At 38.2% G+C, this 72,089-nt stretch overlaps 1 protein-coding gene across 1 annotated transcript; it reads left to right on the top strand.

Annotated features, from left to right (window-relative positions):
• The first annotated feature begins 39,487 nt into the window (after window positions 1-39,487).
• N4BP1 (NEDD4 binding protein 1) lies at window positions 39,488-55,187 on the top strand. Its single transcript, XM_041400528.1, has 7 exons — window positions 39,488-39,894; window positions 42,456-44,215; window positions 48,543-48,673; window positions 49,061-49,157; window positions 50,415-50,522; window positions 52,546-52,653; window positions 54,759-55,187. Exons 1-7 carry the CDS (start codon window positions 39,652-39,654, stop codon window positions 55,072-55,074), a joined length of 2,763 nt encoding a protein of 920 aa, XP_041256462.1. The 5' UTR covers window positions 39,488-39,651; the 3' UTR covers window positions 55,075-55,187.
• Window positions 55,188-72,089: the final 16,902 nt, after the last annotated feature.

The raw sequence follows: 72,089 nt of genomic DNA, 5'->3' as shown, positions 1-72,089 counted from the left end.
AAATGATTTGTTATTAATAAGAGTTGCAAACAAGAACTGCTCAAAAATAGGTACAAACAAATTTTAACAAAGCCATGCCTTCTCACATGTCGAAATTGTCACTATCTATAAGAGCCCTTCAGAACTTCATGGTCATCACTTACATTTGGTCTTTTCCACTCCTTTAAATGCTACCATACATATGACAGTGATGGCAAACTTACTATTCAATTACACATTATTAGGCAAATATTTTTACATCATAAAATTTTAGGATGTATTTGCTCTTTTTTCAGAATTCTAAGATGTTCTAAATATTCTGCAACTCTATACTCTTTAAGTTTGACCAATATAAACAACGGCGTGTAATGCAGTGGTTTAAGCTTTTTAATTCTGTGTACTAGGCCAATATGTGCTTTCAAAAATTCCTAGAGAATTTTTGAAAATATATAAGGAATTTAGGAGCTATAGTGTATAAAAAACTAGCATAATATCATGTTACCTTGCTGCTGCAGGTTTTCTTCTGAAAGTTACCTTAAAAAACAGTAATTATACTTTTAGTTATCCTTTTCTCATGTGCCTAGTATATGTTACATACCACAAAGAAAATTCTTTTTTGAGACCTGCGAGATGGAAGGACAATGAATCAGTATGAAAAGTATAGATCTCCTTAAAAAGCTACTTAGGAATGATGCCACAATTCTATCTTTCATCTGCTTTATTAATTACTATTCCATTTTCTTTTTTGTTTGTTCATTCTTAGCTTTACTGTGGAAAGTGGGAATCTAAGCCAGTTGCATTGAAACCACCAGAGAAAGCTGTCAGTGATTTAGTGGGCACAAGACTATGTTCTAAAGCTGGTGGAGGCAGAAAAAAATACTGCAGGAAACCTGGCAGAACTCAGATGTACTAAAAACTTAATCTAGAATGCTGATGATATGGATTCCATTGCTGCCTTCTGTCCTTCCCAACAACAATTTTACACCTTTTATAATTGTGTATGGCCTTTCAAATATGGTGCAACACACAAGAAAATTGTCTCACAAATATTCAGGACTTCTTAGCAACTCTTTTTGTCATGTCCAGGCAACAAACAAAATTGATTTCCTGGAAGTAGTGATCAATTTAGACATTAAGTACTTCTAGACTGCTTCTTTTCCTAAGAAAAATCTCACTTTTCACCAAAGAAGAACATGTGGTATGCTTAAGAAAAATATTGTCTTTCTAGCAGAAATTGAAAACAGCCAATAATCATTTTAAAAATTTAACCCCAGGCTTGAGCTAAAACCTTCTGTAAGCTGTTTATCTAGATCAATTCTTAGAAATACATGTTCTCTAGATTAAAAATTATCAATGTTCATTTGATTTACATGATTAATTTCTGCAGAATAGTGATATTTCTGAGAATAAAGGCCAAAAAAATAAAGTAATATAATTAAAATATCACTGTTATGAAGCTGGAATCTATACAAACATATTTACCAATATTTATAACTCTAATATATTTACTATTGTAATAATTTCCCAAGTTGCCACCAGTCATTACAGAATCAAGCAGAATTTCCCTGCGTTAAACTTTGAAGGTGACAAGAGAAGCAGAACATGAATGGAGCACAACTTCCCCTTTGGCCACAATGTCAGAGAAGATCTCATTTGAGACTCAAGATATATGGACTTACAAAATGACTATAGAGTTAAAAAATATAAAACCATGAAGATGTGACTAGTTTTTTTTTTCTCTTTCAGAGTGTAAACCTTTCTTGGAAAGTGAAATCAAGGAACAGACTCCACATGGAATACATCACGGTGAGCAAGCCATGCATGATTCTGTTGAAAAGAATGGCAATAAAAATAACTTTTGCATATGGATTCCTTAATCTTTCGGTCCATAAAGGTTTCCTTCTTGTGGGAGCTGGGACCTGGTCAAGAACACATTTGTGTGTCTGTCCACCACAGAGTTTTGCTACTCCAGACATTGCTATTTCTAGTCAACCATAAAAAATAGCGACTTAATGTATTATTTTATGGAAAACAATGTACCCTGATGCAATGCACCACATAACTGGATGAGAAGCCATTCATAAGATAATAAGAAGTTATGCACAAGTGTGTCAGATCAATAAGCAATAATGACTGAGGCAGAAAGCATTTGTGTTGAGATTAATGGCCAGTTACAGAAGTGTCCTAGTGCTACATCCAGACCCGTTAAATCCACCATGTCACTAGCAATTAACCAAGTGACCTGTGGTTTAGTCATTATTACAAATATATGTTTGCTTTAGAAGAGACTATCATTAGGATTTTAGCTTGGCTTCCATTCTTATTCTTGCAAAGTGTGCCTTCATGCAGCACTAAACCAACATGTTCTAATTTATATCCAATTATTCTCTTATCAAGATACTCAAATAACAGAAATGGAGAATAACTCTTTAGAAAGCAATTTTTATGATTGAGTGCCAGCCAAATCCAATTTTGACATTTTTAAGTGAATTTAGTGCCAAGCCTAAATTTATGGAACTATTTGATTAAGTCCTCCATTTATTCTATGGATAGATACAGTACTAATAAAAAATTGTAAGCTCTCCATAAATTTTTCTTCTTTGATTTTACATCAGAACAACCTCCAGATCTTTTATTTCCCACCGCAAATCCTAGGAAAATCTAAAATGGCATTGACTTCCTTTTCAAGTGTACACACAGCCTAAGATAGCAACTTTTCTCATTTCTTAGTTTGTGCACATTGGAATTAGGACAAACTGGGATAAAGAGTGAAGAACTATATGAATGGAAGCAAACGGGTTTTTTTTCTATCACATGTGCCACATGTCCTTTTACTCTCCTATAAGAACCTCTGGAATATCTTTATTTTAGGTGGAGGGTACAACAAATGAAGATCCTATTTCATTTTACAGACAACACTCCTTCACTTCCCTTGTGGATCCTTTAATTAATATTAAAACTAAAAACTAATTAAAGAATTTTTTAGTACTGAGTAATTTACATACTGATAATCCAGTACTCACCTCCTCTTAGGTTGTAATATCCAAGTGAAAGGATTATGAGGCTCCACTGACTTTCTTCCAACTACATATTTATTTTTTTAAAAAAGTTTAATTACCTATTCATTCAGAAAGCATTACAGATATGTATCAAAATAGAAGGTAAAATTTTGAGCTGGTTACTGTGGTCATTCGCTTTAAAATTTTCTATTGACTGTCCATAAGAATGTGACACAATATTCAACCCTCCTAGTCATTACACAAGTAGAATCTCACAGAGAGCAGGACTGGATTTAAATAGGGATGAAGAGGCATGTCCTCTGATTACTCAATAAGTAATCCTCAAAATTAACAGAAGAGGTAACATTGCACTTAGCTTTGTTATGAGCCTATTGATGGACTTCACAGAGATCACTACGCAGGAATGAAATGGAAATAACACAACTTTTAAACCATATCTGAACCAGAGCACAAGGTCTGAGTGCTGTCCAGTACACTGCTGGCCTTGCTTCTGACAGCACCAGCAGATCATTGCGAAAACTAAAATTTCTCTATAATAATTAGAATCAGCTGTGTATTGGCAAGTTGAAAATATCCTCAGGCATGCATGAATTTCTATAAGCTTAAATTAGTCAGTCAACAAATACACAGTGCATGTGTAAACAAGACACTTAAAGGAAAGTATCACTCTAGTAGTATGATCACTATAAGAGCCACAATACTAAAAATTATGTAGCAATGCTTTGCATATTTTAAAGCTGTAGTGCCCTGTGGCAAAATAATTCCGGTTTTTAAAAGAGAAATGTATTAAAATTGATACACTCCCCTTGAAACAATTAATCTTCTCAAGCATTAATTAAAGCCTACTGTCATTCACTTTTTCTTAAACTAGATTTATAACATTGACCAACTGCTCAAAGTCTAAACAACATTGTCATTGCAGGTATGCTGTGAAGTTATAAAATCTTTACCCCATTGGTGTATTCCCTTTTTTCTGCTAATGTAGACACTAATGAAGGAAAAGAAGGAAGAATTACAATATAGCCAAAAAAGAGAATGAGTCCATTCAAATGGCTTTTTTTTTTCACTTTTTAGTGCACTCATTAGACTTAGGATGCATGGTCAGACTAGCGATACCAGCAAACCTTTTTTAATTGCACATTCTATTTGCCCCTGTTCCACGCGTTCAACCTGCAGAGAAGAAAGACATTTAAAGATTACCAAGGCAAGTTTGTAATGAAGCGGATGCCTCTTTGTCTGTCCTTGTGCCAACAGCAGCAGAAGGGATACTAATTAGAGGGTGAATTATTAGCTTCCCATGGTGCACTGCAGGGGCATTAAAAATGAGTGTAGTTTGTTGCTTTCCTTTTAGATGGTTAGTACTGGTTTAATATATTCGTGTTTCTAGGTGAGCAGCAGGGGACAGTTTTTATTATTATAATTGTTGCATAATTATTGGCCTAGGGTTGCCCATTGTTAAATAAAAATGCTGAGATACTAATGTTTTATTGAACAGTACAAGTAGATAAAATTGTAATATATTTTCCTGAACAATATAAGCTTGTTATCTGGCAGCTTGGTGACAACTCTAAGTTGTCTTGTGGACAAAACTCTGATTTTTTGTAGAGACTAAGTATAAAATGGGATTATCTAAAACTTGAAATACATTCAACTTTAAAAAAGAATTTTTATTTTCATTTATTCAAGAGGACCCAAGTTTCCATAACATAATCTCACCAGATTTTACCCGATGAGGATTCTGACCTCAGAATTAAAACCTGCAGCTCTTCTGTCTCTGCAATTACAAATACACAAATATATTCTGTTTTGTGCCCATAGTTTGTTTTTGTGATAATCCAAAACTGATTTCCAATGTAAGAAATTAAATACCAAAATAACTAGTGGGAAAAAAAAAATAAAATTAAGAAACATTCAGTATTAACCCAAATAAGAAAATTATAATATTTTCCTTGGTCTACCTTAGCAGAAGAGCTGTCTGAATTTGTACAAAACGTTTTCATACTTTATCTCAATTTCCTGTTGTGGCTCCTGCATGTCAGTAGGTAACAGGCTGTTTTGATGTCCCATGGTTTATCCAGGTGGAGCTCTATCTGCCAAGCCACCTGCTCTGCATCAAAACAGCCTTGAGAGAAGAATTCCAAATGCAAAGGATCAGCTCCTGTCACTTGTGTCCATGTCACATTTACACAGACTTCTCTCTGAATGGTGCAAATTCTAAGTGTACGTCTCCAAACAGTTATCCTAAAGAAACAAACACTGCTTTAACCTCATCTGCTTTTTTCTACAGAGGAGGAGCAAAAGGATGTAGAAGAAAGGGAATTATTTGTAATACTTTTGAAAAGGGAATAATTTTCATTAAATTTTGCCAAAATCCACTTTAAATGTTGCTTGGCATTGCACAGAAGTGATAAATTACCAGCAAAAATTGTTCTTATGATTTTTTTAATGGCAGAACCTCTTCATTTTTCTTACTTTCAGGAAAGTGAAACAACTAAGAAATAGATAAAACTGAACATTAATTAGAGGACAGGAACTAATTAGCTGTCTTAAGTCTTTCAATGGTCTTCCAGTGCTTTTCTTTATTTTTGAGCCTTTTAAACTGAAAGATCTGGAGACACCATTCTGTTGCCTTAGAAGCCATTCTTCCTCTTGATAGCTTCAGTTTCCTAAGTTGCATCCCTGAAACCCTCAATTCTACCAGCTTAGATGAGATGCTGTGATTATAAAGAACATTTTGGAAAAAAGCAAATGCTTTAAACTGCTGTTTTTCTCTCTCTAAATAATGGATAAACCTAAATCATGACTAAATAAAGAATCTAAAATTCTTTAAGAGAAGTACTTGTAGCTCCTCTGGTATATCCAAACACACAATAGGTTTCAGGGAAGAAATACTTAAGTATTGTTATATAATGAAAGGAAAGAGGATTACACTGTCCATCCACAGCTGGTGGAATACTGCACACAATAGCCACCTTCCCCTACTCAAGTTGTCAGTATCCTTATTTAACTTGTTCCACCTTGACCTAGAAAATATATCAGTCATTTGCTATTTCTGTAATGAAATGCTGATCTATGCAAGCCTGTGCTGGCAGCACTATCCAGCACTTTCCTGCAAGGTTCTGCTGGCTGCCAATCTCCGGAAACCCCTCGGTGGTGTCGAACAATAAGGGATCGCTGACCTTTCCTTCCTCTCCAATGAAAGAACTATTTAAAAGCCAAGGCCACTGTAGAGATAACACAGGTAAGGAACTGATGGCAGGTGCCGTCAGTGGAGTCTTATGCTGTTGTGATTAAAGTTTGATTTCTGCAATATTTATATTGCCCAAGCATCTCAAAGCAAAGACAAAAGAAATGGATGTGCGGGTTTATAAACTTCACTACAACAAAACCCTGGTATTTCTATCTAGTCTAGCTTTGCATTTTTGATGTGGAAACTTTCCTATCAGAAAATCTCATCATTTCTCACAAAAACCTTGGTGCAACTTATTGTTTCTGCCTTTTTATAATTTAAAAATATTTTCCAGAAAGTGCCAGAGGAAAATTTATACAGTTTATTTCATTTTAGGAATTCACCTTATTCAGTATTCCTATTTTAAAAATTATTTAATATTTTCTTCCTACTTGTACTAATGTCTTTTTTTTTCTGGCTTCAAATTTATTTTTGTCTTCTTTTTCTGGTGTCAATGACCCCATGAAAGAACCTAAAAATCCTTAGTGATTATGTTTATATAGATCTGTGAAACTTTCCCTATACAAAACAAACAAAAATAAATCCCTTGGCTTAACTCCATAAATTCAAGTATCAGAGCATTAAAACTGACTGATCACTTACAAGAATGTGCTAATCTCAGCCACCCCTTCAGAGTCCATTCCAATAAATAGATTTTCACCACAAGCCTAAACTGAGTTAGATACACTTCTGAACAGCATTTTTTTTTTTCATTTCAAGGTTTAGAAGTGAAAAAAAAAACATTAAGGCATTACGAGCATTTTCTGTTCAGAAACTGATTACACAAGAGCTAGACTCTGAGTGGGATTGTATAGGTGCACAAAGAGACAAAGGAAGGGAGCAAGCACCTCTGGAAAGGACTTGGTATCTTTGCTCAAACAGGCAACACTCACATTCCTCCTGCAAGAGAGGCCCAGTGAGGAGTCCTTGCTGGCCAGGCAGACACTTCCTAGAAAGAGGGATTTGATGGGAAGCAGTTGAGGATTTTACAACCCCAGTTCCAAACCCAAAGAAGACGCTAAAACAATCTGGGACTCTTCATCCCAACTTGTGGCAAAGGTCAGTCTGGCCTGTTCACCCATTTAAATTGTTTATTCAGCCACATAAGAGAGCTTCAACACTATTCACAATGTGTAACACACATTTAAGAGGCATTTAGAGGTTTTAATCAACGGCTTCAGAGAGGCACACAACTGCTGTTGGCTTTGGCTCTGAACTAGGTGACAAACCTGAGGGGCTTTACCCTGTTTCCGTCTCTGTTACTTACAAATCCAGCCTGAAGATGCCAGAACTGTCTCATAGTCACAAAGATTCCACTGAGGACATGAACCAACCTGCCCACATGGATATTAAGTATGAGCAATTTCAGTGAAACAGAGTGAAAATTTTAATTTCTTTTTGCTTTTTTCTGTTAAAATTAATCAAGAGTGTGTTGAGAGGCAATACAATGTTTGTCCAGAATGACTGCAGTGAGCCTCCCAATTGAAATGCTTTTATTCCCTGGAACCAACAAACATTCCACTTAATAGTAAATCAAGAAGCAGCAGAAAGAGCAACGCCAATCTCTTGCATTGATATAGTTGCTAAGTATTTAACATAGGATGTTTTTTGTAAGCATTGTAACAGCTGTGTTTGTGATCATGAATCCTATGGAAAGAGAGACCAATCTTTGTTTCAGCAACAGCAGATAGGATTGAGCAGCACCTTAAAGGTCTCATTGTGTAAGCCTCACTGGATCTGCTTTCATCATATTATTTAAAAGAGAAGGCATTGCCCAAAGCAAGGGTAATCAAGACCTAAAGAGTGACTGCTTAAGCAGAATGACAGATGAATACAGTCACTGTAAAAAAAGAGAACACAGCACTAAGGAAAAATAACTTAAAATAGGAAAGCAGAGAAAACACATTCAAATGCTTTCTTTTCACAATTCTATGATTACTAGAGAGAATTTTTGGCTAAATATGAGTGTCCATCAACCTGAAAGTTTGAGATGGTGAAAGGAGAATCAAAATTTAGTAGTATCACGAGAATAGATTTCATTCCGTGAGCTGGACTGGTCCTGTTTTCAGCCTCTTTACAAAAAGGGAAATATATCGTATGATTAAATACACACCATGGTGGGTAAATATTTTGAACCTCTTTCCTCAACATGCATAAGGTGAAAATTTTTCCAAGAAAAATATAGGAACTACATAATGATATATATGTGCTTTAAGTGATAGAAACAATTTATTTTTTTTTTTAAGTGGAATGTAAGATAGGTTGGGACAACTTCCAAGGAGATAAATAGAATTACCATAATGTAAAAGGTGGAAGTTTTGCACCTGGGGAAGGGGGCAAACAGGGGGAGTGGGTGATAGAGAGAGAAATGAAGGGGATGAAGGAAGAGGAGAGGGAGAGGGAGAGGGACTATACAGAAATTAATACCATACAGAAATTAATGCATTTAGTACAAACCATGTGTCACTGGTATGACCACAGTACCAAACTCTACCATGTGAATTTTAAATAAACATCATGGTAAGTGCCAAATCTGCCCAGGCGGAGTGGGTGATAGAGAGAGAAATGAAGGGGATGAAGGAAGAGGAGAGGGAGAGGGAGAGGGACTATACAGAAATTAATACCATACAGAAATTAATACATTTAGTACAAACCATGTGTCTCTGGTATGACCCCAGTACCAAACTCTACCATGTGAAGTTTAAACATCATATTAATGGTGCCAAATCTGCCTATGACAATGCAAAGAACATAGTGATAAATCACCACAGACAAAACTGTAGTAATAGACATTATGATAGATTTTAAAGGATGAAAAAAAATACACCCCTCCAAAATAAATAATGCAGCAAGTAGTTTGTTGGGTTTTTTTAATTTTCCTCATAATTACACCCCTCCAAAATAAATAATGCAGCAAGTAGTTTGTTGGTTTTTTTTTAATTTTCCTCGTAACTTAACACTTATTGAAGCCTCTAAAACAGTGAATAAAAACATTCTGCAATGCTTTTATTCAGCCACCTGCCCCCATTTTCATAAAGAATAGTTCATGTCAGCCCACAACCCTGTCATTTCATAATGACACAGAACATGGCTGTGGGCCTTGTTGTCATTTACAGGAGCTCATGTTGCTGCAGGAGTATCGAGGGTTTGGAAAGTGCACGAGGACTAACCCTGACAGTGCTCATGGAAGCTCTGTTAGTGTCTCACACAAGTCTTGGAACTGAACAATCTCTGGATGCTCCATATACCTGAATGAGAGCAATGGCATGAGCTGGTTACATCATATGTGGTAGAATACAGGGAATATAAAGTCAGCCTAAGGCCCTCAGCATGGGAACAACTAAAAAAGCGTGGGAACAGAACCTCTGCAGTTCTGCAGCACTTCACTGGCTACTCTGGTCTATCCAGAATGAAAGCTAATCATGTTAATCATGACTGTAAGTCCCATTAGACTGCCAGAACTGTAAAAAGGGTATTATTATAATTAACAGAGATTTTTAAAGATAATTTTTGTACTAGATGAGAAAAAAAAAATGGTTATTGCAACACTACACATTCATCTAGCTGAATACTGTAACATGTCAAAAAAGGTGGCAAAAGGTAAATCTCTCTTACAGTCAGAACAAATTAATTTACTGCCAGTGATATAAATATTTGATTATTGATTTGGGTTTTGGCAAACAAAGAAGACAAAAATTTACTTAGGGAAAATACCAGGCTCAACTTCTTTAGCTCACTCCAGACCCCTCTCCTGCCTGCCTTGTTATCTCTGCAGGGTACACTCAGACCCTTCAGGGGGGCAATGAGTGGTCAGGCACTCAAGGTCAGTGTACAGAGCTTTCTCTTTGCTGTTCTGTGCTCCTCACTCATTTCCTATGCTCCACAGGGTGCAGTTCCTCTCAGTGATGAACCTGCTCTGGTCTGGGCTTATCCACAGCCCAGAGCCTCTTTGGGGCCATACCCGCTCCAGCATGGGCTCACCCAGGAGCCACAGTCCCTTTGGGTGTGCATGCCCTGCCATCGAGCAACTGCTCCTCTATCTCATTGTTTGTTCCCCCGGTCCCTCTTCCCTCCGTTCTTCTGTCCTATCTTAAATATAATTTCACAGTGTGTCACAAACTCCTCCAAAGGGCTTGGCTTTGGCAACTGCTGTGTCTATTGCAAGGTGTGGCACTGGGCAGCCCCTGAACTCCTCCCACAGAGGCCACCTCTGCAGCCACCTCTGCCGCCAGAAGCTTGTCCTTTACACCCAATACACAAGTTAGTAATTATTGGCCTGCTGCTGACCTGTAAAACCTAGAGAAAATAGGGACTTATCAGGAGCTTTGCTCTTAAGAGAGAGAGAGAACACGATTGAAAATTCAAATTAGTCGAGAATGCAAATTTAAAAAAAGGAAAAAACTTGAGGGTCTTTTTCACTAATATCCAATCCAGGTGGATTTTTTTTCTGAAAGGTAGTCCTAAGGTTAATTCCACTAGTATAAAAAGACTAACACTACCTCATTCACAGTCTGCCTTTTGTTCTTTCCTATTTATTAAATCAATGCAGACATAATTCCATTTAAAGATGATGTTTAATGTATTTAATGATGTCAAAGAGGGTTCCATTCAAAACTCTTTTAATAAAAATGGACTTCTAAAAATCATTTGGGGTGTTTAGGAGGCTGCTGGCCTTCTTCCTTTTCTATTTTTCTTTACAACTCATGGATCACTAATGATGGCATTTTCACCAAGCAGCCACAACATGCTAAATTACTCTATATCCTTTTGGCAATTTAACAATGAGCATTAACTATTACACTTTAAAACCAAACAATATCATTGATATAAAACTAGGAGTTTTTTAAAGGAACATAATTAGAAGAAGAGCAAAGAATATTTAGTGCTGAATTTTTTAATGAAATAGATGTATAATTAAACATGTAAATTGACAGATGAAGAAGACAAAAAGACATACAATTTAGTAAAATATAAAATGCAAACTGTTCATTCCTATTTATCAGTACAACAGGGAAATGTCAAGGAGTTTTAATGCTTAATGAGCCCATCAAGCTTAGAATGCACCAATTGTACCATTTTAGCTAATTGGCTACAACATTTTTGTCTCCTCCTCTTCTTTGCCTTCAACACAGCAATACAAAAACTCTGAACATCTTTCCTGGACTAAATTACACCTTTTACAGTGCATGGGGTACTTTGTGGCTGATTTTTGATGAAGGCAGTTCAGACAAGATTTCAGGAAGGATTTTTTTGTTTTGACATGGCTGACATTTGTTTTGATAGATTACATAGTCAATACGAATAATGGTGGAACAATAATCAGTTCAGCTTCACTGGGATGTTGCTTCACCTTTTGTACAATCTCACATTAAACATAAAAGTTTTCTTAAGCTATCCATATCAGACATACAATATTGATATCAGATTTATAGTAGAGAAAAATAAATCCCTACCATTATATCACCCAGTATTCTTAGAGATCTGGTGATCTGATAATTCCAAGATAATCTGTTGGGTATTTTAAACCAGTTTTCTAACCAAAAGTTACCTGGCTTTTAAAAAAAATTAAATTATACCCTTTTGAACTCCACAGTCCTTGTAGAAACCATGCACTGCATTCTCTCTTTGCAGAATCCAGTGAGAAGCTCTTTTTGGTTCCATCAGTTTCCTTTGAATTATCTTCCTGCCAATAGAGGTGGCAATGCTGAAGAATATCCATTCAAGGAATATTTCATCTCCTTGCTCCAAATAATGCTGCCCCTTTAAATCCCAGTAATTATGTTTTATTGGTATAAGACCTCAAAGATCAAAAATATACCAATAAAAAAAAATCCATGCTGAGTGATTGATACATATTACAATTGTTAAGAGGCAGCTGACACCAGCTGGCTTCATGCTTCATCCAACTTGCCCATTAAACCTGCCCTGGTTCTCTGAATGAGTTCATATGGCCGGGTCTCTGGCAAAACCTTGGAATGCTGACAAGCCACACCATCATAACTATTCAACACAGTGTGCACAATTGTATCAGCAAGCAGACAAAAGATTGCTATTATCATTGAACAACTAAAAGGTACAGAGCTTTACTCAAATGCTATATAGCAATAGTGTCTTTCAGATCATCCCGATTGGGAAATATTGATCCTTTCATCTCAGCAGCTGCTAAGCTTTACTAGGTTGCAGATGACAAGTGCTTAAAAAAATAAAGTAGAATTTGGAGAGAAAAAGTGGCAGCAGGGAAACGAAACACAAATATGTGCAGTTGATTAAGCAGCTGGAACTACCAGGTTTGTGTCATGTATGGATTCTCACAATTTTTTTATTTATTTGATTGATGTCAATTGTGTTTCATGTCAACTTAAGCCACAATGATATTTTACAGCCATGTTTGTGAGAGCTGAACTAAATGAGAACAATTGGATCAGAAGTCCCTCAGTCACATTTCTTTGATTTAGTGAAGCAGGAGCCCATCGTTATTGTGCTGTTGCTAAAACCATCAGTAATTAAAGCTGAGTGCTTAAATCTTTGAAGTTCATCAAACAACATGTCCAACATGCTTGTTTATTGCTAGAGATGTGCTAAACCTTTAAGTCAACTAACCAAGCAAAAGCAGCCCTCTGAAGAATTGAAGAACCACAAGAAATATTTGTCAGAAAAATGCCCATTTTCTTGAAAATATTATTCAGCAAATAGCTCTGAAGTTGATTGAGAAATGCAGAAACAATATGGTTTCTGATGATGCTTCTCATGCTAATTTTTCAGGAAAACAGAAAAGTATTACATTCAGAAAGTAACATCAATTAAAAGAACAATGAGGTTCTGATTAGGAAAAACAAACAAACAATAATAGTATACTTGTTGGGTCATTCCCATTCAGCAACGCTTTAGAGGAATTTATTTAAGAATTTACTTAAAATAATGCATGGGCTCAAATGATTCAATCAACAAGAATTCAAAATATTGCTTTCAAAATACAGTGCAGTACATTTCAAACTTTGACTTTAATAGCTTCTTTAACAAACAGAGATGAGCTGTGGCATTTTTCTATTGATAGTTCTAATTACCTTGTTTTACTTTAGAAAGCCATAGAATGACAGAATTGTTAAGGCTAGAAAAGATCTCTGAGATCAGGGCCAACCAAAGGTTGGTCTGTTGCTCTTCTTTTCAAACTGTTTAAAAATAGATTGATTGCTTGAGTTCTCTGCCTGAACCAATCTGCAGCACCTATCTTCTTTTTAACATGGACTTGAGTTATAAAAATTTCACCTATGTTTCAAAAATATGCTACTTTTAAAGGACTCTAACTCACCTGTACTTGTCACTATAAGGGACTTTCTAATTTAATATTTTGCATATGTAAATTAGGTAATTTATTTAAATAACCTGCAGTTACACACAGGTGAAAAAATATCTTTTGTAAGACAAGAAAATCCATGTTTGCAGAAAGAAATAAACCTAGGAACTCACACTAAACTTGTCCTATGGAGAAGTTCCTATTAAAAATTCACTTCCAAGAAGACTAAATTTCAAATTTAATTTTTTTCCTTACTCCAACAACAATAGCTTGTAAAATAAAACTTAGAGCTTGTGAAAAAAACAAGGTTTGGCTTTTTCCCCTTTCCTGTGCTACAATGAACCATGAGTTCACTGTATTTTGGTCAGCATTAGTGGTTTTCAAAGGGCACGAGCAGTGAACTGCTCTGTCCTGCTGGAAGAGCCATTGCCATGCTCAGAGCTCCCTCGGTGGGCATGTTCCCATGAGCCAGGGAGTGAGGTCTGCTCTAGGGACAGCTGAGATCACACCCACAAGGGTATGAACAGCAACTACCTCCACTTCTCAAAAACATCTAGAGCCAGGTAAAACTCAGAATCTTGTTTTCTTACTAAATTTTAGCTTTTGACATTTTCCTTGCCTTCTTTTTTTGCTTCTTGTCACAGTACAGTTTTAAAGGGTCAGTTTCACAATTTTTTTTTATCTCTGTAAAGTACCTTTTTTGTAATAAATGTCACCAATATAATAGCTGAATAATAAGTAATATAAATGTTTTATTTTCATGTGTTTACAAGTGTTAAAATTATTTCACTTATTTTATTTTTAATCAGCTACTATATTGTCTTGTTACAATGTAGCACCAAGGACATATATTAGCTGTTATAAATCACACATGAAATTAGGAAAGTATAAAGCAGGAAAAATAAAATATTAACAAAAAATATATTTCTTAAAATAAATATTACATTTTCTCAAATTAGTTTTTCTAGCTACTCTCTGTACTAGCAAAGTTCACCATGCAGTAAAATTATTTTGTCAAACTCAGGGGCAGCTGTGCTGGAAGAAAAATGCTATTTAAATAAAGTCACTGCTTAACATATTTAATTGGATTAACATGAAGTCAACTGTCCTAAATAGCTGAGATATAATTAACTATGTAACAGCTTCAAACAATAAAAAACAACCTTTAGTGACCACATTTGTTAGCCACTGCTTTTTCACCACACTCAGTTAGTAAAAAAGACAATTTAATACAAACTGGTATGCGCAAGAGTTTAGAAAAGGGAGCCAGATAATGAGAATTGTAGCTAAGATTAAGTAATTCATATGAAGAAACAAAAAAGAGTGCTCTTTTTACCAGCAGCAGATACTTCCTCTAAGTAACAGACTGGAATTTTAATTTTCAGGGCACCGCACAGACCTTGCAGTACAAGGACTCTCCAACAGAGTATCCTAATCTGTTAGAAGGGGTTTTTCTATTAATTTGTATTTATCCTGATGGCCAAAAGCTTTCTCAGTATAAATGACCCCCACCATGTTCATTCTGAGATCCACCAAGGTCAGTTCTGTAATGGGAAGCATCTTTCTTAGTACAAACTGAAAGTATTCAAGGTGTCTCTATAACTTTCAAGGTAGTTCTGATGCTAATTCCTATCCTGTTCTCTTTACACAATGAATATGTATTTCTACAGCTACTCGTTGTCAGACTTCTGTAAAACAACAAAAGGCAGAATTTAACCACCTGTCAGAGACTTAATCCCTAAGATTCACAAATATTTTTGGGGATAAGCATGTAAGAGGGAACTGAAAGCTGATCTCCCTCAAGCATTCAGCAGTCAGATCTGCAGGGCTCACTGTTGGTTCTGAAGAATATTTGGACACCATGGTGAATATGCTGTAACTTTCAGGTATTTTTAAGGAGAGAAACAAGTGATCCAGGCACCAATTTACATGATGTGGATGCAAATTTTGTGCCTTGTTTTCCGTTACAAAAAAAAAAGGTGACTTAGATCACTGTGAACTTAGCAAGGATGTGATGAGGTGGGGTGCTGCGCTGCTGCTGCCTTGCACTGGCGTGGAAATCCACAAGGATCTAAGAGGAAAGACTGAAGCAGTAGCCACTGAAGCCAGTAAACCCTGTCTTGAGCTTCCTACTGCCCTGGGCTCTGGCACAGGCTTAGGGGTGTCTGTCTATCCCGGACTCTGCTCTGCAGTGGTTCTCTCTACAGAGACGCTTAATGTGCCTGCATTTCTCCTCTCTGTCTGTAAAACTGTGATGCAGCAAAAACTCATACTCATATGATGGGGATGAATGTTGGCTCAGTAGATAAATAAGAATGTAGGTAGCCCAGGATGTACAAAAATCAGTTGTCATGCTAACACAATATAGCAACCATGAGGCCTTTTGGTTGTGTATTACAGTAAAAAAAAAAAAAAAAAAAAAAAAATTGGAAAAAAATTTTTAAAAGAAAGATGGAACTTAGTGTGAGATATTTAGAAGTCTTGTAGAAACTGGATGGGGAATGGGGAATTCCATTACAGGCTTAATCCAATCAAGTAATGATAAGCCATGACTCACTGAACTGCTGTGGAATACCCTGGGCTCATACTGTTACGACTGTTATCAGTTCTTTTTAACATTTAGGCTTAATATTTACAATTCAGGTTCCCAAATAAGAGAGAAGTCATATCATATCTATGTTTAAGGATATATAGTACGTGATAATGCCATTAATCATCTTTTAAAAGGTACCAATCACTTTAACTAGTTATAGAGAAATTACTTCAAATTAGTTTAAAAACTTTTTTTGTGTGTTTAAAACAAAAATTCATTAGTTGCAGCAGTTAGCAAAACATACCACTAACATACCAGTCTGGTTGTTTTATCATACTAATGCCTTATCTGCTGTGTCACATATATTTAATACCCCAGGGAAAATGTTGCATATTATCAAATATTCTGATTTATCTGGTAAAAAGGAGAGAAAGGGATTGGAGAAAGAGGCTTAGCATGACCAAGAACCACTTGCAGTTCCCAGTCAATGTCAGGCTTTATTGTTATATCTACCCAGTTGCTTGACCAGTTGCTTTCAGCCACAAGAACTTCTCATTCTCACAGGCAGCATCCCAGCCTTGCTGAGCAGCAAGAGCAGCAAGTTTTCTGCCAGACATGGTGGGCACATCCCATCAGAGGATGGGCTATGGAACCTGCACTTTTGCATGAGGCAAACATTTCTGGCTCCTGTTCTGGTGGCATTCCTCATTTAACCTGGTTGCAGACACACACCTGGATCCCCTACGACCACCTGGGTGTACTTGGGCCCTGGTTCCAAACTCAAATCTACAGAATTGCTCCCACTGGTGCTGGCAGACTTCAGTTTAGTCCTTTGCTAAGCATTTATAGGAGGTATCCCCATCCCTCACTCGGGTTACAAACAAATCACATCTTGTTCTAAAGCCAGATAGTGCTGTGCAATGCACAAATAAGATATAGGCTGAATACTTAATATTTTGAGCCAACCATAGGGAACAATAATCCTGTTCATGCTTCTCAGGTATTTTACCAGCTATGCTGATATAGCACTACTAAAATTCAGGAACATAAAAATCCTAATGCAACCACTAAAATTTTGGCAACATATTTTTAATTTAGATAGCTACTTTGAATGCAAAAGTATCTTACTTAAATCTATTCTAGCAAATAGAGTTACAAACCTGAAACGCAGACATAATTATCAGCAAATCACCAGCTAATGATTTGAGTACCTTTATTTACTTCATCAAAATACCTGACGTGTGCTTGACTGTCTTTAATTGTGGGTTTTTCCTCTCTTTTTACAAGGATTTACAATAAAAACCTGGTATCAGTTATGTAATAATAAGGTGTCACAGCTTATGTGACACTTATCAGACAGTTCAGTAAGAAATCTGCCATAATGCAGAAGCCTGAATGCTGACCTGTTCTTTTCCACTCTTAACCACGGCATATAATTTTACTGACAATACAAGAATCCTTCATGCTGTAGAAGTCAGAACTGTGTATGCACCATCCTTTCCTCAGAAGAGATATAAATCTAAGTCCTGGGCTTGGGCAGTTCCACTGAACTCATCCTAAACTTTGAATATATCTGCATATAACACATAAATACTAAATTTCTTAATTACTCTCACAAAGATGCTACATGAAACAAGAATGCTACATTTAAGCTACACTTAAGCTTTGAAAAGGCCCTGTTTTGGCATTGTTCAACTTAATAAAAGAAACAGTACTTTTATATTAGTAAATAGTTCATGAGTGACTATAAAGCTAAAAAAGTGTCAAATACACTCTAGAAAACTCTAACTAGATTATGTATTCAAAGACCAGAAAACCCAAGAAAAAACTACACCCTGTTATCAAAATCTATAGGGCCAGCATGACTCTGGAAACATGCTGATCAAATGCTCATCTCTCCGTAATGCAAAGGGATGGCTCTTATCATTCCAGAGACTGCTTATCACTTGAGGGCTCTTTTGCAAAGATTGTTCTTTGCATGATCAGTCTTCCAAGACCTTCACATCACTGAAACATCTAGCTATTATTTATGTTTGATATTAAATTTTCCATACAAATGTAATGATCTTCATCTTTGGGCCTCTCATTTTAAATATTTTGGAAACATCAAGCTGAAAAGCTAGAAAGCTGAAAAACAGAGTTCCAAATTTACCAGGGTAAATAAGTGTAGGCTTATATCAAACATATTGACATGTTTGAGAAAATAAAGTGGCCATATTTATTCACATTGCTATCCTCTTTTCAATACCCTGTGATAACTACATTTAAAAAAGACCAGCTCACTAAAGGTGTCTTTCTAAATTCCAAATAAATGTTTAAAGAACATCAAAAATGCAACAGAAAGTGAACATGGATGATCAAGAGGGCATTTTTCAAAAGTATTTATGATCAACAGAAACAAATTTTACACAGAGATTTTTTTGCCCTTAAAAAACTTTCAACCCATAAAACCACAAGCACAATAGATTTTATTTCATGTTAGCATGAGCTGAATTGTATAGGTTTTTGAAATGACATGAAGTTTTTCTTTTCCCTCAGATCAATGTGTAAATGTGTCAGTGTGTCACAGGAGTCCCCTGGCAGGAGGCAGGTAACAAGAGATGTCTGTATGTAGTGCATTCCAAATGAGCAACTTCACAATTCCAAAAGCAATTTCCATTTAAAGACACCATTTGGTTCAGAAGCAAGTGCTTTATTGCCCCATTAGAGTTTTCTTGAGGACGTACAAGTATTGAGTTGGTAATTTCTTAAGCATGTAGATGGTCCTGCTGGCTATTCTGAAGTTTTTCTAACTTAGCCTACAAAAGTACTCAATGAAATTAGACATTGCTACCAGGGTAAAGATGAAGCAATGACCCACTTGCTATGGGGAATAAAGGCAAAACCACTCAGCATCATACAGGATCATGTCCTGATTGCTGGATGTGAAGTAGTAACCAGAAAACCATACATAGTCAAATCCAATTGCTTGAGCATCAATTTTAGGTTTAGAAATTATACAAATAAAGAAGTTCAGAAACAAGCAGTAGATGCACCCCAAAATTCTCCTTTCCATCTTGTATGTTTCATATTTTGATAAAAATCATTTCAGCTTTTTGCACCTTGTTATCTTTTGTGGCCTGTGTCCATTCTGTATAAACACAACAAAACTAATTTGGCTGAAAGACAAAGCTTTGGCAGAAGACAGTGGAATTCTATTGGCCAAATACATTCTGAAAGATGTGTTTACTTCACATGTCCAGCTCAACTGTCTTGATGATCAGTCTTTTCCAGAAATTCCAGCTAACATTAATTTCAGTTAAATTTTTCATTCTAACTCCAGTGTAATGATCAGAATCCAGTATTTACTCTGAAGAAAATGAGGAAATAGTTTTGAATATGTAAGAATTATCTACTCTTCTTTTTGCTAGAGCAGGTTTTTGTAGGTAACTATAAAAAAATTGATAGGGATCATTGAAAAAGTAAACTTGCTCAATCATTCCTTATGTATCTCATCTAGTAATTATTAAATAATTTGTATTTTTGTCAGAAGGATTTGTTCCTATTGTCTTATTTTAACAACACCCACAGAGTTCTAGTACCCTAGTGGTATATGCCAAACCAAGTTATCAATACAAAAAAAAAAAAGTTATACGAAAAAAATATTTAGCAGAGGAAGTAATTATCCAGATAACCTTCTACCTCCTACAAACATTATTCACTTCAAGTAAGGAATCTGGATATCTTGGCTGAATATACAATAGTGGTGCACATAAATATCTGTGACACGGGAGACAAAATTATTTGACTGCCAGATAGCAAGTGGTGCAAGTTCTTGTCAGTTTTCTAACAGTTGAGAGATTGTTAACTATTTTTATCAGTGTTGCAAAGTTATTTCATCATTCTCAAGTCTTTGTTTTGTTAGGTAAAATAAAAATAAAAATACAAAGCACAATATGTCCCCACTCTAAAACCTTTACATTAGTAAAAGATGAGAATTATGGGACTGATTTTCTGAAATGCACAGGAAATCTTTGAAATTAAACAATATTTTTAGAGAACTTGTATAGATCTAAAGCCTGTGTGGCTGTCAGAAGCTGCTGAATAGAAAACCTAAGGAGTGCTCTGTGAAGGATGGTAAAAGGTTTGGGAGTGTCATGTGAAAGTAACCCTGGATTTAATCAATGTTAGTCTGACCAGAAGAGAGCTCTAACAAGTGAGCAGCGGTAACGTCTGCCTGGAACGCTCCTGCTGAGTCTCTTGACTAAATGAAGCAACTTATTCGTCCAACTGGATGTACTCAAAAATAGCTTTAAGGGAGAAAGGACATAGAGACAAATATTTTTGAGCTAGAATCCTCATAAACAGCCATCCCTGAGAGGAACGAAGATGAACACAGTCTACTTTATTGTTATAAATAAAATGAAGCACCAACTAGGAAAGAGACATAGCATGTGGGCTGGATTGGTGGAGCAGGTTGGGAATGTTTCTGCTTATCATATCACAGAATATAATACAGGGGGAGATGGAAATTTTGCCTATTTGATTCTTCAATGTAAATTAATTTTTTTACTTGTCAAAATTTTATCAAAAACCCAGTGGAAAGAACAGACTATTATTTTTAAAAGTAAACAAACAAACAAGACAGCTTTGATTTGAAATGAAAACAAACAGCAGTGAAAGGATAAGCTTTCATCATTTTGGAGACCTTGGCATTCTTGCAAATATATTCATGAATTAATCATTGAAAAACTTAAACTCAAAAGATCATGCATTTTCCAATGCAAGTAGTCTCTAAAGAGTACTCAAAATGGTTATTAAATTATAGTTCTTTAAACTGCTTGCATCAAGACTCTGTTTCACACACAGCTAACTGAAAGAATAGCATGATGCTAAAGTCCCTGTGATCTTACAAAACCAAAGAAAATTGTGAGCAGGCACTAGCAGTATGTCACCATGTATAACAGTACTAAAATCTGTTAACAAAACTACCATACACATAGTAAACAGCAGGAGTTTTGGAAGGCCATGCAGCTTTCAAATTATTAGCACTAATTAGCCAAATTAAAAAAAAAGATCAGGAAACACATTAGAAGTGAAGACAAGTCTACCTGTATTGCTGTGTCAAAATTACATTTCCAAACAACCAATTAGTAAAGACAACCTTTCAGCCCAAGGAGCCATATGTAAAGTGGGACGGCTTCATTACAGTGGCTCCCTAATTAAAATGTAAAGGCTGCTGATCATTGCATAATTAAACAACATGTCATGTGGTTTCATCTGGCAATTGCAAGCAGCTAGGCCTGAAATCATTAATGACTAAGATGTCGTCTAAATGAGTCCGGAGACTGCAGAACTACATTCTGTCAGAATGGAGAGCATCCTATGGTCATTACAGAGATAATATCCACCAAAGGGACTGCTCTGTACAAAATGCTGAAGTTCTTTCTCTCAAAATGACTTTGACTTTTTATATCCAGTTTTCTTACTAATTAGCCCAAAAGAAAAAGGCTAGCAGGGCTAATTAACTTCCAGCTACAGTAATCTAAATATGAAACTGAAGAACCAAAGATTTTCCCTGTGGATATTCTAAACGTTTTTCATAAGTTAAAGCTCTGCTATTGAGAAAATATTTTTTAGGTAACCTTATGCCTTGATTGAGTATTCCTTATGTGGCTTCCCACTTTGCAGACTGCCCAAGGATCAAAAGCACTTGCAGCACCAGTTCTCTGTGTTCTGCACACCACAGACCATCCATTCAGCCTTTACAGGTGATGCACAGAGATATTAAAAACAAAACAGTGAATTTGCAGTTCTATGAATTTACTGGAGAATTGTGGGGGCAGGAATTATTTGGCAAAATAATAATCCCAGTCACAAGAAAAGCATGTGTTATGAAAACACACACATTCCCCAGTCTATGCTTTAGGAGTTTCAAAGTGTAATGGACAAAGTAACATGAGTTCAGGCTCCTTTGAAAAGCTAAAAAAACCAGCAGATGTGCTAAGTTTGTAACAGACATCTTACAATCCTATCACTTTCACTCTGAGTATAGCTACAGTCTGACTCAGGTTTGGAAGAATTCTTTAGGTCATTCCACAAATCAATAGAGATAGCAGCCATTATTTAGCATGGAGCTAAATTCCAGAACCAGTAAAGTAAATTTGCACTTCATTTTAAACTGTAGAGTATACCTGAACATGATTTTTCTTCTTTATACTATTCCTTTTTATCACCACAATGTACTCTGAATTCTTTCTCTGGTAGGATCAGTCTGAGAACTGGCTATAGTTCAGTGAAACCCTAGCAGACAAGCCTGTCCCTTCCCTACTCCATGCAACCATTCTTTCAGTTTTGAATTTATCAATCATGCCACAGCTAATTGTCCTACAAATAGATTAAAATTAAATAAATATAAAATCATGGTGAGCACATGGATACGTTTCTTTTCTATGTAACACAAATAAAACAGAATTTGGTTCTGTATCATAGTTTTTTAAGGACATAGTGTCCCAAAGAATTTTTTAACAAAGTATCTTACTGACAGCACATTGAGTACAGAAAAATGTGGCAGCCAAAATGCTCTCAGCAAAACCTCAGATGTGTTCATAGGCAATAGAAGTTCTTTTATTGAGAAGACTTGTTTCCCAGGAAGCCAGAGTTTATTTCTGTTCTTTTTCACCAGAAAGAAAAGACCTGAGACAAGTTTTTCTTCAACAAGATAAGCATCCTCTTAGATTCTTCACATCAGATGTGTTAACTGGTTTCAGTTAGAAGACATGGTGTTTCACACCAGCTAACACAATATTGCAAATGGAAGGCTGAACAAAACTGTGGTGAAAATAGTACTAAAATATAGGGATTCTAAAGAAATGGAGTAACCTACACTGTTCTGCTAATACCATGTCTCCTGGAGTCTGAAAAAATCCCCGATATACAACCCTGCTGACCTTATTAGGGATGATAATTCTCATTTTAATTTGTGATAATTCTCAGTTTAATTTGCAACAGTCAGTAAATGAGGAATTGATGCAATCATTACACTTACGTGTGTGTATATATATATATATATATTTCTACCATATGTTACATCATAGCTACGGTACAGGAAACACTGGAATGTACAGGCAGAATGGAAATCATGGGACTGACACTGACAGTCACACTGGAAATGTTCACTCAAACACTCACAGTCCTTGAGGATATATCTGCAAATTTTTGGAAGTGTGAACATTTTTGTCATGTTTTTATTTTCCCTATAAATAACAAGTTCCACAAAATTTAGCCCCAGATATGGGTACTTCCTGCAACTTCCTGTGGAATTAGGATCATGTGCTCATTTTACCACAGAAGTGGTCATTCCCAAGGTCAGCTTTACCCTATCTACTCATACTCCTCTGTCTCCCATTCCCAATCCATCCACAGATCACTCAAATTGCTGCTTTTATTCACATAAAGTGACTCCTTTTTATTGCCTGATCTTGCGACAAGTTGGGTGTTTTTGCAGTCAGAGGGACCTCAACTGCCAGGTTCTTGAATGCAGAAACATTGTTTTTGTAGGATGGGCTGGACATCCTGGAGAATGACATATAAAACACTCAACTAGCATTTCATGAAATTACCATCACTTAGAGCAGTGCATCCACTAAGGGCCACAAGCAGTGCTCTGGGAACTCATGGGAGCTTTCTGCTGTGCCAGTACTGCCCAAACCATTTCAGGTTTTTAGCTAGTAAGATGTATCTTCCCTTCAGCGCTCCAGCCAAACTTAATTACTTGGCTTACCCCCAGGCTGCAAACTGAGGCAGCTTCAAAATGAGGGCGGCTTATATTAACTATATTTTAATTACTGTCTTTTGCACCATAACAGTAATGGTGGTTCTGTTAATCAAGGGAAATTAATTTCCCTTCACTCAGGGCAGCAATAAGCCTATTTTGGACTTTCACAGGGAGAAATTCCTGCTATTTTTTCTAAATATAGGTATTATATACATATATATCTGCTTTCTTAAAAATTAAGAACATCCATGGAAATCAGGAATCATTGGTCTGTAAACACAAGATGCACCCAGATTTTCTACTATCTTCTGGCTGGTTAGATTATAATTAGAAAATAAAAAGAGCTATTCATTCTTCTGGTCTGTAGAAATTCAAGCTTCTGTGCAGAGGACTACAGTTAAAAGCTGAAAATGAGCCCTGCTCTAATTATTTCATGCTTTATTTTCAAACTCATTTTCACATTTATTGAAATTCTTCAATGCAGCTGTGGAGATTGCTATGACTTTTTTGACTCCAACTGAAGAACCATGAGCATATCCCATACTTTAGCCAAATGAAGCCTGTCAAACTAGAGGTCAAATTCATCCCAGCTATCTCAACAAGTAAAATAATTCCTAAATATCAATTTAAAGATCTTGCAGCTAGAAAGACAAATAAAACAGACCTTCACAATGTCATGAAAGTACAGAAGAAGGATTACAAGAATCTGTGAAGTCCAGAACCCTTTAAACAGTGCTGTTTGCTATAAAGCATGACAATACCAGAGAATGTTGAGAGAGTGATTCTGCTGGTCACTCTTCAAATATTCTGGACTATAGAAGACCAAAACAGATTTTTCTGTGCTTAATTTAGTGCTCAGTGTTAAGCAAAGAGCAGTTTAACTGAACCTTCAAACTTCTTTTTTTTGAAAGGAAAAACATTTGTTTGAAAGAGGAAAATATTTAAGTTATTTGTAGCAGGACATTTTAAGAAATATCTGCCCTCGTTGCACCTCTTATACTGGTAGGCAGCATTAGAACTATGTTTCTGTCCCTATTTTAATGCTGTATGCTGGACTTAGGCCTGATCTTAAGGAATTGCAGGTCAGATACCATTGCCACTCAGAAATTGCTACTTCTAAGTACTACAATTTAATAAAATCTAAAGGCAGATAAATAATTAATCCCAGGTTGAAAATGTCAGCCAAAAATGAAAGAAGGTAAAGGAAGAAACATTGGTGTGATTACTTAAAAATTCAGAGTTGAATCTCCACAGAGATGGTGAAAGTCAGAGGGACAGCATCATTTCACATCCTGAATAATGTTTTCAAATAAAACAATTACCATGTAGGCATATATTGGGAAGACTCCAGCTCTCCACTGGCTAAGAAAGTTACTGAGTAGCACCCAGGTAAGATGCTTTGGAAGACTAAAGTAATTGTGAAAATGATCACAAGTAGAGCAAAAGTCACCAGCATAATTTTTTTCATATTTTAGCCCTTGCTAAACTTCATTTTCTCCAGTCCTGTATGTCAACTAACTGGGGGGGGGGGGATTGAGGCTTTTATATTAACTAAGGATTAACTCATTTTTCCTCAGTTACTTGGGTAATTTTGACCCTTTTTTTTTTTTTTTAATAAGTTCTTGGCATTAAAAAAAGTACATTAGAGGAGTTGAAAAGAGACAAAAGTCTTCTCATAATATTCAGGTCAAGGTACTTTTATGGAGCTTGCTGATTATATAACTCCATGTATTTTCATATTCTAGGACTACAGTGGGAAAAAAGGCTCAAGCCCATAATATCCTACACTTTCTGACAATCAGTAATATGACCCGAGAATATGAGTCAAAGTCCACAGAAATCAGTAGCAGCCTTACTCCACTTGTAACATTTGTCTTGATGCTCTTCAGTTATTAATCTAATACAAGTGAATCAAAGAACAGAAGACAAATGTTGCAATTTTTATTTAGAAAAGTTCTGCCTGAACCCTTTTGCTATTTTCAAGCCACCTACCACCACATTCGCCAAACCTGAAGCTGAAAAATCTTATCTGCAGCTGATTATTTCATTTTGAAAAAAGAGCTGACTGTTCCAAAAAGTCTTGCAGAGGTACATGGAGACTGTCAATTCTTCAAACAGAACCGGGACAAGATTAAACCTAGACATTTTAAATATCATTGTTATAAATGTGCACTAAATGCAGTTGCTAATTGGATTAGAGTTTCACTGACTACATTTCAACTACAATCCTGACTATGCAGTTAACCTAGATATGAGGAGGTTATCTAAAGTAAATCCATAAATTACTGTGCTTTTAATGATATATTCAGAGGTCTCTGCACAACACTCAGTAATAAAAAACTTTCTCTTATGGAAAATAGCTGCTGAACAATGACATCCACTGATACTGTAGCCTGCTATACCTCTTATTAGAAACTCCCCATTCTCTCCCACATTCATACCCCTGTAGTATCCTGTGGAGCATCTCCAGTGCATCTAAGATGGGTAAAAGCTTTGGGTTAATAATTCATTATGAATAGTCTACATTTTCATGTAGTGTGTATCCAGGTGATACTATGCTTAATATAAATTCAAAATGTCAGCTTTGAAAAAAAAAAAAAAAAAAAGGAAAGAAAGAAAAAAGAAAGTCTTTCTGCCTTTGTTTTAAGTGTGAACCCTGAAATAATTTATTCATGGTACCATAATAAACTGTCAGCTATCTTGACAACTAAAAATTAAGTGCGCTGTACTCCTTGGAAATTCCCAGAAATATTTTTTTTGTTACAAAAAAGAATAGAGAGAAAAAATAACACATTGAAACCCACGGCCAGACTCCACATGCACTGAAACTTCATTCAGATGCCACTGCTTAAGATCTGTAGAGCCCTTAAGTCATAACAACCTATCAGAAAAAAAATCACCTGAAGTGATCTCCGCATATCTAAAAATGTTCAACTGTCGTTTTGAAGCAGTAATTCAAGTATTTAAACTCATGCAAAAAAAACTCGTGATGGAAAATACAAGGGAAAAAAGCATGTTAGTGGAAGAGAAAGTGCCTTAATTGGGTAGTTAGGAGTATTTGATAGGATTATAAAAAGGCAAAACTGTCAGAATGCAATTCTTCTACTGGCCATTGGCCAAAGCAGGGCAAATTTTAGAGGGAAAAATAAACCTCCACAATTATACAGCATCTCCCACACAAGATAATTTTGAAACAATTCTCAACCTTTCACCTTCATTTGAGTGAGAGCAAATTTTCACTCACTTTATAGTTTCCCACTGAATTTCTTCATCATTTAAGTCTTTGTCTGCAAAAGAAAATATGCCCCAATGAAAAGCCACTGAGAGCAACTGCACCAACATATAATGCCTAGTGTGGACAAGCAAGTATTCTAATTGCACCAGAATTTATTCTTTTTTGAATCATTTCACTCTTGCAAAGTACCTGCACCAGAAGCTGTATCAATTCAGGTACACCAATGACTCAGCTGCAGCTGAAGCAAATGTCCACCCCAGAAAAGATCTGGAATGATTAGAGGTAACAGGTCAGCAGCAGCTCCCTGCTGTGAAACTTGAATTCATCTTCAGCTACCAAAGTGCTTCTTTTCTCTACATGAACCAAAACTTTCTCTCTCCCCAAACTTTAACCTCGATTTTTAAAGGCTAACCATTCTTCTGACCTAAAAACCCTGCTATAAGTAAGGAGAAACTCACCAGGAAAGGAAGATAGAATGAAGATCCCAATACTGTTGAGCACTGTTGGGTTTATTTTCAAAAAGAAAAAAACTTGCATTCCTTGATGTGAACACTGAAGAGCTGTCAGAACTACTATCCATCCAGTAGAAAGAGATTCCTACTTAGTAAAATGGAGAGTCTCATGATAGACCTTCATACCTGCTGCCTCTGACAAGTAAGGAAGCTTTTTTTTCCCATGCTGGTAGCAAACATTTATAAATATTCTGTCATTACAACTTCTATATGAAACAGCACAAAGGAACACACAAAAAAAATTAGGTTGTATATTCAGAGCTCAGAGCTACATTTCACTTGACCTTAGCTTTTAAGTGGCTACTGATAGATTGCTAATTTCTTGCTTTATATTCTATATATATTATATACAAAAATATAATATTATATATATACACTCTATATTATATATTGCATACATATGATATATTAATATATGCTATGTATTTATATATAGTATATTTAAAATGTATTTATATTACATATATATATGTATGTATCATATATGTCTCTCCTGCAGAGTAGACATTATGTGTCATGCAGTTTGCTCGTTGCTGCCTCAACTTTTTTTATTTGATCAAATGAAAAAATATTTGCATTAAGAAAGCTGCTTTGAACTAAGTTTTTTATAGTACATAGAATTTGTTACAATCCATTCTGAAAAAGAAAAGAAAAGATGGAAGTCCAACAATGCAAATGTAGGACTAACACCTTCAGATCAGGATTTCTCTTTCCATTCCCTTCCCTTCTACTACCCATATGGCTTTCTCAATCAACTTGGTAAAGATACACAGACAGCAGAGAAGTAGCAACAATGTTAGAATCAATCTGTGAGGGCCACAGGGACAAGTTCAAACAGATGAAATCATAGAATCGTAGTATTTTAGTTTAGAAAAGACCTCTAAGACCAGTGAGTGAAACCATTAATCCAGCACGGCCGAGTCTGACTGACCCTTCAGACCCCTCACAAGCTTTGCTGCCCTTCTCTGGACGTGTTCCATCACCTCGGTGTCCTTCCTTTAGTGAGGGACCCAAAAGTGAGCACAGGATTTGACGAGTGGCCTCACCAGGGGCCAATACAGGGGAAGAATCCTTTCCCTGGTCCTGCTGAGCATACTATTGCTGATACAGGCCAGGTATCCTTGGCCTTCTTGGCCACCTGGGCACACATGGTTCATGTTCAACTCTTGTTAACAAGCACCTCCAGGTCCTTTCCAGCCAGACACTTTCCAGCCACTTTGCCCCAGCCTGGATGCCTGGATGGGGCTGTTGTGGCCAAGTGCAAGATCCAACACCTGGCATTATTGAACCTCAGACCACTGGCCTTGGCCTATTGATCCAGCCTGTCCCACTGCAGAGCCTTCCTCCCCTCCAGCAGACCAACACTGCTGCCCAACTTGGTGTCACCTGCAAGGAGACTGATGGTGCACTTGAACCCCTTGTCCAGATCATTGACACAGATATTAAACAGGACTGGTCCCAACACTGCACTCAGTTTTTATCCAGCAAACAGGGCACCTATCCAAGCCACAAGCAGCCAGTTTCTCCAGGACAATGCTGTGGGAAATCATGTCAAATGCTTTGCTTAAGTCCATGTAGACAAGATCCACAGCCTTACCCTCATCTACTAGGTGGGGCACCTTGTCACAGAAGGAGATCGAGTTACTCAAGCAGGATCTGCATTTCATAAACCCAGGGTGACTGGGCACAATCCCCTGGTGTCCTGCACAGGCCAGGTGATGGCACTCAGGATGATCTGCTCACAGCAGTCAGAAGAAATACCTGTCTTGGGAAGAGTCCTGGGATTTTATCCCATATTGTTTTATCATAACTGCACATTAAATATTAATAACTGCTAAAAGGACAGAGAAAAAGGCCTCCTGACTTATCCTGAGTTTGGCTGCAAACTGGGAACCATGACATTTTGCAGTATATACCTCTTAACTGTACCACTTTCAGGGGCAGGCTAATGTATTTAATGACATGTAGTATCCTCACATTTTCTATCCCTCCTTGGAGATTTTCAGTTTCCAGGTCAGAATTTCCAAACCAAACAGATAACAACATCAGATATTCCAAATTTGGGGGGGAATAGTTGGTGCACAAAAAGAGATCCTTTTTAACAACTGATCAACGTTGAAGTGACAATTTATTATCACTAGCTGAAAAACACACTTTTGCCACAAGTGGAAGTTACCATTCCTTGATGCTCTAACCCTGTGAGGGGGATTAGCAATCTTAGAATTTGCTATTTATTGCAAATATTTGATATGGTGTGTTACAGTACGAATAACAGTTTAGTGCAATACATTTTATTGGTTCACCAATGAGGAGCACACCCTTCAGCTCTCACAGATCTTCTGTGTTCTCAAATACAACAGCCTAGCTATTAAAAAATAAATTGCCTTTTTTTAATGTCATATGAGTGACATTTGAAAAAAAAAAAAAAAAAAGCACTTCCTTTCTTCTTTCCTTCTTCTGTGTCACTAGAATAATTTCTTCCTCCTCAACTCACATTTAAACACATTCTACTCAACACAGCTGCAGTGTATGAAACTAGCATAAATGATGGTGTCTTCAATTCTTACTATTACATGCTCATTATCTAAAACAATTAAAACTTAAGGGAAATTACAAAGAATATCTGTGAAAGTCATGCTGCAGGAAGATTTTCAAAATTACTCTTCTAAGATTGTAAGGAGTGTAATTACTATGACAATCCATCACTGTCTTTTGTGTGTCATGAGATACAGCTGTTACTGTTGGATTCATAATATTCTGCACATCTCTTACCTGTAACAAGCCAGCAGGAGCTGAGCTCATCCACTGAGTGCTCTTCTATTGTGAGCAAACTCAGCCAAAAGACAACTTCTATCAAACAAACTGCAGAAAATTCAAATACCAGCACATACTACAGACACTAACGGTCTCTTCAGTTGTCAAACAGTTAAATGTAGGAGCAGGATTGAAACTACCATCAAACTTACCCTTGGTGCTATGAAGACCAAAGAAAGTGATCATGAGCAGTCCTGTCATGGAAATGATGCAATTACACAATAATATAAGCAATATAAGCTTTCACGGGAAGAGTGTATAAATGGTTTGAACTTCTTCATCTATGTGGTTTAACTTCCTTTTTTCATTCAAAAATATTAAATCCAGACTCAAAGCATTACATTACTTTTATTTCTATTCAAGTTTTTCTGCCCTTTAACTTGCACACACTCCATATATACTGAAAAATATTTTTATATGATTACTGCTATGATAAACACAGGTCCCAATATCGAAACATAAAGCCTGAGATGTGGAAGAGGTTCAATGTTCTGTTTTTACCATGAGCCTGAATCATTCTACCTGAATAATCCTAAACCAAATCATTTATGAAATCAGCATATACCTCACATCCACCCAAAATATGTGATGGGTCACCACCTTCTCCACATGGACAAAAAGAGGAAGGGCTCACAGTACACAACTGGAAACTTTTTTTTTTTCACTTGAAGATCATGGAGAGTAGTAAACTTGATATAAATCTGTTCTTCACTTACAAACCAAAAGCCAACTCAAACATTCTATGCAAATTAAAGAGCAGTGTTTTTCAAAGAAAGGAGTTAAAAATTTTTCACTTACAGTTAAGAAAAATTATAAATAACATATACATTATAAGTCAAGGCAACTGCTACAGAAACAATTTATTTACATGCTGTTATTTGTTTAATCATCTTTAAATTGCCTTTGAAAATTAAATTTTAAATGTTTTCCTGAACTCAGTTATTTTTCAAGTAAATATTATGCATATGAATAGCTTGCTTGCTTTGTTTCCACATTTCATAAAGTTTCTATGCATTTAGACATTCCAGGATTTATGTTTACTGGTTTGAAATCTGTGTGAGGGAGCAAAGATTCTATGAATTACAAAAATCAACTAATAAATCAACCAAACAAAAAATGCTCGCACTGTTTAAAAAACATAATCAGAGGCTAAAGAGCTAAGCTCAGACAATAAGTAAATTAGATTTATGTCTTGCATGTAAAGATCACTGATATCTAAAGCTCACTTGTCTCAATTTATTTAAGCAGAAGTAAGGGCAGTGGCACTCACGAAGAGTCTAAAAATAATAAATTACATCTTATTGCACAAAGTCAAAGGTTAAACTTATTATTGCTCACCACAGGCCAACCTTAACCCCAGGATTAATGCCATAAACAAAACAAAACTTCAGTTTGCACACATAATGCACGAGGTTAATGTCTCTGAAGAATTACAAAAGGGAAATGATGCCCCCTACTGCTCTCAGAAAATGTTTGTGTATAAACACAATATTTTTCTTCAAAGGGAATTATCATGTAAAACCAATGAACATGTATTTTCAAACTAACTAGTACTCATTAGCATGACATATGCCAAGGACAATTTATTCCTTCTTTGGACTTTAATTAAAATATATGAAGGCCTTTCCTTGTAGAGGAAACTCTCAGGGGCACAAACAGCTAAAGAGGGTATAGAATCTAAGTTTCTTAGGAGTTACACATTTTGGTGGAGAAAGTATGAAGATTCAATTCAATTTTTTTGTCTTCATGCATTTCTGATTGCATCAAACTTCAAATAACTTTTATGTAGCAGTGATACGTTGCAAACAGCAAAGTTGATAGGATGGTGTTTGATGTCTGGTAGCAATTTGACACAATTCATTAAAAGGTAACAAAGGCCATTCCATGCCTTGGAGTTATGGAAAACCACAGCTCAATTCCTAACCCAGTTTTACTGTTGTAATGGATTTCTTGATGGGCAGGTAAAGCAACAAGGTTGTTGTTTGAAATACTTTCCAGGGAAAGAGAGCTCAAATACCAAAGAGCTTTTACAGGTGTCTCATTTGTTCTGCTTTTAAGCCACAGTAGGCCAAATGACATCAATACTGTTAAGTCATGAGTTCCACCAGTGTAAGTGAAAAATAACCCCCAAATTGTTAAAGATATTGGACACACTGAATTTCTCCATTTCAAAGTAAACTACATAAATATTACTGGGTACATTGTTGCCTTTGATCTGACCTTCAGCACCCTTGTGACTATTCCTAAACATACATAATCTCAAAACTGTTATCACCTACCTTTGTTCAAGGCTTGCAGAGTGAAATGGCTGCAGTTCACAAGTTCTTATGCTACAAAAATAACCAAAATTAAATCAGTAAGGTAAGTTAATGAGCTGACATGAACAGGCATGCTTTTTCATTACTAAGTCCTATTTTATCACAAATCTTACCATGTGTGATGTTATTTAGACAATACTACTGTGACCTTGGCATTGACCATTTTCAGCTTAAAGCACAATGAAACACTAATGTAAGAGGAACACTTTTACCTGATTCTTATGAGGATGCCTCTGCAGTAGAGTGTGAGAAATGAAAAAAAAATGTCGTTCATTGTCAGAGCACACAAAATTGAAATTGCAGCACCTGTGTATTGGGAAACATTTGGTTAGAACCATTTCTACTCACTTATAGTAACTTTACAACTCAATCAATAAGAGGAAAAAATGTTCATGATGGTTTACTGTTCCAAATGAAATGGACCCAAGACAGGTTCAGCGATGAGGTTTAGCAAGACACAAATTCTATTCAAACTTGTAAGATTGGACGTCATAAACATGTGTATCACATTTTCTCAAATGTATATTTTCAAATAAGTTCAGAAATCAGGTTCTATCCCAGAGTTTGCTTTTTCATTTTACTGTTGATGGTTTCTAGCAGGAAGTTTGGCCCTCACAGTACTGCCTGAGTAACACTGGTTCAGGTTTGCAGCACAGCTAAGCTCTTCTAATAAAAATATAAATAATAATATAAATCTCCATGGATTCACTGGACTTAGAAGTAGATTTAAATAAATATATAATGTTCTAGGGTCAAAGGAGATGATTTTAAACCAGACAAGGCATTGTCCAGGGAGGAAATTCGAATAATTGCATCTTATTTCCAAGGAAAGTTGCATTTAACTGTGCTAAAATACAGCTCAAATGTATTGGGGATAGTCCTGACTTATACATATTTCTACATGCATGATGGAAGTGTGTTGTTTAAGGATTTCATAGTCTGGAGAAGGCTGCAGACTGACGGAACAGCAGTATGAAAAAGTGGATAACATGAATGACAGGGGTTTTAAAAATTTTATCAGTCATAAAAAGCAAATTACCTCCAACTCATTTTTCCTAGACATTGATGTAGGACTCTCCAATAAAATACTATTACTTGTAGTGGAATAAGCTGAAATGGGATGGTATCATCCTGAAAACATTTTACTGTTTTTCTATCACTGTGAAACCAAGCACATAAATGAAGGCATCCTGTTTCTCTAAATATGCTTTCTAAATGTGAAAGGGTTGAAGCAATTTCCAGAGGTCTCTATCTAGAAAAAGCCTTCCACTGATATTTAACTGAACTGCCTTTGCTCTGACACATGCAATAAAATACATTGGAATCAAATGTAAATGCATCATTGTGCTTTATGTAAAGAAAATCAGCTTAATTTGCTTTTTTCACCACTATTACACAAGCCTAGCATGCCCAATTGTTGTAACTAAAATTTTATTGAAATTGTTGGAAATATTCTGATTTACATCAGCTGATTAATAATTCCACCGGTTTTAGTAGAATTATATCAAGAATTATTCTCACAGGAAGCCTGTGAGTCAAATTTTTGACTGCAGTGTTTTCCTATACCCCTCAAGAGAGGATCAATTACAGTGTTAATATATCAGAAATATCTTCACACACTTTGACAGTGTAGAAATCACTGTATGTACAGAAAGTCTGGCACAGCTTACTCTCCATACACAAAAGTTAAAAAAAACTTGCAGAGGGAACTCTCCTCTGTACTTGAAGAAAAAATGTTGTTCTATAGAAGAAAATACAAACCAAGTATTACCATACTGTTTCAGGCATTAAAATAATACTAAAATTTAGAACCAGATTCTGTAAAACCTTACTGAAGTAAATCAGAATTTAGTCTGGTCAGCAGTCAAACTGAAGTCAACAGGACCAGACATTCAGGTGAATATTCACTGATCTTGGTCTTAACCTTATAACAGTTAGATTTTGTGCAAGTTATCTGCAAACTGACATAATTCAGACATAGATGTCTCTATATCTATTCTCATCCTGCTTTGCACAAATATAAAGAGAAAAACAAAAATCATACCACCCACAGTAAGGTTTACTAGAGACTGCATCTTCTAAAAGCATTAAAAAGCCATTGTAAGCACATCTTCACAGCTCATTGCACCTCTTGCACCTTCCAATTACTGGTGCAACTTCCCACCCACTCCGAAACTGAACTGAACCTCCCAGAACAGACAGAACTCAGCTGTAAGGTCCTATTCTGTTAGCAGTCCTCCACCTAACAGGTACAGCACATGCAAGCACATTGCTCAGCAATTAACCATACCTAGTGCTTTACAGGAAAAAAAAAAAAAGAAAATTAAATTCCAGTAGTCAGAGTACTAGCAAAATGTTTATGAAAATTAAAAAAAAAACCAAACACTTGGCTGCAAGAGTCATAAAACCTTAATGATGCTCAAGTCTCTCTTTTGATAACCTGTAAAAAATTATTTGAAAGAGCTTTATGAAATCCCTAGATTTTAGCAAGATTAGCAAGAACGCTGCTTTAATTTTTTGTAGTTGCAGAAACTTTGACAAAGTACTCTATTTTAAACTAACATAGAGTGGCCCTTGAGCACGGCTCACTTTCTGCACTGCTCAGAGCCAGCTGCATGGTGCTGACACCCCTTCACATACCACTTGGCATTTCTGCAAGTTATTCAGTAGTGTTGAATCCCCTCTCACAATAAAGACTGTACTCTTAGGTTATCATTTGTTCTGTCAGTCATCCAAGTGAAGCTGCAATGTTTAAGTACACAGTAGTCACACAGTGTGGAACCTTTAAAATTACTGGTAATAATATAGCTAAATATTTACATTAGAAAAAAGCCCCACAAAACTGTCTCCTGGAACATTTCCCAGGCTAAATAACAGTCTTTGCCAATACACCTGCAGCTTTTTGTAACTAATTAAGAAACTTGAGCCAACACACTCAAAAAGCCTCAAAAACCCATATGCAGAGTCCATTACTTGAAAAAAAAACTACCCATTCTCAACAATTGATGCATGTGTAATTGCAGTACTTTTGTCTTTTCTTCCTTTCATAAAGACTTAATTATTTACAAGAGGTTATTTTGAAGAGAAATTGGAATTAAGAAAAGTAATTAACTCTAAAATTGAGGGATAGAATAAGTTTCGGTTATAGAAACTACTAATTACAGAACCTATACCTTGGATCATTTTCAAAAAGTTTGCCTCCTGATACGAAACTTGATGATCTATAGGTTCATTAAGATGGCAGCATTGCAACAAATTCTCCAAAAAGGAAACCATTTTTGGCTTTTTTCTCAGTAGTTCTGTAAACAAAAAAACAAAACAAAAAAAAATTAGTTAAATAATATACTAAAATTTCCTAATGAGAATATGGGGTTGCCTTAAGTTTTGGAACTATATTACACACAAAACTTGAGGGCTGTAGTGTCATTATATCTATATATTTCCTTCTGAAATACATAAAATTTATTATCACTCTTAGAAAATGCTACTATTTGTGCTAAGACTGCAAATTAAAGTTTTTACTATTCATATTAATGCAGGATACTTCCTATACCCTAGTATTTTAAGTCCACATCCTGAAAACAACCAAACAAATATTTGAATTTATGCACGCAAATAACCTCACTGAAGACCATAATACTGAAGATCAGAGCACCATCTGTAAAGTGTATTCATAGACTCCATAGCTCATTTACCCAGCACACTAACTGAAAAACAGTTTGGAAATTTGTTTTCCTCGTTTTTTCAACCAGTACAGCTCCTGTTTCAAGTACACAGCCCAAACCCAAACTGCTTAGGAAGGCCAGTTTCATAAGGTCATTCACACAACTAATTTTCAATTGCAGAAATTTTAATAAAGAGCAAGTAGTTGTGCCAGGCAGCTGAAGCAAGCTATTGCAAAACATCAAAAAAACCCACACCTATTTACTCATCACCATCACAGAATTTCCCCAACAGTAATACAAATAATGAATTTGGCATCAACTCACATTCAGGAAAATCTCTAATATACCCTGCAGGTGTGCCAAGCAGAAAAGCAAGACCAGCCATTGGGTGTGTCAAATTCCTTTGACTGCTACCAGCAAAATATTGCACTTTTCCATCTCTAAGATAAACTTACAAGATACAACCAAAGATCCAGGAAAGTGAAATTTCCCTTGCAACTAAACAGAGCCTGTCACTTTGTGACTTACTGCAAAATAAATTCCTCCCACAGGAGGAAAACAAAATCACTTTCCCAACAAATCCACTTTGTAAGCAGCCTATTGTAAGATATCAGAGAACTTCCAGTGTTCTCAGCTTAGCTCACATTTAGGCTTTGTACACCTGCATTTGTGCTTATGGCAAGAGGCTTGAAATTACTCCTAAGTATGAGGAAGATTAAGTTAAGGCTGTAGTTCCAAAAAAAAAAAAAATAGGTAAAATATGATATTTTTCTAGACTGCATCATAACAAGGCAGGGAGAAAGTTCCAACTTGTTTTAATAATTGTCCCATGTATATAATCATAGTAAACCTTTTCCATAGCATCTTTTTTTTCCACCTCCAAAGGGCTTTAGTTTGTCTTGAATGTTACAATGTCGGGTGCTACCTAACCTCAGCAGGCTGGGTCAGAACAGAACCACAACTGCTCACACCCACAGTGACCTCCCTGAGAGCAGCCTCAGACCACTATGATGCATTTGAAAACAGATTTATCAGGAATATATCTAGAATTATACTCATACGATAAATTCAGCGGGGAAAACGTGTTTTGTAACATACGGCATGGCAAAACAGGCAAGAAAATACCCACAGCACCAAGCATTATCCACATCATTTAGAAGTCAGTAAGCCTTCTTTTATACGAGAGATTCCAAAAGACTGTGTTGATGTGGTAGAAATAAATTTTCTTTCCACTTTTGAATGATATTTTGTGTCCCAAAATGCTGGCAATTTCATTTTTATTACGAAGTTCCTTGCTTAAAATGTCGTTTGTAAGTAATAATAGCTAAAAGAAACGTCGGCTGCAGTGTCTGCGTTTTAACAGTGGATGGCACCATTCACCTCAGAAATTGCCTCCCTAAATATTAGATTACATTCTTATGTGTGAACCTTGTAGCATAATTCAGCGGGAAAGCAAAATGCAAATATCTAAACAACAAAAAGAGGAAAAAAATTATAGTCTTCCGGAAAGTACTTTAGGGACGCATCTTTCTTAAATATGACACTCCCTGTCAAAACCCTGTCCCATGCAGAATGAGTGTTTGTGTGCAAATGCACCCTGTGTACACAGATGTTTGGGTTAGGTTATTTTTTCATTTTGCCACTGTCACAGACAATTTTTTTTTTTTTTTGGCTCAAAGAATGACTTCAAATTCAGATTGGAAAGTGTATATAGCAATACCCGGACATAAGCTTTTAGCGAGATTTTCCTATGGGCTAAGAACTGCAAATTGTCATTTGCTTAAAAAGTTCTAATAGGGATACAAGTGGCTTTATAAAAATGATATTTCATATTTCTGTATTAAGCCTTTCCTGGTTTAACATACAAGTAGATTAAATATTTTTTTTGTTGTGCATTTAAATGTACGTATTTTGTTTTATTTTCCCTTTCCTGGTTTAACATACAAGTAGATTAAATATTTTTTGTTGTGCATTTAAATGTACATATTTTGTTTTATTTTCCTTTTGGAAGCTGTATGTAAAAGCTCCTAAAATCTAACTTCACAGTGATGCTAAAGAGATGGCCAAAACAAGCAGGAATCGAATCGTTCCAAGGGGAACTTGGAAGATACTAATCTGTGTCTGGGATGGTATGAAAGGAGACATTTACTCCTTTGTACAACAGCTGGTCCGTACTGTCAGCTCCAGGCACTCAAAAGTCAGCAGCAGCCCCAGAAATACTTTTTAAGACCTAATCTTAACCTTCACGTCTCTTTAACAGTTTGGGGGTGGGGGGGAGAGCTAAGTAAAAATGCGTCCTCTATATTTTCCGAGCTATCAGAGCTATAGATTTGGGGATGGGAGCTACACTTCTGTCCCCTGTGGTCAGAAGGGATAAAGCTTGCGTTTATTTTTAAATGAAATCCAAGCATGCAATACCAGAGCTGCCTGTGCCAACAGTGTGTTACACCAAGGTTTCCCCGCCAGGCGGGCGGGAGCCTCTGCCTGCGGCCGCGGGGTGGGGAGCGGCCTCTCCGGGGCTCTCTGCCGGGAGGTAAGGGATACACATTCTCCCGGGACACACCGACCGGGATGAGAGGAGCCGAGGGGCGGGGAAGGACCGGGAGGCGGGGCCGGGGCGGGGCGGCCGCGCCGGGAGAGCTCTGTGCAGTTCCGGGCTCCTCAGCACAGGCGGCGAGCTGCCGGAGAACGGGGGCCGTGGGCAGTGCAGCGCCCGGTGCGCGTCCTGCGGAGGGTGACAGAGCTGGTCAAGGGACTGGAGCATCTCTCTGACGGGGAAAGGCCGAGGGAGCTGGGCCTGTTCAGCCTCGGGAAGAGACGACTGAGAGGGGACCTCATTAATGTGTATAAATATCTAAAGATATTTATAAATGTATAAATATCCATGCCAGGAGGATGGACCAGGATCTGCTCGGTGGTGAAACCGATATGTATAAATATCCATGCCAGGAGGATGGACCAGGCTCTGCTCGGTGGTGAAACCGATGCATAGGAAGTTCCACCTGAATATGAGGAAGAATTCCTTTCCTGTGGAGTGGCTGCGCCCTGGAACAGGTTGCCCTGAGAGGCTGCGCACAGTGTGGAGGTGCCCCAGGACGGCCTGGGCGCGACGCTGTGCCGTGGCCTGGCCGGGGCGGGGCTAGGTGGGGCGGGGCTAGGCCGCCGGTGCTAACCATGGCGGCGCGGCTGCGGGCGGGCGCTGCCCGGCGCCGTCGCGGGCCGATGACGCGGGCGGTCGGTGCGGCGTTTCCCGGTGTCGCTGTTCCCGGTGCGATGGGATTGCGCGCCCCGCGCTGATGGCGGCCCGCAGGACACCGCACGGCTCCGCGCCGGAGCCCAGGGTGGATGAGTTCACCGTCCCCGCCGAGAAGAGCCGCCTCCTGGAGCGCAGCCGCGACCGCATCGAGGGCTTGTTCGAGGTGCGGCTGGCCGTGCTGGAGGCGCAGGGGGACTGGCGGCCCGCGCTGCAGCCGCCCAACGCCAGCGCCAGGATCTGGGTGCAGCTGGCGGGCTGCACGAAGGCCGTGAGCAGCGCCAAGGTACGGGCCCGGCGGGCGCTGGGGCCGCGGGGTTGGCGGGCGGAGGGCCCGCCGGAGCGGAGCGGCACGGCCGGGGCCGCGGGCTGGGGGAGGAAAGGGTGGGGAAACGCCGAGTGCCCCAGGAGGAAACAGAAACGGCGCTGCTTTGGCAGGTGGATGTGTGCCCGGTGCCAGGGAGTCTCCCGCCGTGTTGACATAAGCGCAGGGAATAAAGCGAAACAACTCAGCTGGAAAGTGCGAAGTTCACGGGCACGGCGTTATGAAAGAGTCCAGCCCGCAGCTGAGGGGTAGCACCGGTGGGGATGGGCCGAGTTCTGTTTTAGAGCGAGATTAAAATGTTTCGCTTTCCTTCTTCCTCCCGGAGTCAAGAAATTCCTCCGAGTTGTTTGGGCGTTGCCATGTTTTGCCTTACGGACTTCCCTTATTCTGTGGCATTTAGTAGCTCGTTGGCAAAGCTCTCAGTAACGCTTAACGCAGCTATTATTTCCTTCATGTAGAAGTTGTCAGACCTGAACAGCTTCACCAGGCTGGAGCAGGTAGCTCTCTTTTCAACCCAGCTCTGATGCGTGAAGAGATCTGCCTGTGCAGGTTGTGTCTCAGAGGGGGCAGCAGTTGCTGTGGAGTGTCTTCAGGCGTGTTAAATGTCTTGCACAACTAACCTTTGGGGGGAGTTTCTCAGCAGTGATGCTGAAATTGATATTACTCATAGTGAGCCTGGCAAGTACAGCTGTTTGAATCATGTGATGAGAATTTTGGTGTGAGCCATAGCCAGGCTGAAGGTCCCTTTCCAACCCAAAATCTCGATATGTGGGTGTTGGTCGGTCTGTTTGTTTAACTACGCTGGGATGTTCATGGGGATCCGGAGCGTGTGTTTTGTGACTGATTTCAGACTTGGCAACCCGCTTTCAAAAACTTGACTCGTTAACTGTGTCCTGCACGTGTTCCTCAACATGGAATGCACTTCCTTACACTGAGCTGTAAGAAAAATACTATGAGTATATATGGGGTTGAATTATTTGACTCTGAAATTTACACTAAATCAATTTGCCTGGGCTCAGACAATCCAGAAAATGTTACAAGTAGCTGTTCTTCTCCAGGCATCTGCAGCACAACTTCCCTTTTTTCCAGGAAATTAAAGCACAAGAAATAAATAGCACAAGATTTCCGTTTTCAATTGCTGCTTTTCCTAAGAAGATAAAAAGAAATATTTTCTACTTTAAAGGGTATAAGAAACTTGATTTCTCTTATTGGTAGAGCAGTTTTCAGACACTGTCTGGAGGAATTATTGTATAGAAAGTACAATTGTTTGTCTTCCCTTGAAAAGTTTGGCGGTAGCAATTTGTGTTATAATTTATCAGTCACAGGTAGGTTCTCTGTTGCTACTTAGTTAAAAACAAAAGTTCCTAGATTTAGAGTAGCCATGTCACCAATTATGTTATCTTGTTGCTCTGCATAAGCAGTCATGTGATGAGGAGGGCGGGGAGAGTGACCCTGTGGGTTTTGCTGCGGAAGCACTTTGTGCTGATATGCTCCTGAGGCAGCCTGCCTGATACCCGTGATGATGTAACTCGAGGTGATAGGAAATGGGCTTACGTGATTCATTACCTTGTGTTGGTTCTCTGCTCCATTTAAAAAAATTAATGTTTGAGAGTAAATATGCGTGGTATACTTGGGATTCTGCAAATGCAATGACTGCAGCTTACAAGTTGGTTTCACTATATTAAAGAATTTTAAGCACAGAAGGAGGCAGTTTGGGAAAAATAATGTTATCTGAAAGAATAAATAGTATACTGTATTGACAGAGTTTTGAACTCTTGACACATTTAAAACAAGGTAGTATAGTGAATTTACCGATTTACCTGTATAGCTTACAGGTGGCAGAAATAGCATTGGGGGGTTTTTTGGTTTGGTTTGTTGGTTTTTTTTTAGGGGGGGGTTGTTTTTTTGTTTTGTGGGGGTTTTTTTGTTTGGTTTTTTTTGTTGGTGTTTTTTTTTGTTTTGTTTTGGTTTTTTTTTTTGTTTTGTTTTTTTTGTTTGGTTTCGGGGTGTTTGTGTGTGTGTGTTTGAAAATCTTGAGCTTCAGGAACACAGAAGTATCTGGAACCTGGAGTTTTCACAGTCAGTAACAAAAATATAGGATGGCTGCTGGCATGATAAGCCTTTGGAAATGTACTTTGAAACTTTTTAGAAGTTCAGGTTTATGAACTCTAGTGAAAGGCATTTGTTCATGAAGAGTTTTCTTTGACCAAAGAATAGGGATAGGAAAATAAATCTCTTCTGACAGTCTTTTAAACTGTTTGATCTACAAATTAAGTTCCTTGTTACTATCAGATATAAACAAGAGAATGTAAAAGAGCCTTCTATGAGATCTATTTAAAATAACTTTAGATATTGGTGTTTTATTTCTATTGTCCTGTTTACTGGTAGTGTTTACTTTCTGACATGACTTTTGCTAAGTTTGCTTTGTTTTCTAATGTTTCTGTCCATTACTGACTTAGTAAAAACCAACTGGATATATTATGTTTTCACAACTATTCACTCTGCTCGTTTTCTCCTCTTAGGAGTACATCAAGGGAGTGTGTGAACCTGAGCTAGAAGAAAAGGAGTACTACCCAAAGGACATGCACTGCATCTTTGTTGGTGCACAGAGCCTGTTTCTCAACAGTCTTATTCAGGATACCTGTGCTGACGTAACAGTGCTGGAAATGGGATTGCTCAGTATTAAGGGGGGTGCAGAAGCTGTTGTTATGGCTCAAAGTCATGTGCAGCAGTTTGTGACGCTTTTTGAGAATAATGAAAGCTTATTAAATGACAATGAATCAGAGATTAAAAAGCAGTTCAGACAATTTGTGGAAGCACATGCAGATAAGTATACAATGGATTTACTGATTTTGCCTAGTGCACTAAAAAGAGAGCTCCTAGCTCTCACCCACACTGCTGTTTCTGGAGGGAAGATTGACATCATAGATCTCACAGGCTCTGAAAGCCCACAGCAACTTGGACAGAACAGCACCTCCAAAGTCATTGCTGCAAACAGAGAAGGAGGGTCAGATGGGGAGGAAGCAAGAAGCAGTGCTGGCACACCTGTAACTGAGCTTACAAAGCAAATAGACACTGTGTTTTCTGATGCTTCTGAAACAAGATTTGTTCCCATAAAGGACCCTCTGTTAGAAGCAGTGGCCTTTAAAGAGAGGCAGTCATGTAAAAGAAGGTCCTCTGATGAGGAGGAAAGGCTCCCTAAAAAGCATTTCTCTTTGGAAAATGATCAACAAGTGGAATCTACTTTACACAAGAATCCTTCGGACCCTGATGCAGTTGTTGATCTGGTTTTGGATAGCTGCAATGAATCAGATGGTCCTACTTACTGCCTTAAAGAAGGTGATGCTCTCACTGAGGAAATGGAATATAAGATTCTTGTGAACTTTTTCAGAACAATGGGATATTCCCAAAATATTGTAGAAAAGGTTATCGGTGTCCTAGGACAATCTGTGGAACCATTAATATTGCTAGAAGAAATTGAAAAGGAAAATTTGAAGTTTAAAAAAGAGCATGAGCAGTCGTCTCAAAAGTCTAGAACTGTCAGTGTTCCTTTAGGAAATAATGTAAATAATTCACAAAAGCTAGAAGACAAAGGCATTTCTAGGAATAAAAGTCCACTTAAATCCAGTCATACTTCAAAGGAGACAAAAAATGAATATCACCAAGTAAGAGATGATGCAGACACACAAGTTGATGCAGAAGATAAAAAGCATAGATTGGTATGCAAATCTTCTTCCCCTCCCAGCAAAAATTCAGTTCTGGCCTATAAACAGAGAGATGTTTATGGCCCTGGTAAGAATCACAACTCAAGGTCAAGCAATATAGAAACTGATGGTGGGGTAACTTTCAGCACTGTGCATGCTGGAGCTCTAAAAGATGTTGGCTTTGTAGCCAGAGGGAGCTCAGATGTGCAGCATATCTCAAGTAAGAGTAAAACTGCATTTCAGCAAAAATCTGCAGGGCCCTCAACAGTACAGAACAGCCAGCCTGGTTCTGAGGAGCAGCTGGGACACTGCAGCTCTTCTCAAGCAAGGCCTCTCCACCAGCGCCTCTCCCAGACCTCACATTGTGACAATCCTGTCCCAGACCGGTTACTGTCTTCACAAAAACACCCTTCAAATCCAGAGAGAGACACAGTGGGACCACATCCAGATCATTCAGTTACTGGAGTTCAAAGGTTTTTGGACTCTCTGAAGAAGCCATACAAACTGGAGTTGATAAATGAACCTGGAAAACCATATTTAAAACATATTATTATTGATGGAAGCAATGTTGCAATTTCGTAAGTATAGTTCCTTTCAGCTATCCCTTTATTAACAGTTCAATGAACTTTCAGATTAAATGGGGGCTAAGAGGTTTCAGTGGCATGTGTTAAGGTTTTGCTAGTTAGGTTTTTGGTGTGCATGTACACAGTTGTGCCATTTCAGAGTAACCTGGTTTGAATCACCAGTGTTCAGCTCAATATAACATTTCAGTCAGAAGTAATCTCAAGGCAAGCTTTGCTCTGTTGCAATCAGTATTATGCATGATATTTAATTTGCCTTGCTGGTGCCTAACAACGAGGCTAAATTATTGTCAACTGAAGTGGTTTAGATTTGGGGAATTTTTTTGTGCTCTTAACATCTTGTAGTTTTAAAATGGAGGTTGTCATTTATTAGTAACATGTTTTTCCTCCAACAGCATTGCATTGCTTGGATTCTGTTATTTTTTGCAAATGTATATATGTATATTTACCAACTATAGTGCATTACTGAGGTTACAATATTTCTTTTATGCACCCCAGGGGATTGGCTGCACACACATCACCTTGTAGTAGGGCGTAGTAGCTGGATGCTATTGACATACAATCCCCAAAAAGGTTATATAACAACTGGTGCCTTCTACCCAACCAAATGAAAATTGGTTATGAAAGGTAAAAGGCAGAAGGGCAGAAAAACCCATTGAGATATTAAAATGTCCTACCAAATAAACAATGTTTGGGGGCCAGTTGGTTTGATCATGTAGGTATTCTGCAGCTTTCCTCTGGCTAAATAAAGCCTCATTTGTTTCTTGCAGTTCATAAAGTGAAGAGTTGTTTGCAAAATTGCTTTGAAATGTTCTCAGTTCTACTTCTTGATACCTTGAGACTGCTTCCATGCAGTTCAGTTCCATGCTGGTTCAGGGCTCTTATGGCCTCTTTTTTTGATGGGGGTGTGGGTATTCATGCATCACCCACTTGCTTAGATTAATGCTATATGGGTTTCTGAATCAGTGCTTGCCTCGTGTCATAAGTCTAGAAAACTGCAAAAGCTGTATAATAGTTTCTTTTGGCACGTGCAGCACGTTGTTCTGTTATCACATTGTGTCAGGCTGCTTGTGGAATGAGAGAATGCCCAGAGTTTACCCTAGCTGCTAACAAGTATTTTTTTTTAATTACCTGGTTTTGTATGCTGAAAACAGGCATTTTGAGGGCAGACTGCCACATCCAGTTGTTGGATAATTTAAATTTTATTAAAATGTGGAAGAAACTCAGAATGAAAGAATAACTGAATGGAATTATATCTTCCTAGAATAGTTTGTAAATAATATGTACTTGTGGTGGTGCATCCAGTCAGAAACATCAGGTGCCCAAACAAGGTTGGAAACAAAGGGTAAGCAATTATTCTTTGAAGCCTTGGTAAACTATTTACCTGAATCATAGCCCAGGTGGAGGGGCACCATTGTTCCCACGCTTTGGGGAAGAAAGCCCGGGAATTACCGAGTTGGGTTGTGGCTGGGGGGACACTTACTGCTGGCCAAAGTCAGTCATCCTGTAGCCAGCAGTCCTGAGTCCCTTTGAGCTCTCCTGTGGCTCAGCAGCTGTACCAGCACCTCCCTGGAGTGGGACACTGCTCAGAGCTCACAAATCCTCACCTTTGTCATACCCAGAGGACTGTTCCTGGTGGCAAAGCTCCCACACACCTCACCATGCTTCCTGATGTGTGACCCTTTTCTGTTGGGAAATGCAAAGGAACTTGGTGTGAGCATTTCACTGATGCAATTTGTTGATGAGTTCCTTTAGCACAGACAATTAGGCCTTCACATTGTGTACCTGTGTGTCTGAATTGATCATGGTATGCGTGGTACAGCCTGAAATCTACAGTTAAGTCGTTGTTAAAACTATAAAACTATAGCGAGCCCTGTGGAATTGCTTTGTCAATGCTTAAGTACTCGATGATTAAGTGCTACTAAACCCTCTTGCACCCTTATCTTTGCATCCATATGCTTTGCATCCTCACCCTTCTGCACTCCTGGCTTCTGTGTAAATCAGTACAAACTGAGTCTAATTTGATCTTTGTATGCCTTAACCTGTGCAGTAAATAATGAACTTACTCTTCACAAGTTCACAAGAGTGAATGTTGCCTTCAAACTCTGTAAAGCCACATTTTCACAAATTCATATCCAACCCTACCTTTGGCAATACCTTTGACAGTGTTCCTTTAAGCAGCCAAACCACTCATTTGCGACAGTATTTACTTGAGGTACAAACCAAAGGGAAAATGTTACGTGTCCCAGAAGGCAACCTGCTCTTTGCTGCTTGTGATCATCTTTTGTTTAATTTAGGAAATACCTTTGTGTAGGGTCTTCACAGGATTTTAAAGAAATGGGACAGGCACAACCAGTATTTGCAATGGCATTTGGAGAACAGATGCAGTCTTTGAGGTGGATATCTTGAAAAGACCATCTTGCTGTGGTGATTTGCTGTCCCTTCAGGTGTTTAACTCAGTTAAAACACTTCTTATTTGATTTAGTTTAGGGGTGACATATTTTTTTCATATTATAGCTTACATTAATTCTACATGTTATTTGGTAAAGTTGCTGCTATTTGTATGCTTTTTTAAGTTGCAGCAGAGCAGGATTTTGCGATCATTCAGGACAAATATGGAACTGGTTTTCTAAGCTTCAAAACCCTTAAAAAACAGTACATGGTAGTTCAGCCAGTTTGGAGCTCTAAAACAGGAGGATGAACAAGCAGAGAAAGCATAAATTTTGACATGAGTATTGAGACCTCTGCATTTCTTGAGAACCAGCTGAGAACCATTAATTCATTGAAAATATTTTAACAGAATTTTCCATTTTAATGAATTGGATGCCTAACTTGAACTTTAAATGCAGTCATCATCCCACTAATTTATGTCCTAGAAGATTTACAAAGAGTAACCTTTCTATGAAAATTGCCTTCCTTTTTTGACTGTTCTTGACACCAAGAATGCTTATTTTTATTAACGTCAAGTGTGGCCTAGTATTTTTTTTTCCTCTGAAAATTCTGTCAGTAAGTCAGGGTTTTTTTGCCTTTTATCTTTCGAATACAGCTTATTCATTTTTCTGCCTTTCTACATAAAGAACTCCACTCAAAATTCAGAGAACCTTAATATATTTACATTTTGATAAACATACTTTTTACAGAATTTACAAAACTAGAAAAGGATAAATGAATGCTAACAAAGGCTGAGTTTCACTGCAAAATATTTCCATGGAATTCTTTTAAAGACCATTATGTTGGGAAGATTTCTTGGTAGGTTAAACTAGGGTTTAAAGATAGGATTCTGTTCAAAACTAACAGGGCTTACTGTTAAGAGTTGTTGGTTAATGACAGGTTAATAGCACTTGCCTATTATTTGGGAGACTGGTTTTAAAAAGGAATACCATTTGCTCACTTGTTGTTAAAAGTACTTTGTAGTGATTTGACATCTAATTCAAAACATAGATTATACACTGTTTTGCAAGAAATGCTTTGGCTGTTCATGCCATCAGTGCTCAATCAGTGTGGCTTTTCTAGGGAATCGTATCTTTGTTTTGTCTAAGTGTAGCCTCTACATGGAAATGCTGCAGTCTGATTAGACATTTAATTGTGCTATGTGTTGAACAAGCAAATAGGGTCATTGGGATAATTCCAGTTGGGAAGGGCCTCACAAACTCATCAGTTCAAGTCTTTGTGTCCCCTCATTTTAGGCAGTTGCTGGTTTTTCTGGAAAGTCACTTAAGGGAGTTGTAAAAACAGATAATTAATATCTCATTTTTTTAAATGGAGAAAAAATATTAATGCCAAAATACAATGTTTTGAAAATATTTCTTCAAAGAAATTACATTATTTGCTTGAGAACAATTGTTCAGACTGTTGAAATGAAGAGAGAGGAGGCCCTAATAGTTATCAGAGAGCTGTTCAGATGTAATCCTTGGTAATCAGTTGAACCAAAGGTGTTCTATTTTGTAGTAGGATTGTATTTGGAACTACTGCAATATTGGATTGTTATAGTTTTAATCTCTACTCAGTAGAGTTCAGAAACCATCACTATGGGCCTCTTTTTTTTAAAGTGAAACCTGCTTCTGATTACTCCATTGTTGTTGTGCTCAGGAAACTGAAAGGAGACTGAGCTATAAAGTTGCAAAGTGATGTATCTGTTATCTTCTTCTGCTGAAGAGCTCTTTCCATTTAGAAGATTCCTTATCTTTAACACCAATCTGCCTTTTCCTGAGGCGCTATGTGGGACTTTCAGCTTCGCTTTGCAAGGTTTTGTTCCATTTTCTTTGTTTTCCTGGTAGTAAAACCCTAGTGAATTTAATCTCCCTTCTTTTTGTTTCACCCTCAGCCATGGTCTAAGGAAATTCTTCTCCTGCAGAGGAATTGCAATAGCTGTTGAATACTTTTGGAAACGTGGCCACAGGAATATTACTGTGTTTGTTCCACAGTGGAGAACAAGACGTGACCCTTCCATTACAGGTGAGGGACATTTCCTAATGTTTCCTTAATTAAACCAGACTGTAACTAATTCTTTGGGACTTCTGTGAAGAATGAATGGAGAAGGAATGTTTCATCAAATGTTGAGCAGGAGCAGTCTGGCTGCTCAGCATGAGTAATTGGCTTTCCATACACAGTGTGAGACCCTGAAATGCTCTTTAGGCTAACAGGTGTGCCATCAGTGGAGGACTTTTGGGGTTGGTTTTTTTTGCTCTTTAATTTCTAGTTTTGAGCTCTTCCCCATTTTTATATGGTATGAGCAATTCTTCAGCTATCAATGACATTTCTATAGCTTAATTGGTACAAAAATAGCCAATCTTCTCTCTGGTAATTTTGTCTCAGACTGATTGTCAAATCATGTTTTAACAGAGCAGAATTTCTTAACGCAGCTCGAGGATGTTGGAATATTGTCTTTAACCCCTGCAAGGATGGTTTTAGGAGCAAGAATTGCTGCTCATGATGACAGGTACAGAATATACGTAGTTTTAAAGTCTTCTTAAACGTCTGACTAATGGTTGTAAAAGCTCAATATTTCATGAGCAGTTCCGTTAGCTAGTTCTGCAACCTTTCTAGACAGAGATATGCATCCAACTTAAGACTGAGTTTTACACCTGTTACATTATTTCATATATACAACATATCACTGCTATGTATTCAGAAAGTCATGGAGCACTACAAATTTTCATGGCAATTAAAAAAAAAAAAAAAGCTGTCTGAAGAAATTAATGCTCCAGTAATGTTTTTATGCTTTCCTTGTCATCACTCTGTCCCTGAATTGCCTTTTATTCTTGGGGCACAAATCAGCTGCTGATCAGATAGTATTTAGCTCCATTTTCTTCTTGATGCCATGTTGGCATACAGACATTTGCTGTGTGTTTGGAACAGTGTATTTGTTACAATGCATAAGCCAGTGAACTTCGAAGTTCATTTGACCACCAAAGATCAGCTTTAAAATCTGGGGATCATCTGTCAGTGAACAAGACACAGTAAGCTTTAGGAGTCTGTGGGAGTTTCCTAGTACTTCATTAATGTTTTATATATACCCAGCCTTTCATAAGAAATGCTCTGGCAGTGTAGTTGAGATTACTGTGGAAATAAGTGTTGTAATAACTTATTTGCACTTTTGTTAAAAGCATGCACTTTCATTTAAAAGGACACCATCCATTATCTTGTGGCTAAAATTGTTTCAAATGACAAAAAAATGTATTTTCAGAGACATTATAACAGAAAGCAAACATTTTTTTTCTTAATAAATCAGTAGTTAAGTCATAGTTTAACAGAAGACTTCTTAAAAAGTGTTGACAGAGCAAACCACTAATATGCAGAACCCTGACTTGCAGAACACAGACATTAATGCTAAGCAAAAAAGTGTATGGAAATGAGTTTGTGTTGGATTGTGTAATAACTGCACAAAGCATGCCATTTACCTGTCCAAATATTTAGATCATGGGGTTTGGGGGCTTTTGCGTCTGTGGGTTTGTTTGTTTGGGGTTTTTTTTAATGGGGAAGAAAACATCCCATAAAAACTGCTGCACTATATAAGTGCATGCTACCGAAAACATGGTTGTAAGTTTAAGTGGGTAAAACCAGTAATTTCCTGGTAATCAAGGTGCTTGTTTTCATGCAAATAGATTACTTTGGGATGATGAAATGTTTCATTTTCTAAGTCTTTGGATTGTTTTCAGCAAAACAAACTTAGTGATCTTTGAAATTAATTTTACAGATTTTTATTACACCTTGCTGCTAAAACTGGAGGTGTTATTGTGACTAATGATAACTTCAGAGAATTTGTGACAGAGTCGCTTGCCTGGAGAGAAATTATTCAAAAAAGGTAATTATTGAATTTTTGTGAAGTCTTAAAAGGATGGCTGTCCTTGCAGTTGTGGGCATTCTACCTACCTAAAGATTTTGCTATCTTTAATTAATCTGTCATGCAATTCTGGTAGATCCAAATAAAATACTCTGTGACTCACTGTGGTGATTCATGGCCCTACAGTCATGTGTTGAGTAGTCTAATATCCTTGTTATTCATATAGTCTGTCATGTATGTGTGTTAATTGCTCTCATAAGCAGGAGCTTGGTGTAACAGCATGTGTGTCACATCTGAGGGTCAGTGTTGAATTTGTTTGAGCAGTCCACTTTCACAGCCCCTCTTGTCTGAAAGCTCATTTTTTTCAGGGAGACATGATAGCTGATGAGGATGTAGTGTCACTTTTAATTATTCAGAATCAATCACTCTTTACTCAGGTGGGACATATTGTCACAGCTAAACAAAATGAGCTCCTGTAGCGTGTCCATGTAGCCATTTCCCTGCAGTTGTTCTTTGGGTTTAGATGAGTTCACTTAGTTACCAGATATCCCTGCTTCATCTTGTGGAGTTTGTTTCTGGTTGTTTCTTCTTGTTTGTTGGGTTTGGGTGTTGGGGATTTTTTTTTTTCCAGTTTCAGTTAAATCAGTTATTTTACTGCTGAGGTGTGATCTTCTTTTAGTAAAATTTCCTACTAATCCCTCAATGTCCCAGACATTTTCTGAGGGTACATCTGTTACAGTGGATGGAGTCAGTATAGCTCTAATGAAATAAAGAACTAAAAACTTGCCCTGGATTCTCACAATATAGCTGTAAGACCATGGAATTGATGCTGGCTAATCATGTAGGCATTTACATAATTTCTTGAGTAAATTCTACCCAATTCAGGTTCTGTTCTTCCACAGAACTTTAGCAAGAATACTTGGTGTGGCTTCTTGAGTCTGTGGTTTGCCGCTTCTCTTTCCCGGCTAGCTGATGTTGAGAGTGGGGGGCGGCAGCTTTTCCCCCTCGGGCTCCATGGAATCCCAGTTGTCAGTTGTTTCGGCGCAGTATAAAACACAGGCAGCGCACACGGGTCCCAGGGAAACTTCATTTGATGACAAATTTCCCCTTTCTCTTCCTGGGGCCCTGATTAAGGGGCCAGCAAAGACTTATATCTCAGGGGAAAGTCAGGGGCAGACCCAACTTCCAACAAATTAGGAGAGTTGGGAGTAAAAACCTAGGCTGGGAATAACAGTAGTGAACCAATAAACTTCCAAAGAAGAAAAACAGTTTTAGGAAATGGGTAAAGTTTGGAGAAATAGAAACTAGAAACTAGCTGACAACATCTCTGGGAAAAGGGTGGAGACAAAAAAAAAAAACAGCACCAAGGAAAACCACTAAATCACAAATCAAACCATAGACCTACTGATAAATCAAAAAGCACGATACAACAGTGGTTTTTAAAGAGCTTATGTTAACATCTGGTATTAGTTTTACTTCTGGGGAAATTCCATTGTACCAAATCTTCTCCTTGCAGACAAATTTCAGTTGAACTGGGTTGTTGTTTTTTTGGGGTTTTTTTATGCTGATTTCTACCTGTCCCAGAGTGCTTGCAGAAAAAAAGTTTTGTGTCTTAACTGTAAGCATTTAATACTATATTTGCTAGTTGTGTGGCTTTCTGCTAACACAGGCTTTTCAGCTACATGACTGAAGATCCTTGCAAGGAAAAGGAGTTAGAACAACCAAGAAATCTCTGATCACCTAGAAAATTCCACAGTGATCTTGTTGCAAATCTTCTGTCATAAAAGGGTTGCTGTAAAAAAAAAAAAAAAAAAAAAAGGGGGTGGGGGGAAGCTCTGTTCTGCAGTGTAATAGGGAAAATTCACAGCTCCCATGGAATTAGACAGATTAGACAGGAAATGCTGGTTGTGTCTTAGTTGGGTTAACTAATTAGTCTTCAGGGACTCCTGATGTGGTGCCTACTCTAAGGAAATTCGTCCTGTGCTGCAAAGGTGAAGGATAACAAGGGTGAAATACCTTGTTATTTAAAAGAACTCTCTTGCAGGTTGCTCCAGTACACTTTTGCTGGTGACATATTTATGGTTCCTGATGATCCTTTGGGAAGAAATGGACCCAGATTAGATGACTTCCTTCGAAGTGAAGGCTGTTCTAGGTATAAACACTGTTTTCACTTTTGTTTGACACAGTTATTTCACATTTGAAATAAACTGTTCTCCTGCTTCACTCACACACTGTAAAGCACAGTAAAGTTAAGCAGGACCACTGCAGCATGTGGCAGTTTAGCAAAAAAAAGAAAAAACAACACGTTTTTCCTGTTACTTCAGTTCGTTCAGAAACTTCTGGTGACATTTGCCTCCGAGATCTCTCTGAGAACTGAGATAAGTATGACAAAAGCTTCTTCTGAGATTTGGCTGTGGTGGCTTTCATGCACTGGTGTGTTAACAGCACCCAGAGGTGCCAGAGATGTGGGTATCTGTTGTTAATTACACTGATGTTATCTAAGACACCTTGGTTGGTCACTTCTTCAGGTTGGTCACTTCTTCATAGTGGGACAATAGGTGCTACAAACACCCTGCCCTGCACTCAGGTTTTTTTGCTACAGGAGAGACACTTCACCTCATGGTTGAGGGTACCTTATTGTTGCCAAAACAATTTTGGAGGCATTGTTATTAAATATGTTTGTATTAGAGTAATATAATTGTTATAATTATTGTCATTATAAATATTAATGAACATAAATTGTTCATTTAAGATCAATGTACTTTTTTAATGTGCACATATTTAAAGTATGAATTTGCTTTGCATGAACTGCCAAGATTTGAGGGTTAGTTTACTCTTTTGCACAAGAAAATAATATTCTGTTCTTTCACCAGTTTAGGAATTAGAAATGCTAAGAATTCTGAGGAGTATTGAGAGAGCTTTTAAAAACAAGGGAGGTAACTTAAAAATTTTTAATAGAAAAGGGAAGCTATTCTTAAGGATTAATACAAAGAATAAACAAGAATCTCATCTGTTGTAGGTATTTGAGGAAAGTAGAACATTTTTATACCATAGATTACAAGCTGATATGAAAATAAGCGTGTTGACATTAAAAAAGGAAGTGCAGTGTTAGAACTCCAGAAGGAAATGCTGAATATTCAAGCTCTTGTACAAAACCTTTGAGATGTTATTTGGAACACTGTGTTTTACCTGCCTTTATTTGAGAGAAATAAAATGAAAACTGAGTGTTCTGAGGTAGGTGAGTGTGATGATCATAGAAATGGAGAGAGTCTTGTGAGAAGACCACAGAAGAGCTTGGTTTCTTATCTGTAAATTTGGAACTGGAACTAGGCTTTGGTGTTTGTTTTGGGGTTGGGCTGGGGTGGGGGGGGACCAGGAAGAACAGAGAAAAGCTGCCAGTGCCAAGAGTTAATTTTGTTCCTTCCTTGTGACTTTTCTATGTGATTTAAATGATGCAGAAAGCATAAATGGCACCATGAACAAGATCAGAAACTGGCAGAATCTTCAGCAATTAGAAAACCTTTCCATACTGAGTAACTGGAGGTGTAATAACCCAAATGCTTTTAAAATAGAGCTCTGTAATTTAGGTTTCACTTGGTGGTAGGAAACTAGACTGTAACATGAGTTCCACTTCACATTTCTCTGGTATCTGCTGGCATCTGAAGTAGACTGACCTTCATATTTTGTAGTGCTAGCAGTGCACAGAGTAGCAAAACTTTTTAAAGTCTGAAATTAATTGCAATAATTAAAGAGTATTCAAATCCTGAGATTGCTAAAACATCTTCATTGCCCTGTTAAGGATACCATACAAGGGAAGCAAGGCTCTGATCTAAATATGAGCACAGCTCAGTCCAGAGCAGAAGTACATGAGGAATAGTCTTGTGAAGCAGTCTTGGAACTGATCTGTCAGCATTTTCACATGCTCCACGTCAGTGTACGTGTATTCAATGCATCTTTTTATCTATACCTTCCTAAAATTTGCTGTAATCTGCCAAGTAAAGGACTCACAGCATATTGAGGCTATTCCTGGGTGATATTAATGTTAATTGTGCCAGATTCATATATTGAGATCTGTTATGCCTCCTGTTTTGTTTCACTTTGAAAGAATGCTTGTCATTTGATTCCAGTCAATAAATGGCTGAGCAGCAGGGAAGTTTAAGTTATACACACTTGTATTTTCTCTCTCATATACAGAGAGAACTACAACTAGCATGTCCTTTAGCTTAATTAATTAAAAATTTTTCTTTTGTTCCACAGAGATTCCTGGTCAACACACAAGGCTTTACAGAGCAGTGGACAATATTCTTCTGAGACACCCTCTTTCGTCCCCAATGTGAGCAGTAGCTGTCGACAGCCTGGGGGCAGGGCGCTCTGTGATCATTCACTGGAAGAAAACACAGAGCCTTGTCCAGCAATTCCACCACAGAGATCTCCCTCAGAAACAGCCCAGCTAAGAGAAGCCCTGATCAAAATTTTTCCTGACTATGATCAAAGACAGAAGATTGATCAAATACTATCTAATCATCCCTTCATGAGAGATCTTAATGCACTGTCTGCCATGGTGCTTGACTGAATGCTTACACAGCTTTTATATCACAACTGCTCTAACGATTATCAATGTGAAGAAAAATGTCGCTCTTTTATGTTACTTTGTGAATATTAAAAACCTAATTTTATTTGTATAAACAAAGATATTTTTGTGTATGTTCTGTTGCTAATAGATGCCTGGTTTTGGTAAATTAAAACCTGCTGCTACTACCGATTTTTAGTAATATTTTCTATGAAAAAAAACTCCAAGTCTTCTGCTTCTCTTGAATTGCTTGTTAAAGCAGTGGCAGTAGTCCCTTTTGAGCAGTGTGTTGGTACTTTTTACAGAACCCTTTTCCTGGGAGGCAGAATTCCTGCCAGTTTGAGACCCGCCTGTGGGAGCAGCTGCCAGCAGGTGGCGGCTGTGGGCCCGTGAGGAGCCCCGGGAAGGGCGTGAAAATCCCAGAAAATCATTTCCTCTTTCATGCTGGAAGTGCTGTGTGGGGTAGTTAGAAGAGAAAGTGTAAATTCACAGCTCTCAGGGAGAAGGTGTTTTGAATGCTTTAAAAGATCTGAAATTACACTTGTTTTTAAATTGGAAATTATCTTGACTATCAGTGTTCTTTCAGCATAGTTTTAATATCTTTAACAATTGCACTGATGCCATGTCTGTTCTAAGTGTGAATGGTGTGGTGTTAACAGAATATGACACTGTCAGTGTAGAAATGGCTTTTTTTGTGCAGAGCCACAGCTGTAGTCAACTCCACCCCTTTAGATCTGTTCTGGGATCTATCTCAAAAGTAAGGGGCAAAAAAGGAAGATAATTTATGAAAGCTGACCAATAGGACTGCTTTCTAGAGCAGAACAAAGTTAAGATTGTCTGTATTTCTGTACACACTTAAGTCTGTTACTCCTTCCTTTTAACCAGTCTCTGGTGCCAAGGTGTTCACATGAGTAAAATCAAATTAGACTGTAAAGAAAATGTGTGCTCCAGAGCCTACATTCAACTTGTGATGTACTGAGTCTTACCCTAAAGCATTAGTGGCTTTCTCTCCAGTTCCATAGGGTATGAAATCACTCTTTGTTTATATGCAAAAGAGGTGAAATATACTTGAGGAACTGGGGTTTTTGGAAGACTGTTTAAAAGACTGTTTTGAAAGACTTTTTTTTGGATGGTCCTTTCATGTTTTGTGAAGTCAGAAACAGAAGGCAGTCTTGCTCTTCCCTGAACACAAGCAACCTGAAAGAGAATTTGCAGGAAGAACAAAAAAGTTTTAGGAACAGTAGTTACAGCTTCTCAAAAATACAGGTGATGATGAAGAGAGGCCTTTAATGTTTCTGCATCCAAACAGACAAATCTAAATTATTCTTTATTCTATGTAAGTGAGTGGGAGATTTGCTATTCAGGTGGGCAGAGTCCTTCTGACCAGCACGTGTTTGCCAAGAATTAGTTCTTACCTGTGAAGTGTTATGTAATCTCAGAGTTCTAATCCCATAAAAACTCTAGGCAGGTTCCTAAAGCCTGTTTCACTGACTATAGTTGGTATGATTTTAATAAATAGTAAGAGAATAAATCACCAGCTCCCTCACACTGCCTGGGGGGCCTGTGTACATGTGTGAACATGCTCCTTGAAGAACTTGTCTTCTTTTCATTAGGCATATCCCTGATTGCATATGTTCTTTTCACTTTATGGGTGCTAGTGGGGGGATATAAATCTGTTGTAATCTTTATTTCATAGAGAATTGCTTCATGGATTTGGAAGGGACCCACAAGGATCATCCAGTCCAACTCCTGGCCCTTCGCACTTCAACAATCCCATCCCCTGCCTGAGAGCCTTGTCCAAATACTTCTCGAGTTCTGTCAGTCTTGGGGGCTGTGCCCACTTCCCTGGGGAGGCTGTTCAGTGCCCAGCCACCCTCTGGGTGAAGAGCTTTTTCCTGATCTAACTTAAATCCCCCCCACTCATCTTCAACCCTCAAGTCCTGTCACGAGAGCGAAGAGTTTAGTACTCTTTCTGTATTTCTTTCTCCAAAGTCTGTTTCTGAAGCATGCCTCGTGCTATTCAACCTTGGTTGCTGCAAAAGCACATCTAGAAACTGTTTGGAGTGGAAAATACCAGGGACTTTCCCTTACGTGTGAGTTACCCAGCATTTCCCTCTCCCTCCCTTTAAAGGGGTAAAGTCCTGAGACTGATTCCTGGTATGAGGCCAAATGCAGGATTTCTGTGACAAATACAGCATTTTACTGTTAAAATGAGTGTTTTCTCTTACGTCTTAAGGGCATGTAATGTAAACAATTTCATCGCAGTTGTCAACAAGCAAAGTTCAGATGAATCCCAGTAGTCGGTGCTAGTGCTGCTGTTTTCCTTCCTGTTTCAGTGCCTTATTGGGGTAGCTCGTGTTTTGGAAGAGCATTTCTGAACCAGAGAGAGAGTGCCTGTGAAAGTTCCATGACAAACAGTGACTCACAGTGTCTCTTTCTAATACTGGCAGTGGTTCCTTCTGTTTTGCAAGCTTGCAGGCTGTGTTTGATATGAATGCCTTTCCTGCTAGAATTTTGTGTAGCTGCATTAAATGCTATTTTTAGATCTGGGGCTGGTTTATGTTCTGGATAGCTCTGTTTTATTGGAAAGGAGTAGCTCTGCTATAATTCATGTATAAGACCTGTTATTTTCACAAACACAGTTTAGAATAATAATGACTTCGCAGATTCTGAGACTTAATCTGCTGTCTGGTATTTGGAGGAGTCTGGTTGTATAAGCAGGTGTTTCTCTGATGTGTTCAGTTTCTCTTTTTTATCACAGAATGGAAACCCAAGTGCCTTACAACAGTGTAACTCATGGTGTTCAGACTGTTCCTAGCCTTCCTGACTGCCACTGTTTGTGCTGAATTTTGTACATAAATCTACCAATTTTGTATATGTTGGTATGTAACTGTGCATACAGTGGAAATACTGCAGTGCTCAAGTAGATCGTGTAGACAATGACTTCTAAAAAACAAATGGATTTTAGATTTGTACATTTTTTTACCTGTGTATTGTATGCATTCATGTTTAGAATGTGGTTCCATTGTACTGTTCAAACTCTGCTGAGCTGCATATGACAATCCCAAGTATTTGCTGTCTGCCTTGTGGCTCACTAAGTTCTGTCAGATTGCATTATATAATTTTAAATGGCTAATTCAAATGAAGCATTTTTTAAGAAGAAACTGGGTTTGAATGCACTGGGTCCCCTTTTCTGTCCCCACTTTAGTATTTTTAACTGTTTCAGGAATTATATTTTAAGTGTACGTAAGAGAAATAAAATATTACATATTTTTAATTAAACAGAAACAACAGTCCAGAGACATCAGAATTCTGAAATATGTCAATTGAGTTTTATTTTACTATCATTTTTCACCAACTATAGGAATAATTGTGATTCAAATCCAAAGCCAAGCATAATTTTTCTCCCTGGCTGTTGAATGACCATGCGATATTCAAAGTATTGAGTCTTAGTACTGATAATTTTAAGATAAAGCTTTGCTGAGCAAAATATTAAGAGTCTAGTCATCAAAAATAAAAGGCTGGTTTGCATGTGTTTTATACAGCAACACAGGCCGTTCTCGGTGAGAAGGCGAACGCAAGGCGGGGCTGATTCCCGGGTGTCCGGCCCGGTGTCCCCGCGGGACGGGAGGTGGCGCCGCCGGCCCGGGAGAGCCGGGCCCGGCCTGAGGGCAGCGCAGGGCCCGGCCTGAGGGCAGCGCCGCGCCCGGATTGCGGCGTCCCGGTGCTTCGCCGTGTCCTCACGGGGTAGGCTCCGTTCGCCTCTCGGCTCAGGGACCGTGCGCTGGTTCGCTGACACTTTGTGTTTGATAGGCACATGAAATTGGTGGTAATGTATTTACCTTTGATATGAGTCCCTTGAATGCAGAAGTGCGGCCAGAAGTCTGCTGTTTGAACAATTCTGATTGCCAGGAGTTTAAGATACCGGTGCATAAGAAATTATATTCTAAAAAAAAAAAAAGTTGGGATTCAGAAGTATTGCATTAAAAACCCGAGGTGCATCGTGAGGGCAGAGCTGGCTGCCGCGCCCTTGGTGAGGGGCAGAGCAGGATCCAGAGGCAGGAGCCGCCTTTCCGCTGGCCAGTGACCTGGAGCACACAGCTCCGAGGCAGCTGAAAGCACTGCCACCGTGGTTCCTCCTCCCTTCTGTGGGGAGCATCCCCAGCCTGAGCCCAAACAGACCCAGCTCAACGAGCTGTTTTGCAGACAGGGAAATGGGGAATATCTAAAAGGCAGAGCGTGAATGTCTGGGATTATTTTCTGTGAGGAGAAGGAGGAGGTGCACTGTGGTTTATAAATACTTTGTGTGGGAGATCTTCACAGCAGAGGGCCTTGAATTAAAAGAGGCACATCAGAGCCTTTTGCCAGATCTACTGGCAGAACACCAAGAATATGGATAAGGGCATTCTTGACATTCTGAAGCGAAGGGGCATTAAAATAGTAATATTTGGCATTCATTGGGAATAAATTAATGTTTTCTGTCACAGTTGTAGCTATCCACGGATTCTCTACATTAGCAAAACAGAACTTGCCATATTTTCACTTTTAACCAAGTTTTCATTCTCTTGGCTTGTGTGCCTATCAGCTGCTCACACCGAATCTAAAGAGAAATTTCCTGGGCTGAATATAACTTATTGTGAAACATATATCATCAACACACAGCTTCCCAGAGTCCAAACCTGTTTCCCTTCCAGACTTGAGCCAGAAACAGACTTTTGAGTAAATGAATAAGAAGATAGCACTAGAAATGAAACCGTTTTAAAAAATGCTAGGGTGATCATGAAATTAATTCACAGAGTCTCTATCAACTCAGTGTGTGCACGTGATTATTTTTTGTATAATACCCTTCAATGCATTGATTTTGACTAAAAATTATTTAGGGCTCTGATTCATAAACAGTAGATGTTGTAGTGGCCTAAAATGATATTGGGGGTGGTTGCAGGAGATTGACTGCAGCTGCCCTTGCTGGATGCTGTGTGCTGGTTTCTCTGTTGTCACAGCTGGCACAGTGGTTTAAACTCTTGTTGGTCATGAGTCTGAGCCCTCTGTTCTCTGCTGTCAACAAAAATGCAGAGAAGATAAAGATATAGTAGCTAGATTGTTATCCTTTGTTTTACAGCATCCATCAAAGCCCTACTTTGTAAATGGAAATCAAATTAAGCTTTCCAATATTACAGCAGCTATGAGTCTTCCAAATGATGATGGATTGAAATAATTCATGAAAAAGCCCAGGATATCTCATCTATCCCATCTGGTGGATTTAGTCTCAAGGCCTTTCAGGGACATTATTCAAATGTTTCTGGTAGGAGGTGAATGTAATTGCTGCTTGAGGAGCTACTTATGATTTCTTTTAATATAATATTTAATTATATACAAATAATAAAGCAGCTTAAATATGTTTGTAATGTTTCTGTAAAACTATTATAACCCTTTCTTTCTTTCCTCACTGATGGGCTCTTGCTTGTCTTTTATTTGTCTCATAATGTACCAAAGGTGAGTGATGCATTGTGAAAAGGATTTAATGGGACTCTGCATTAAATTGAAGTATGTGATCAGTGTTTAGTCAGTGCTGCAGGGGCAGAGACAGAAATAGTCTGCTGTTTTTTTCCCCCAACTAAGGTATACGTGACACCTTCTTCTTAGGACTACTGTGGTTATGGATTAAATACTAGTGCTGCATGCATATATTCTCTTTCTCCTATAAAATAAGGGGTAGGGTAGGTGTACATTGCAAAAGTTTCACTAGCATGATACCTTCTTATGATGTAAACATACAGAAACACAGGCAAGAGGAACTCAGCTAAATTAAAGAAGGCAGGCCAGTGGGCAAGGAGGAGCCTTTTTTGTTATCAAACTGAGGCACAATAAAGTCAATAGTCCTCCACCCTCCTATGAAAATGGGGCTTTTTCTAAGCATGAAAAATTGAAGTTATGAACATTGGTTTCCAGTTTCTTGCTGGGTGACACAAGCACAAAATCTGTCCATTAGAATCTTGTTTCAGGCTATCTCATGGTTAGTGAATGCAGGAAGGCTGATCAGGTATCAGTGTGCAGAAGGGTGAGGAATATGATCAGAAACACTCAGAGCCTCTGAAACACACTGGGTGGGTGTAGGGAGCAAATTCTACACCACAAGTAAAAATCTGACAGTCTATTTGAAAACTGTGTCTATCCTTCAGAAAAGATTCTGTGAGTTGTAACAACTTATTAAAGCACCACAGGCAGTGTTACTTTCTCACAGACTGCAGTGTGGAATGGGCTGGGTATTGAGTCATATCCTACTGTAAAGTACAAGTTCAACAGGCATAAAATTTTACACTTTCTAACTTTTCATCTGAATTAAGAGCCTTTCTGAGTGTTCTGTATTCTTCTAAGTGATTTGACACTCTAGGCTATTGAACAGTCTTGGAAACAGGTACACATGTTATGTGTATCTTGGAAGAAATAAGGTATATGTATATTTACATGTGAGTGTGTATAGGGCACACCACACACTGTGGTGGCTGCAACCTTCTCTGTGTTCCCTTTCAACCAGGTTGCTCCCTGAAGCTCTCAGCAACCACCACATTGAAGACATCTGTGATAACCCACTCCCCGTGGACTCGAAAAGCAAGGCTCTGCAGACAAGGTAATTTAGCTCCCAGGTGAACAGAATGGGTACTGGAATGAGGGTAACTGATATTATGGAAACACCTGACAGAGCCATCTGATTTAAGGTTCTTCTATGCCACATGATCTGCAAATCCACAGCAAAAGAGAGTCATGTTTTGGGGGTTTTTCTTATTTTAACAGGGCAGCTTTAGTTCAAGAAAGTACTCAGAGCTCATGGTACTTAGGGGCCTAAGGATACAGAAAGGAACTCTGTGGCATTTTCAGAAATGCATAGGTACATAAATACTTCTGAAGGACCACAGTGCTTCAGGTGAAGTGTGACTTCAGCACTTAAGCACTTACATTTTTGAAAAGCTCATATTTTGTCTTCATAGAATATCACTAAAATGTGATATCCCCAGAAAGGAAATCAGATGTAGATTTGCAGTGGGAGGTAAATGTAGTTTAGATCCCATGCCATTAGCACCATCTGGAGCAGTGTGTCATATGCCACAGGAAATGCACAACTGCAGCCACATGGCTGTGCAGCATTTCCATGTGAACTGCCCCAAAAGTGGCTACAATTTGTTGCAAGATCCATGGAACTCTGAGAGGGAGGAAAACACCAGTGAAACTGTGGACTTGCTAAGCTGGGTGCAGCTTCAGTTCTGATCATTGCTTCCATGAAGCTGGAAAGGGTCTCAGGAGAGAAGCTCAAAGCTAGAGGTATGAACATGGAGCAGCTGCCTGGGAATGAGCAGTTGGAATTTTGGAGTGCGTGGGAAAGGCTGCACTGGTTTCATTACAATTGTTGGTGCAGGCTGAGATTGTGTTTAGAGGGTCCATCCTGTGTTTGGTGCTCAAACAAATGAACACCTAAGAAAGTTGTGGGTCATGAGATACTGATCCTCAGGACCAGTAGCTGTCACTTGCTGGCATTAAAGGCAGTGAGTTCAGGATCTTGGTGCAGAGACCAACCTTGAAATGCTTTCATAGGAACTTCAGTGTGCATCAAAGTGTCTGGTTTTGTGCAAAATCTGGCACAGGATGTTACTTCTCCAAAGCAGAAAGTGCATTTTTATCTGAAGTATTCCAGAGCCACTCTGAATGTCTTTGGCACATTAAATGTATTGATGCTTTGATCTCACATTAATGTGAAGTCAGAATCCTCTTGGCCTGCAAGAGAGCTTGTCAAGAAGCTCCATCTCCCTCTCCCTCATGAGTTTTTGGGGTTTTTTTTGCTGGTGGTTTCCAGGCTCATAGTTAATCCTTCACCATAACTTGTGCATCTGCTGTTCAATACAAAAGTTAGCATAAATGTTTGCATTGCTTACTTGAAGCATTGCTACACAAGCAAGTTTTTTGAAGTCTTTTTTTGAGTTTCTGGTTTTGTTTTGTTTGGGGTTTTTTTTTAATATGTCATAGAATGATTAGGGTTGGAAGGGCCACAAAGATCATCCACTTCCAGCCCCCTGCCATGGATGGGAATCCCTTCCATTAGAATAAGCTGTTGTGGGTTTAAAATACAGAACCAGCAAGCAACAGAAAGCTTGCATAAAAGTGAGGGAATGTTGGAATACAGCTTGAGAGCAGGACTGAGAGCACTGCTCAGCTCATGGCAGGAGTGGATGTGTTAGCCACAGTAGCCATAAGCCTTGGCAAAGGGAAGCAGAGCCCCGGAGGAGGAATGCAGAAGTTAACAGTGTGCTTGGCACGCAGAAACCATGCAGGACCCTACATGCCTGCACGGGTCTGTGGGAGCCTTTGATTAAGCAATGTGACTTAGTTACACAAATGTTATGGTTGTGCTATTTTTAGCTACAGCAGAAAAGGTATATAAACTTAGCTGTGTGTATCAGTAAATGGCTTCATGCATGCAAAATCGTGGAGACCCTGTCTCCTCCATGGCCAGCAGGGAAGCAGCCATGGTGACTGGCAGTGCTGTTAATCTGCCTGGCCTGGCAGTGGGAGGTAAGCTTCTTACAAGTGTTCTTCTCCTTAGGAATTCCCCTCTGCTTAACCAGTGATAAAGAGATGATGGTCCATTTAACCATAAAGGCTTCTCTACCAGCTGCCTCTGTATTTATTAGCACAGATTCTATAACACGAGAATAATTTACAGTACAATACCATATCAGATTACACAAGTGTTTTGTGATATTTTCTGTTTCTTATGAATTGTTTAATATAAGGCAGCCATGCAGAAGTGCTTGGATGTGTGAAGTTAGTGAGGCATTTAATTAAGTTGCAAGAGCCAATGCACTCACAAATGGAATGTTGAACATACTACTTATTTCATTCATAGAACAAAATTGCTTATGGATCTGAAGATGAAAAGACTTGCAGGCAGGCATGTTTCTCTGAATTCTAGAGGTATCATAACTGGTCTACAGTTTGGGTTTAATTTGTAAATGTTCTAAAGTGGGGGGTTGTGTTTTAACTAGTTTAATAAAGCAAATCCTTCTAGCAAATCCATTCTTGACTTTGCTTCACCTGGACAAAAAAAAAAAGTAAATCTCTTCCTTTCTCTTTGCAATGAAAGTATGCTATACTTAAAAAAAATGTTTTGTGTGAGCTTACTTTTTGGGTGGGCACATCTTATTTTTTGGTGGAAGGTGTATTTTGGAGGGGGTAGGTGTGGGGTTTTTGTGGGGGGAGGTGTTTTTTGTTATCATAGTGGGGGTTTTCTTTGAGAGAGAAGGGACTCTTAGTTATTCCTGTTGCCTACAAAAGTGCCATGTGTGGGGTTTGAGTTCACACAAACTGGGTTAATCTGGGACTGCCATAAAGGGCATATGGTCTTGCAGGGAGCATATGGTCTGGAAGAAGTCATTCATTGTAGTGCCCCAGAACCTTCCCAGCTGGTTTGTCCATGGGGTAAACTGAAATGTTCACAGGGGAAAACTGCACATTACCTGGGGAGGCAGTAGCAGATTTCATTATTTGAGCGAGGATGCACAGTTCCCATTGTAATCTATTTACTGGAACTGTTTTCCCTCAAAAAATAGTTCAGGAATTAAAGAAAAATCTTGGCACAGAGACCATCTTTGGAAATATTCCATGTAACAGTGAAATTGCTATTTAGGAAGCTCATAGCCTCATGAATTTTATTAACAATGTCTATTAAATACTCTAAAATTATACTTGAATATCATAGACCATCTTTCCAGTTCCGCAGATGTTATTCAGCTGACCTTAACAGGATTACATGCTTGTTGGTTTTTTTAAAGTTTAGAGAAAATTGTCTCCATGGCTGAACTTTTTCCACTAAATATATTATTGAAGAGGCTGATGGTGTTTGCTGTGATTCTGTACATTAGTTCTGTTTGGCCCATTGTTTGCCTACTCAATGGCAAACATAAGGTTTTGAATAAGAAAACAGAATAGAATTTCATTTGTAGAATCAAGGCAGCAATCTAAAGATCCATGGTTTTCAGTGCTTGTAAAGTTCTGAGCATAAACACAAATTACTTGGATACTTTTTGTCCCCATCTACAGTAACTTACATCTCTTAACTCCAAATGCTTCTGCAGAGTCCTTGAATAGTGACGTGTCTATGTAAACAAAATGCAGGGTGGCCTTAGAGATCCTTCTGTATTGGTAGATTTTATAGCTGTGTACATGCAAACTCTAAAATCCCCGTTTGTGGGGATTCAAGATTCCCCATAAATGCAGTAACTGTGAAAATCTGCTGTTATTGATGCAAAAATAAGGCTCTGAGCTTGTGTGGCAGACCCTAAGATAATTTTCCACAAAACTCTTTTGATAAGAAGTGTAGAAGAAAAGGGATTTCTCATATGTAGATATGAGAATTTTGATATGAAAATTCTTGTTTCCATTAATATGAATATTAGTGGGGGGCTTTTTAATTTTCTTTGGCTTTATCAGTACTCATGTTCCTTACATGCTCTGCAGTGAATGCTTTTGTGAATTCTAAGCATGTTTAATAAATATCTTAAATTTCTTTTATTGTTCTGCTGTTACATTTGGTTAACAACTAGTGCAAGATAGGGCCCAAATTTGCTTACTAAGGCAATATAATCCCAGATCAATTTGAGTCAGAAAGGACCTCAGGACATTACCTATTCCAGGCTCTTACTGAAAGCAGGGTCGGCTACAAGATCAGCTTGCTCAGAGCCTTACTCTGCTGGGTCTTTAAAGCCTCCAAGAACTGAGACAAGGCCGCTTGTTCCACTGCCTAGCTGTGCTCATGACCCAAAGGTGTCTGTCCTCAAATCAATCTGCCTCTCTCTTGATTCAATTTGTCTTTTATCTCCTTTCCTTGCATCACACGTTGCTGTGAGGAGCCTGCTCCTGTCTCCCTGATCAGCTCCCTGTAGGTGCTAGGGGACTGCTGCCCAGTCTCCCCAAAGGCCTTGCTGCTCCCAGCTGTGTCAGGGCTCTTGGCTCTGGCTCTAACAAGTGCCAGGTCCAGGGAGGACAATCCTTTCCCTGGATCTGCAGGCCAGTCCTGCCAGCGCAGCTCAGAGTGCTGGAGGACAATCCTTTCCCTGGATCTGCAGGCCAGTCCTGCCAGCACATCTCAGGGTGGTGGAGGACGATCCCTTCCCTGGATCTGCACAGCTCAGGGTCCTGGAGAACAATCCCTTCCCTGGATCTGCACAGCTCGGGGTGGTGGAGGATGATCCCTTCCCTGGATCTGCACGGCTCAGGGTGCTGGGACCATCCCAGTGCTGGAGCACACTGTGGTTTTATGCTGGGCTTGTTGGGAACCAGGATCTGGATCCTTCCCGGCACAGCTGCTCACAGCCAGACACTCCTCAGTTTGTGTTCTTCCATCCCAAATGTAGGACCCTGCTCTTGCCCTTGTTGAATTAGGACTCTGCTCTTGTTGTTGTTGAATTTCAGAAACTTAGTGCTGACTCAAGCCACGAGCCTGTCTTAAGTCCCTCTGGATGAATTCAAGTCTCTTAACTGGTTTCACCCAGTTTAGACACACCAAACAAGCTGCAAATTTGCCAAGGGGAGTCAAGCTGATTTTTTTTTAAGCTAAGCTTATAATAAATTTGAAAATACTGAAGAGCTTTCTTGTTATGATTTTGGGCTATGGAAGTGCATGTTTGGATATGATTTCTGAAACTCCTTAAGGAAGTTAAAGTTAGTGCAGCAAAACTTGGGTTGAGAAGTGTGATGTGTTTCCATGCAGGAACAATTAAACCACAGCAGGTTTTGGTAGGATCATCTTTGTATGTTGTTTTTTTGTGTGTACATTAGCTGGTACATAGAGTTGCAGACACGAAACATCTATCATATATTTTGTGGGAAGGAAATAATCTTCCTCTGCAGCATTTCAATTTCATGTGGCATTTTCAGAACAGCCAGGACGTGTAAACGGGGAGATCACACACATAGAAAACCTGCATGTGAGTGTAAGAGCCTCAACATTCCAGTCTTTTGGCAACAGAAAATCCTGCCAAGGAAAACTAGCTAGATACCTAAGCAGAACAAGTCAACAGGAAATAGCCCATGAAAAGGTTTCCAGCAGAAAGCCATTGGGGTTTCTTAGCAGAGTGAGTATAAATTTCACAGATTATACACTTGTTTAGTCATCAAGGTAAATCTGGGGAAGACAAGATCTCTAACACAATTAGCAAATGGTATGGAATTGATCAATGCTCCGTGTATTACCATTTTGCTTTTAACTCCGACTTCTTTAGATGTTCTTTGCCTGTTGAAGTGCACTACATTTGTTAATTAACTCCATCTGCTGAAAGTCTGGTCTGGCAGTTTAATAATATAATGAGTTGCTTTATTAAAAAATTGTGCTTGAATGTGCTACTGTTGGTCAAAACAAAGAGAACTTAAGGTGAATATATCTTGGAAATATCCTTATTGTGCAGGTTATGTCAACAAATCTTAACCTATTCTATCTATAGTTCTCCACATTTGAGATTTATAGGAAATGGTATGCCATGCATTCATTATGCAAAACATTAAATTTAACAGAAAAATCTTGATCACATCAGCCCTTCTATGTAGATCATGTTAAGAAATTTAAATAATCCCACTGAAAGAATGAATGGGCTTGAATTTTGCAGCTTTGAAACGTAATTGTTAATATTGAATCCCAAGCAAATTTCTACTTATTTTTAACTTTGGCTTCTTCATTACATGTACTTAATTATAAATCAGAAGTACATTTTTAAATACTTAATGTTTACTATTCAAGTAATTCCTGTGCCTGCTCCTGCAGAAGCCACAAGCATTCTATCATGTTCATAATTAGTCTCATGCTGTTGTGTTGTTAATAAATTGAATTATATTGCACTTTGATAGAGTTTATAGCCAAGCAGTAGATTGTATAGCCTGGCATGTGGATGACAGGCAATTGCAGTTCACCTAATAATCTGGATGGCTGTCCTAGGGTTCAGCTTTTTGCATCCTGGGAGATTAAATGCTGCAGGTAGAGAATTAGGAGAGAGGATGCCACGATGACCCGTCTAATGATGAGTAAGTGGCTAGGTGAGGGATCCTTCTGCCACCCATGCTGATAAAAATGTTTATCTGGTAATGGTTAAATGGTTTATCACTGGTAGGAAATACTGACTTTTTCTTGCACCATTTCTGGTTTTCAGCAGAACTGAAAAGCACTTTTTCTAATCTGTAAATACCTACGCTTAGAAATTGTCACCTATCAAAATTTTCTTTGACAAAACTGAGGTTTCCTGCTGTGTCACTGTTATGCCATAAGCTTTCCAAAATATTTTTATAGTTGAGGAGAAGCTGTCTTTCCAAACATTTGCAGATGTTGAGTGTTGTTTCTACTTGATATTCTTGTGTAGAGATATGCAAAAATCCATTGTAAAGACCTGCTGAAGTAATCCAATTATTAATGTGGGTATTGCAGACCCTTTGTATTACAAGGCTGCACAAAGAGATGAGCTGTGCTAGTTGCAATGACCCTCAGGTCTTCCTGTCCCTAGCTGCTTTTCAGGATGGCTTCTGTCTTAACCATACATTTTTGTGTCCTTCCTTCTTCCTTTCCACATGTCTTGTAATGCAGTCAGTGTTATGAATATTCAGTATGGCCACCAAACCACGTATTTAACACCATTATTGGAACTTGCTATCCTATGAAAAGACTTTGCACAACTCTTTAGATTACCTATATGAGTATAAACATCAGGTGTTGGGAGTTATGTTTAAAATCTATTATCAGCCTGCTTTTAGTCCTTTTATTTGTATTTAATAGTATTGTCCCTATTCCAAACAGAATATGTTATATATATCTCACATATATATATATGTCATATATAGTTGTATATATAAGAAATGAAATGCTCTTCTGCACACAGGGTAAAATACAGTTGCCTTAACCACTGGTATTGTCCCCTATGAATTACACAAAGTTATTTGTCGTGGTCTAATATTTGTAACTGAATAGAAATCTGACACTGTCAGGGTGTGAAGGCTAGCAGCACTTGCAACAAAATAAGTAGTAGTTGGTGACAAGCACACAATGTTCTCTCACAAATCTATCTGCTACCTACTCTTAGGAGTTTATAACTATGATTAATCTACCTAATTCAAATTGCCCCTTAATCACTGCCAGAGTTCATTAAAAACATACTTAAGCTTAAAAAAACCCTGCATCTGCAATAATTTATTAATCTCTATTTAATAATAAATAACTAAACCTTGGGGAGTTGACCTGGACTGTAACCATTAAGAAAATCCTGTCTGTAAGTAGATGCAGCTGTAACTTCTTTTGTTCCACTGAAAGTGCCTGGATGGAAAAATAAACTCAGCCAATGTAGTTGAGCTTGAGGAGATAATTAGGTTGAAAGTCATATTGCAGATTAAAAATAAGATCCACAGGTTCCTTGTGTCTGATGTAGCCTGACTCTGCCCTAATGTCTTCTTGTTTCCTGGGAATACAATCCTTTTTATCAAAAACATGAGTAATTTATATGTTACACTAGGACAATCTCTATTGACTTCTTTAAAGTCATGCAGAGAATACATCTGGGTATCCTTTGCTTCAGAAGATGTGTGTCTCTTCTTAAAAGTATAATCCACAGCATTAGCTACCACAATGGATTGTAAATATACAATTTATCCAGACCACTCTAGCTCATTGAAAATTCTGGCTATAAATATATTTCTGGTAAGTGAATATTCAGATATATACCTAATGGAATTTTCAGAAGTGCCTAACTGGCTCCTTCCCATTGATGGCAAAGGAAAACAAGTGCTTTTGGAGCACTACCCTTCTGCCAGAAGTTTTTATTATTAATTGAAAACAGCTCAGGTTATATATCATGAGCACATTTCAGTTTGGCTTCCCGAAGTGTCTCCATAATGTCCAGGCAATATTTATTTGGCTTGACAGAGTTAAAAGGGATTGCACAACCTGGGTAATTTACTGTTTTAACGGATGCTTAGCAAAGGGTGTGTTGTTTGGCACAGGTTCAACCAGGCACTAATTAGAAAACAATGTGAGAGCCAAGGTGATGGCTGAAAAGGCCTTACTTTGCTAAACTCCATCATGCATTACTTAATTTTGTCAGTGTTTAAAGAGACTTTTGGAACACTATGGGAACATGTATAGTCAAAATGGTCTTTCAGGGGGAATTTTACCATCTCAAAACAAAGCAGCTGGATTTTAACCAACTGGGAAGAAATGAGAGTAGTCGACTTAATAAAATCGCAAAATAAAGGGAATTCTCTGTGTACCCAAGGTGAGATCATGATGTGCTGATTAATTATTATTAATTTAATAGGAAAATTAATTGTGAAGAGGAAAAAGTTACTTTCCCAGAGCTGGTTTGCATTATAGGTAGTCAGAAATGACAGCTCCTACAGTTGGCTTGTGCCTTGTCTATAACATGTAATATTGCTTCTTCTAATTCATCATTAATCTCACCATTTTCAACTTTGTATTTGTTTATCTAGTTGTTTATAATAAAAACCACATTGAGCTATGATCAGGATAATTGAAGGAAACTGAAAGATAACTATGATGGGTTGCTCAATCATTTTTTGTTGTGCAATCTGATTGAAGGGAGAAAGGGGGATTTGTGCTGATTGTAAACTCCATCAGCTTTAATGTTATACATCTAAGGAATCCTAGAAACCAAAAACATAAAGGCTTTTTTAATTTTTTTTTTTTTAGTTTTTCCTATTAGTGCATGAGTCTTTGATTGCTGGGTTCTATTTTACAAACTGCAACGTTGCTTTGCCTTTTACAGTTACTTACAGAGACTTAGATTTGATTGCTGGGTTCTATTTTACAAACTGCAACGTTGCTTTGCTTTTTACAGTTACTTACAGTAACTAAGTACTTGGGTAGGGTCTTTAGGATGGTGGCTGCTTTTGTCATGTCATATGTGACACATAATTGCGTGAGAATGCTGAATAAATTTTTCTTTTGGATTTCTGCTGTCTTCAGATATGGGTATGATTTTTTGCTTTGGGCTTTTTATAAAGGAATTGTACCTCAGGTCTTTTTTGAGTTGTTTCAGCTCTGCTGAATGATTTGAAGGAAAGTTATTGACAAAACTATATTTCTTAAGAATAGCCTCAGCCTGAGATCTGAGTGAAACCTCCAATCGTTTCCAAGCTGAATGATACTGAAAGGACAAACAAAAAGAAATAAGGAAGAGGGGGAAGTGCTCAGAAACTACAATATTCATGTGTGTCCTTTGCATGGTTTTGGCTATGGAAAATGTAATCCCTAACCAGACTTGCCCAATGGGCTCTCAAGACTTAGACTTTGGATCTGTCCTTCTCCTTTTGCCTTTTACTGTAGGGAAAAGCACCAGTGCAGCATCCTGCATGTTAAACCAGTGTACAGACCAGTAAAGATGAGAACAATACATGTGCAGAAGGTTCTGGGAGTGCAGCACTGACCAATGAGGAAGAAAAATATTAATACTCAAGACAAAGCAGGTTTACATGGGAAATGGAAGTTGTGCTGGTTTTTCAGCTCTATTTCTCTGTGCAAACCTGGCAAAAGTTTGGCATGCTCTGTAAGAGGACTGAGCTAGAATCTAGAGAGAATCCAATAGTACAGCAGAAACATGGTAAGTAAATGTGTGTCTCGATCTCTAGGGGAGAAAAACACTTTTTCATGTCTGTATAGATTGGCCCTAATTTTTTTTTTTTTTTAGTGGCTTCTGTTAAGAGTGAGATCAGTAGGTTTTGTCCCACATCTGAGGAATTTAAATATTGGTTGAAATATTTGGTTTTCTTCAGTGCATTCCATCGCAGAGCATCTTGTTTTGCTTTTGCCTCTCCCACTTCCTTTCAGAATTGTACCAGCAGCCTACAGGCTTGTTCAGCATTTCAAAGGGGCAATATGATTCCCAGACCAGAATGGTGTCAACAGGAGACAGTCTGCCCAGTGTCAGGTTTTTTGTAAGTTGTTTCTTTGTTTACGCTGTGAAATGAGAAGGGGGAAAAAA

This window comes from Onychostruthus taczanowskii, unplaced genomic scaffold (assembly GCF_017590055.1).
Source record: "Onychostruthus taczanowskii isolate IOZ18803 unplaced genomic scaffold, ASM1759005v1 scaffold18, whole genome shotgun sequence".
Lineage (NCBI taxonomy): Eukaryota > Metazoa > Chordata > Aves > Passeriformes > Passeridae > Onychostruthus > Onychostruthus taczanowskii.
This window is presented reverse-complemented; position numbering and strand designations above follow the sequence as displayed.

Excerpts from the sequence above, each read along its gene's own strand:
- N4BP1 (XM_041400528.1), top strand. The coding sequence starts at position 39,652 with ATGGCGGCCCGCAGGACACCGCACGGCTCCGCGCCGGAGCCCAGGGTG. Across the intron at positions 44,216-48,542 it reads GGAAGCAATGTTGCAATTTC|CCATGGTCTAAGGAAATTCT; the intron begins GTAAGTATAGTT and ends TTTCACCCTCAG. Across the intron at positions 50,523-52,545 it reads AGAGAAATTATTCAAAAAAG|GTTGCTCCAGTACACTTTTG; the intron begins GTAATTATTGAA and ends ACTCTCTTGCAG.